The sequence below is a fragment of the Oryza glaberrima genome, chromosome 1 (assembly GCF_000147395.1).
Source record: "Oryza glaberrima chromosome 1, OglaRS2, whole genome shotgun sequence".
NCBI classification, from domain to species: Eukaryota; Viridiplantae; Streptophyta; class Magnoliopsida; order Poales; family Poaceae; genus Oryza; species Oryza glaberrima.
Genome location: NC_068326.1, coordinates 25,300,133 through 25,370,335, shown reverse-complemented (window position 1 = coordinate 25,370,335; position 70,203 = coordinate 25,300,133). Strand labels below are relative to the sequence as shown.

At 44.6% G+C, this 70,203-nt stretch overlaps 8 protein-coding genes and 2 pseudogenes across 9 annotated transcripts in view; 2 read left to right on the top strand and 8 right to left on the bottom strand.

Annotated features, from left to right (window-relative positions):
* Nucleotides 1–4,321, top strand: part of LOC127777198 (two pore calcium channel protein 1) — a 14,850-nt gene extending 10,529 nt beyond the window's left edge. Inside the window, exons 16-24 of the mRNA XM_052303748.1 lie at nt 454–517; nt 924–1,092; nt 1,447–1,511; nt 1,652–1,742; nt 2,196–2,282; nt 2,482–2,553; nt 3,121–3,161; nt 3,240–3,339; nt 3,901–4,321. Of these exons, the coding sequence (XP_052159708.1) occupies nt 454–517; nt 924–1,092; nt 1,447–1,511; nt 1,652–1,742; nt 2,196–2,282; nt 2,482–2,553; nt 3,121–3,161; nt 3,240–3,327 (677 nt within the window). The 3' untranslated portion in view covers nt 3,328–3,339; nt 3,901–4,321. The remainder of the gene's footprint in view (nt 1–453; nt 518–923; nt 1,093–1,446; nt 1,512–1,651; nt 1,743–2,195; nt 2,283–2,481; nt 2,554–3,120; nt 3,162–3,239; nt 3,340–3,900) is intronic.
* A 163-nt stretch (nt 4,322–4,484) lies between these two features.
* LOC127777191 (uncharacterized) lies at nt 4,485–8,149 on the bottom strand (annotated as a pseudogene).
* A 10,527-nt stretch (nt 8,150–18,676) lies between these two features.
* On the bottom strand, nt 18,677–21,858 carry LOC127768155 (uncharacterized). The gene has a single exon (XM_052293692.1). The coding sequence runs from the start codon at nt 21,702–21,704 to the stop codon at nt 18,801–18,803; it is 2,904 nt and encodes a 967-aa protein (XP_052149652.1). The 5' UTR covers nt 21,705–21,858; the 3' UTR covers nt 18,677–18,800.
* A 4,479-nt stretch (nt 21,859–26,337) lies between these two features.
* On the bottom strand, nt 26,338–29,229 carry LOC127768745 (uncharacterized). The gene has a single exon (XM_052294385.1). It carries the CDS (start codon nt 29,172–29,174, stop codon nt 26,472–26,474), a length of 2,703 nt encoding a protein of 900 aa, XP_052150345.1. The 5' UTR covers nt 29,175–29,229; the 3' UTR covers nt 26,338–26,471.
* Nucleotides 29,230–35,678: 6,449 nt separating this feature from the next.
* LOC127765983 (uncharacterized) lies at nt 35,679–38,855 on the bottom strand. The gene has a single exon (XM_052290973.1). The coding sequence runs from the start codon at nt 38,633–38,635 to the stop codon at nt 35,918–35,920; it is 2,718 nt and encodes a 905-aa protein (XP_052146933.1). The 5' UTR covers nt 38,636–38,855; the 3' UTR covers nt 35,679–35,917.
* Nucleotides 38,856–45,363: 6,508 nt separating this feature from the next.
* Nucleotides 45,364–51,961, bottom strand: LOC127784372 (probable ubiquitin-conjugating enzyme E2 23; annotated as a pseudogene).
* A 573-nt stretch (nt 51,962–52,534) lies between these two features.
* On the bottom strand, nt 52,535–55,189 carry LOC127759608 (uncharacterized). 2 transcript variants are annotated; one of them, XM_052284001.1, is made up of 9 exons: nt 54,835–55,189; nt 54,476–54,555; nt 54,091–54,319; nt 53,823–53,977; nt 53,655–53,700; nt 53,467–53,558; nt 53,270–53,366; nt 53,086–53,142; nt 52,535–52,992 (listed from the first exon to the last, which is right to left on the bottom strand). In XM_052284001.1, exons 1-9 carry the CDS (start codon nt 54,973–54,975, stop codon nt 52,864–52,866), a joined length of 1,026 nt encoding a protein of 341 aa, XP_052139961.1. In that variant the 5' UTR covers nt 54,976–55,189; the 3' UTR covers nt 52,535–52,863. The 2 variants fall into 2 exon arrangements, with proteins under 2 accessions (XP_052139961.1, XP_052139962.1); XM_052284002.1 differs by having other exon boundaries at nt 54,476–54,552; nt 54,835–55,188.
* Nucleotides 55,190–61,311: 6,122 nt separating this feature from the next.
* On the top strand, nt 61,312–62,457 carry LOC127760091 (uncharacterized). Its single transcript, XM_052284301.1, has 3 exons — nt 61,312–61,360; nt 61,493–61,546; nt 61,660–62,457. The coding sequence occupies exon 3, from the start codon at nt 61,694–61,696 to the stop codon at nt 62,234–62,236; it is 543 nt and encodes a 180-aa protein (XP_052140261.1). The 5' UTR covers nt 61,312–61,360; nt 61,493–61,546; nt 61,660–61,693; the 3' UTR covers nt 62,237–62,457.
* Nucleotides 62,458–64,112: 1,655 nt separating this feature from the next.
* LOC127771004 (aldehyde oxidase GLOX1-like) lies at nt 64,113–66,446 on the bottom strand. Its single transcript, XM_052296799.1, has 3 exons — nt 65,792–66,446; nt 65,530–65,690; nt 64,113–65,434 (listed from the first exon to the last, which is right to left on the bottom strand). Exons 1-3 carry the CDS (start codon nt 66,335–66,337, stop codon nt 64,267–64,269), a joined length of 1,875 nt encoding a protein of 624 aa, XP_052152759.1. The 5' UTR covers nt 66,338–66,446; the 3' UTR covers nt 64,113–64,266.
* Nucleotides 66,447–70,140: 3,694 nt separating this feature from the next.
* Nucleotides 70,141–70,203, bottom strand: part of LOC127758194 (protein SPEAR3-like) — a 3,096-nt gene continuing 3,033 nt past the window's right edge. Inside the window, exon 6 of the mRNA XM_052283825.1 lies at nt 70,141–70,203. This exon is cut by the window's right edge and continues 236 nt beyond it. The gene's annotated coding sequence lies outside the window, so the exon portion shown is untranslated.

Genomic DNA, 70,203 nt, shown 5'->3' with positions numbered 1-70,203 from the left:
AAAAGAAGAGTTGCAGTTCACAACAAAACTGAATTAGAAAAATATTGTATGGGTGAGAGGTTATATTTTAAGAATACTATATTTAAGAATAGGTGTGTGCATTCACTGTTACTGAAAAAATATGGAGTATAATTGATTTTCCCTTGGTCATGATTGGATAATGATAAACTCTCAACTTCAAAACCATGTTTCCTTTCCAAGAAAATAACACTGGTCATATCAAATGCGTTATGTTCTTCAAATTTAGCTTTTGCCTAACCTGGACAACCAAATATTCTTGTTCCATGCAGTTTCCGCTGAAAATAAGTAAATAACTAGTACTGTATATTCAACTGCCTTAATTCATATCTGAAAAGGAGTATCGTTGGAAGAGAACTTTTTTTTTTTTTTTTTGCATATAGTAATCTTCTTGCCAATTACTTTTGTGGCATCTGACTTCTCATTTCATTGTAGTTATTGGAGAGACTCTAACATTTGCCTTCCCATCGAAGCTTTCTTTTCTTTCAAATGGAGAATGGTAATTTCACTGTTTTGGATGCTTTACTTTCCAAAATTTAGTCAATTAATCATATGTACATCAAGATACAAACATCAATCCTTTTAGTATGCATCATGCTCTTTAATTGCTGAAACTAAATTAATAACCTCTTTCCTAATATGATGGTGATTTAAGAACTATGTACTTAAGTTACCATGTGAATAAAAAATAAACTCTAACCTGAAATATCATGTTGAGCTATATGGGTTGTTGAATCTTAATAATTGCCCTGAACTTTACTTGTTTGAATCATCACTTTAACATTAAGTCACTTAAACAGGTTCTGAGTGGATAACAGTTCTGACAGAATTCTCTGTTAACTATTTATCGTTGTTTACTGCCTTGCTCTAATAATCCTGATTTTCCTCTGAATTTTGCCTGGCAGGATTCGGTACCTTCTTCTTGGAAGGATGTTACGCTTGACAAGAATTCTGTTGCAAGTTCGGCGTTTCAGAGCATTTGTTGCAACATTCTTTACTCTGATGTCTAGCTTGATGCCATATTTGGGGATTGTATTCTGCACCCTTTGCATTTACTGCTCCCTTGGTTTGCAGGTTGGAATAAACTAATGGTTTTCCATATCAAGTTTAATGTCCTAAATAGTTCATCCAAGAGCTTAAAGTTTTTGGGGAAACATAAATATTTGTGCTCATTCTTCAGTGCTTCCCCTCACATGCAGTCTTGACAAAATTGCTGGTCCAGTTTGTTTACTGGTCACAGCAATCTGTTACTTACACTAGTGATTGGAGTTCCTTTTCTTTGTTCTTAGATTGTCCAGTTACTAATTACTATTGTTATTTGTACTTTTCCTTGTCTAAACAGCACGTCATTGCTGTCTATATATCATAAACACTTTTCACACCTCAATTATTGTCATTAGATGACAGTCTCGAGTCTTCTGTTTGCAGATATTTGGGGGCATTGTGTATGCAGGAAATCCAACACTAGAAGAAACCGATCTCTTCAGTAACGAGTACCCTTTTTGTTCTTATTTCACCGTTTTGATTTCTAAAAAGTTTTAGAAGTGTTTTTGTTCCAGTAACTTCTATACTAAAATCTCACCTTCTATTTATTTTTGACAAAATTCTCACTCTTTTACCTTGGCATGTGCAGCTATCTTCTTTTTAACTTCAATGACTATCCAAGTGGTATGGTAACTCTGTTCAATTTGTTAGTGATGGGCAATTGGCAAGCTTGGATGGAGGTAAGAACATGGCAGCCATGCATGTGCTGGATCTTGCTTGTTCTATACACTGAATATTTTATATTTTGAGGGGTGAGAGGGTGGTTTTGTATGCACTGATTTACTTTACTATTTTTCACCTTGATAAGTTGACTCATGTAGAGCCTGCCCATTTTACTGTATCCAAATGAATGCTTAAGATCTGTGAAATTAAGTTTAAAAGTTTACCCTATAGATGTTAAAAAGTATGCAACTAGAAAAAAGATAGTTAAGAGTAATAAATCAGAAGGAAAAGGATAATATTTTCTCTCTTATATTTATATTCTTATAAATTTAGCTCATTGATCTGGATCATCTGCCTACAATAATTTAAGTAAAATCTGCCAAAATGTCTTGAGTGACTTATTTTATTTGCTAACCTTCGTTTCCTTATCTTTGTTCTTTTGAATGAAGCTCCTTTTTTCTTTCTTTCAGAGCTACAGGCAATTGACTGGAAGTTATTGGAGCCTGATTTATTTTGTCAGCTTTTACCTCATTTCAGTATTACTGCTGCTTAATCTGGTAAGATATTAAATAGTTATTTCAGTTTTTGTTCATGCAGTGACATTCATGGCATTTCTAATATTGCATGATACTGTTGTTTTTATTATTTATGTGCATGCAGTTAGAAAGTTGTTGATATTCCTATTATCCTACTTATATTTTTTAGATGATTATTTGTTGATTAAATAAATTGTGTCCTCCCTTTTTTTTCCCTCAGATTGTAGCATTTGTGTTGGAGGCATTTTTTGCTGAGATGGAACTGGAGAAAGATGGCGAAGCTGATATCCAGGTTAGAACAATATTTGTGCCGACAACAAATTCTCTTTACTTGTATTTAGAAAACTGCTGAAAAGCCAGTAATTAACTGGTTACAGGTAGCCTAGTTGTCCTTTGACAACATCGATTCACACTACACTATTATCGCACAATTATTTGAATAAGTACGAATCGAAACCTTGCCAGTGTTGCCTTAGGTGAGTTTGAGCAGCTGAGGGATGGTTGAGGCTAACGTTTGGTTTGTAGTTGCACTTTCTGAGCCAGCTTGCCAGTTGCCATTTGGTTGTGCGCTCATGTCATGTGTCATCTCCAAATTGTGGCTAAGTGTGGGAACCAATCAAACGACTCATGAATCCCACTTCTCTTGAGCTTTTGATTGGAAGTAGTACTATATCTGTTTGGTTTCTGTAGTTTCTAACTTTCTGTTATGTCAAATCAAGAAAGAATTTGGCGTTACTAGCTTCGCCTACACAAACTGTGGATTATAAAGTATAAAATAACTTTAGTTTGTATAAACTTAAGCAGTTACCTGGATTGAAATAGCTAGTAGTTTTTTGAGGGCATCTGTTCATCCATGCAGGATCCTACTTTGGAAGGAAGAAACAGGCGGCGATCTGTGCGGTAATAAAAGAAAACGATTAGTTGTTATGGCATGATAACATATTTCTGCAACATTAATTTACCATTGATGTTGTGCAGTGTGAGGACAAAGGGGACCATGGTTGATATTCTTCTTCACCATATGTTGAGCAATGAACTTGATGGATCTCAAAACCGTGACCAATAGCTTATCTTCATGGTACTACCCTGTTTTTCTCTCCAATGGCAACTCCCGTAAAATTAGATGACCGAATACATGATTTGAAAATGCTACCAGCCATTTCTAATATTTCTGATGCCTATACCATGTCACTGTGTGCTAATGTATTTTTAGTTTTTTACTCTAGCATAGGTAATCGGTATTACTGTATTAGATCAGCCACATCATTTGCATTCTTGCGTTCTATGCCTTCCATTTAAATCAAGGGTGTAGCTATATTTATGGCGCCATATTTTTCATCAAAAAATAGTCGGCATGTATTTACATTGTAAGTCCCTAAATTACATATGTAATTTTAGTGTATTTACAATGTAAGTCTCAAAATTACATATGCAAGTACTAAAATTACATATGTAAATTCGAAAATTACATACTAATTACATATGTAAGTGGGGTGTAAATGAGGTGTAACTACTATGTAAGTGGCTGAAAAAAATCGACTGTAGCATATGGCGTCATATTTCTAGCAACTCCGTAAATCAATTGCTTCTTTTACCATGATTAATATTTTTAACTCGGGTCTTTTTTTTTAAAAAAAAGGCCCTGCAGGAAGAAAGCAAGAACAGAAAAAAAAAAAAGGAAATGATTAGAGCCGGTTCTCGAGCATGGAGTTATGTTTTGTTATGTCAGGTACTCAGGTGCAAAGGAATCTTGGTGAGGTGATGGAAAGGACTCTGCTTGTCATACTTTCGTTGTCAAGGAGAACAGCAGATGTGTTCTCTTTCTGCTCCAAAGGAGACCTTAAAGGAGCTTTTTTTTAAAAGTAAATATTGTAGGAGATTCTCCTACAGTGCATATATATTTATACAAAGGAGCTCTTTTTGTATAGGATTAAAATGTGCTAATGGTTCTGGTGATTTTCTTTTTTGAAAACTTTACAGGTTATTATAGCCATAATACTCCACATTTCCTTATTGTTATACTATATACACGTTATAAGTTTTGATATTTTCTCTCATCCTTCAATAGGTATATACCTCCCCATATTTGAGATATACCTTTTCATAAAAGAAGGTACTAGAATTAATCTTACAGGTTGGAATATGATTGGAAACTTATCTTTATAAATATTTGTGATTTTTCTTACATTTTTTTAGACATAGATATTTGTGCTTATTAAGAGGAAGAATATATATAATCGCAAAAAAAAAAGGGTAGAGTATACATACTTTCACCATAAGAAGTATATACCTCCGGACTAACACTGTAAGCTATATATACCTCTCTATACCTCACAACAATTAGAAAACTCTGCCAGTTCTAATCATAAACTTAGTTTTTCTAATCAGTTAATCCGGTTTAATTTTTTACCTCTTAAAATTATAAGGGGGTATATACTTATCCAAGAATAAGAGAACACCTTGTAAATTTTCTCATGTTTGGTCGTGTTGCACAGGCACCAAGATAAGAGTTCAAACTTTGAATCCTTTATTAAGGTCTTGTTTAGTCCCTAACTTTTTCTTCAAACTTCTAACTTTTTTATCACATCAAAACTTTTCTACACATATAAACTTCTAACTTTTTTCTTCAAATTTCAATTTTAGTCAAACTTTCAATTTTGGTGAGGCTGTATTTAGTTCCACGTCAAAATTACAAGTTTGAAGAAATTGGAACGATGTGGCGGAAAAGTTGGAAGTTTGCATGTGCAGAAAAGTTCGATATGACGGAAAATTTGGAAGGTTCAAGAAAAAAGTTGAAATCTAAACAAGGCCTAAGATGCATTGAAATTGTACAACTTGCGTGAGCCAAAAGGAAGAACAGTACAGTAAAATTCAAACGACTCAGATGGCCAAAATGACTCGAGTCATCTGGTGGGCGACTATTGCCTCTCAAAGATGACACTCAAGCACAAACCCAATGCAGCGAGCAATGAAGCAACTCCAGTCAGAACACTCAGAACAGGAGCAGTTCCTTCAGTCTCTGACAGGCTTCATTCCGATTGAGTGCCTGCGTTCTCGATTTCCTACTGAGATTGAGCTATCTTTGGAAAGTGGAAACCAACTGATAATCACACGGCCTCCTCCTGTTCCTTGAACGAAGCAACAAGTCACCTCCAAGCCGCTGCTGCAAGAACAGCACGAAGGCCAGCAACGCCGCTCCCAACGGCACAACGATGTCCCACGCGACGCCGAAGAAGTCATCGCGCGAACTCGCGTATACGTGGGTCGCCGCGTAGCTCACAGCCCTGAACGCGTCGTACGCGTGGGGCGCCGCGCGGATCACGGTTCCCCCGGCGTAGAACCATGGCGAGATCGCCCTCACCCTCGACCTCGAGCCGGACGCCGCGTTGAAGACCACCTGGGGCAGCAGGAACCCGTCCAGCACGAGCCCGGCGTACGACGCCAGGTCAGCCCACAGCGTGGTGACCTCTGCCGGAGCGAAACGGCGATCGACCAGCCCCGCCTCCCTCGCGGCGCGGACGTTCACCACGTGAACGACGGCGGTGACGGCGGCTCCGAGCAAGTACAGAGGCAGGCACGTCCGCAACACCTTCCTCTCGGCGGCCGGCGCCGGCGCCGGCGAGGTCTCGCCTTCGCTGCTGCATGCCGCCGTTGTCCGGCCGGACCATGCCAACTGAAGGAGGCGCAGCTGCAGCGCGAAGGCGATCAGCGTGGGCACCCTCAGTATCAGCTCGTTGAGCCGGAGCCACCCGTCTCCGTCGAGCCCACCCAATTGCCTCCTCTTGTTCATGACCAGGAGCTCGGAATTCACTACGAGAGGGGTGACGAGCCCCAAGGCTTGGACGGCGAGCATGGTGATCGATGTGGAAGCAGCCGCACTGGGGTTCCTCTTGGTGTGGAGGATCTGCAGGACGGTGAAGACGCAGGTCAACGTCGTGGAGATCACCACCACGACGGTCTCCGTGTCCATCCTCCAGATTGACTTGGACACCTCGTGCGAGTACATGCCAAATAAGGTAATATCCCTCCTTGGGAAGTAGAGACGGTCGGTGCTATTCCTCAGGCTGCTGATCCTTCCCCTGCCATGGCTGAATCCCGTACCATTACCAAACGAACTGAACTGAACAGTTATCAATATCTGGCAGTCCATTGAGCCGTTCAGCTCTCCACAGCCAACCATGCACAGGGAGCCCGTGGTTGGATCGTAAACACCCTCTGCCCTGATATACCGGTCTTTGAGCTGGCCAAAGGAAGACCAATTCTTAGGTGCAACGTAGTACGTCACACCATAGCTGACATTCACCAGTGTACCCTGCTCAAGTTGCGCCGCCGCGTGCCGTGAGAACGAATGTTCGGCAGCCAGCCTGTCACCGTCGACCATCGCCGAGCCGATCGCGACCGGGTAGGCGGTTCCAGACCCTGTTTCTCCCTCCAAGAAGAACGGGAAACGGAAGTCACGGTATGAGTGAGAGTAGTTCCCCGGGAACGAACCCTTGCTATTCTTCTTGCTATCGCTCGGCCCGGTCTTGAGGTAATGCTTCTTGGCCTCCTCAAGCATGGTGAAGCTGTAGTTGTAGTTCACGTCGGAGAGGTTACCCTTCCACTCCTCGAAGCTCGACGCGGTTATCAGAGCGACGTCGGAGCCTACACTTGCGTGGTTGTCGCTGCTGTTCAGCTGGGTCGCGTTCCAGAGCACGCCGGCGGTGACACTCCGGTCCCGTACCCTCCACACGGCCGGGAACCAGAAGCTCATCCCGATCCCGCACTCGCGCACCTCAAGCTCAGTGCTGGCTGACGGCGTCGCCGGCGAGGAGCGCGCCACCAGGCACGCGCGGAGGCAGAGACGGTTGGTGTCACTGTCCCAGTGCCCGTCCGCGACGACCGCCGCCTCCTGGGACGAGAAGAAGTCCCTGAATCCCCACATGTTGGCCGTGTCGTTGGAGAACACCGCGTACGCTCGCACCGCGCCGCCCGCGGTGCAGTGCAGCTGGTTGACGTGCAGGCGTGGCTCGTGCAGCGAGGGGAAGCTCACCGCGTGCGCGCGCCCGTACTCCAGCCGGTACGACGCGGCGAGCCGCGCCTTGAGAGTGTCGCACGAGAAGTTGCCGTCCGGCGTCGTCTGGATGGCCCGCCGCGCGGCAGCAGCGGCCTCCGGCACCGGGAGCGGCAGGCAGGATGTGTTCTCGCTGTACCTGTAGCTGCTCCCCTCGGCGTACGTGAGGAGGGAGAAGGGCTCGAAGTCGGCGCCCTCGAGGATGCCGGTGACGAAGGGGTCGGTGAGGCTGGAAATGCTGGGGATCCGGAGGCGGAGAGCGACGTCCATGTAATGTGTCACTGAACCATCAATGGAAAGGTCACTCCCCTTGCCGACCATACAGAGTTGCGTGGTTGCGGACGAGTAGTATCCGTCGAGGTAGAAGGAGATGGAATGTCCTTCCTTCGCGGATTCACGTGTGAGGTCGCTCTCGAATAACTGCACGCGGCTGCCAACAGGGTGAGGGTGGCTGTGAGGTGGATGACGCTGGGTTCGGTGGTGCGGGACACGGCGTGGGGGAGAAGGGAGAAGGAGCGCCTGGCGAAGCTGTCGGTGAACGAGTGCTGACCCACGACTGAGTAGTAGGAACGAGGGGAGAACAGGGTCTCCGCCCCTTCACCGGAGAAGATGCCAGAGGTAATCCGGAACGATCGGAGGAGCGCAGAGGCGTCGTCCACGCCGGTGTGTTGGTCGGCAGCTGGTGACGGGGACGCGCACCGGGAGGAGTAGGGTCCGGACAGCGCGGTGGAGAGGGTGGTGGTGGTGGCGGATAGGACGAGGAGGAGGATGAAGCAGAGGCGGCAAGCAGAGGTGCTACGATTCTTGGTTAGCCCCGCCATCTGAGAGACACCGAGGGAGGATGAGGCTAGCAAGTTCGATACCTTGCGCCCACGGTGAGACATTTAAATAGTACGGCGTTGTCTGCCGTCGTCGTCGGAAGACGCCCGGAAACACGCTTGCTTCCCGCCGTTGGTCCTTGGATTTGCAAGTAGCTAACGTAAATGCTTACCAACTTCAAAGTAAACGTCAAAGCCCTTTTGAACCATATGGCACTATCCTTCTCTTCAGCAATGCTGATGCAATTAAATGGCGATTCCCGATGCAATGCTCTTTTCGAAAACGTGGGATTTAGCCATTTTTTTAAGAGAATGGAATCTTAACTTTTGAGATACTTCCAGATGGATTAAGTTGATAAGGGTGGGGAGTTTAAGGATGGTGGATGCTCTTTAATTCGGGTGTTACGGTGGGCACGTTCCTGATGGATCGCCGAAACTACCCAATAGCCAAACTTCGACTTGATAATTGATAAGCAGTCCTACTCCAGCAAAGAGGTGATTTGACTATTCTGCCACTTGTCAAGCTAATACTTTGAAAGTGTACCGTCTACACTCTACAGTGTGCATCACTGATGATACGGCCTGGGCAACATGCGTAAGCTCCCGCAATTTGGGCCAGGCCCATTTTGGCCCCATTGTTTCACTTATTTTTAAATAAGCCAAACGACATATTTACAAACGAAAAATAATTTATAAATAAAACTTTTATATATATATGTTCTTAGCGATCTTAAAGTGAAAGCTGAAAAATAAATTTCGATGAGAAAACCTTTAAAATCAACTCTAAATTAAAAATTAAAAATTTAAATTTTTACTGATAAGTATAAGCGTAAAAGAAAAGATATACCCAATTCTCCGATAGAAAGGCTGCCGTCCAACAACCCTGCCGTCAATCACGTCATTTCTGTGGCTCTCTCTAAGTCTCAATTTGGCAAGTGAGCACAAGAGGAAAAGACGTCACCACATTCACAGTGAGTTAAGCCAACATAAAACAAATAAACTTTATTTCATTAGCAAGCATGATAAAGATTAGGCTGTTCTTGGTTCTAACAAAACTAAAACACACACCAGCGTGTACATTAACATGACCAGCTATCTACTACTACTGAAGTACTCTACACAGCCCAAGACACTGAGACCACTCACAAACTCAGAAACAACTTGTTCAGTACGGGGAGTGGATTCTAAACTCTCGAGAAAACGTCAACTCGTTGTTTGCATATTATCCAAACGATTATGAAAAAAATTCAGAAAATTCAATAAGATAGATTAATATATGTTAGAGTTTGTGTCGAATATGTGTACGTAGTCGGTTACAGTTTAGAACTTAGAGTTGTAGTAGGTATAGGAATAGAGTATGAGTCGGACTCTATCCTAGGATCTCTTATAAATAGAGGGGCGTGCCTGTTGTAACCGCATGGCGACATAGCATAGCGAGAGGGAGCAGCTGCCGGCGGCGACCGGCCGTGAGTCGTTGTAACTCTGATACGCTGTAATATGCTGGATCGGGGATGAGCGCCCGTAATCAGTGCCCCGGAGATGTAGGCCTTAGCTGAACTCTGTTATCAAATATCGTGCCTCGGTGTCGTCATCGTTTTGGATCTCCTATGGCATTTTCTTCCACGTTTAGCTACCGATGTCGATTTCGGGGCTGGTTTTATAACAAGTGGTATCAGAGCCTGCGGGAGATCCATGTTAGAGGCGTGATGGAGGTACTTCACATCGCGCCGCTCGCGGTTTATGTCTAGGGAGGGACATGTGCGCAAGGTGGAGCACGACGGCGATCAATGGAATTTGATCGGTGGATCGAACACTTTAGGCGGCGGTCTGAACCGTTCGATGGCTGCTTTCAACAGGGAGATGACTAGACGTGGTGCTCGGGTTGATGGCGGCGGAAGCGATTGGCGATCCAATCGGTGGGTCGGACACTTTCGGGCAGGGTGGCCCGGACTTTCCGGTGAGCTACTCTCAACAGGGAGACGTGGGGCCCCATGCTCACGTTGATTGAAGCTGGAGGCGATCGGTGTTCTCGGTCGGTGGATCGAACACTCTGGGCGGGGTGGCCTGGGCCTTTCAATGAGCTGCGTTCGACAGGGAGATGGCTAGACGTAGCGCTTGGGTCGTTTGGTGGCTGGGAAGACGGCATGCGACTTGTCGGCTTCGGCTCGCGACTAGATTGATGGCGTTCAATCGGAAGTCGGAGCGGGTGGATCCTATAGGCTGTTTTGGAGGTGTTAACGACAAGGTACTGCATGCGGGATTGCTACTTAGTAGCGTACATGCAATGGATGGCAGAACAGAGAAGCGTTTGATCTGGAACCAGGACGTTGCTAGGGGTACGTGAAGCTTGTGTTGGGATACGCGTAGGCTACGATAGCATAAATCAAAATTTTCTATCATGTAAACCAGGAACCATGTAAGTATTAGATCATAGATCGTTACCACTTGACGCGCTGTGCAGCGGAAGAAGACGCTGAGAAGTCGAAGGAACTCTCGCGAAGTAGCACGCGTCGATGTAGAGGAAGTAGTCGATCGCACCGGCTCGACCTTCTCCTCCTCGTGCGTTCTCCTTGCCGTACTCTCACGCTGATCAGCACCGTAAACCAGCGGCGCCTCTACCGGTATCCACACGTACAGGGACGGAACGCCACACGCAGATGTGCAAGCACTCGCGCGCGACTAGGGTTTTGCTCGGGGAGGGAAGTGACGGCTAGGGTTTCTCACGTGATGCAATGCCTCCGCCGGTCACACCTCTCACGAATATATAGGATCCATCACTCGGGCCTCCAAGGCCCGTAGGACTCCTATTCGGATCCCTATCCGAAGTAAGCTCATATTGGATCTCCATCCAATCCCGTTATTCCGACCCATTAAGCGTGTGACCCTGTAGGTTCATATATACTCGGCTGTAACCCGAAAACTCCTTTTCGGTCCATGCATCAACAGCGGCCCCTAGCAGAACGTATTGACCCACCGGGCATACATAAAGATCATATCGGCTAAACCTCTAGTGTATACTTGTATGAACCCCTTTGCCTCACGATATCGATTAAGCTCAAGGCTAGATATGTGCCATCCTCTAATAGCTCAATCATTCACTCGAACCTGTTGATAGATTATATAACTTGTGATTGACTCCTCAATCACCTTTGGCATGGCCATGCACTTCCATAATCTACGACATTGAGGGGCCCAGAGATATCTCTCCATAGGAGGGGGCAAATCCCATCTTGATTATTCATATCCCACTACATGTTTCATAGCATACCCAAAAACTACTTTTATAACTACCCAATTACGGAGTAACGTTTAGCAGTCCCTAAGTAAGCTACTACACATGTTGAGAACCATGATAATCTCAGGTCTAAGGATTCAACACCAACACTCAATGAGATCACTGATGACACAACACATATGGCTCTTGCAGTGTCTCATGTTGGGTCTATCCAACAACATGTTCACCAACATGTGTCCACATTATTAATTTGGTATCTCTATACCATGATCTATGAGACATGATCATCAATTAATACATGTGCTGATCATATAAATATATTTGTTCCACATATGATATTTGATCAGGGATCCTTTAGAAATAGTAACAAACAACATAAAGAGTCTCATGAAAGAATCACATATTCATTAAGCAATAAGGAGTTATCTATTTCAAGAAACAATGTCGGATAAATATGTAAACATAGTATGTGATACAATCATCTCTATGATTGCCTCTAGGGCATATCACTAACAGCTTGGAGGTCAGGATCACGGCGGTGTGCGTGGTTTTGAGGCTGAGCCGGCGGCGGAGACAGAAGCAGTGCTGGTAGTAGCAAACCGTTTTGTTTCATGCAGGACTCGACTCGGAGAGGCCGTGGTAGAAAAGGAGTCGAGCACAGGTTCGGCTTCAATACACACGACAAAGAAGAGATCGAAAAGGATACCGCGTTGGACACGAAGAGATCGAGAAGGATACCGCGTCGGACACGGAAGGGGGACGAGGAGGATTCGATTTGGACTCAAAATCGGATGATTAATCTCCCAAAATTACAGCAAAGGGACTCCACGGGATTGCAACATGCAATCGAGCAAATCACAAGGCAAGGGCGAAATCAATTTCGTGGGCAGCGTGGTTTGTTGGCGACGAACTTGGGCGGCGGTGTATGGCTTCGGCGAGCAGCAGTACATGTCGTGGAGGAGCTCGACGCGGGCCGGCTCCAGGAGGAGGCGGCAGACACCGGCTTAAGGGGCGGCAGGCTCTTGTGTCGGGGAAGGGCAGCCTCTCGTGGGCGTCGGCATCCTCACCGGCGGGAAGCCCATGGTGGCGGCGGCACTAGCCCTTACTGGCAAGGTCCCGTAGGGAGGCGGGCGGCAGCGTCAAGGCGACCGACGCAGTCGGCGGCGGCGTCTTCGGTGGCGGCGTGGAGGACGGTGAGGCGGCGCGGCTCCAGTGCTCGACGGTTGGCAGGAATTAGCGGCGCGGCAAGGGTGCGATAGGCGCTGGGCAGCGGCGCTGTTGGGCTGAGGAAGGTGAGCAGAAAGGAGCGAGGAAGGAAGGGGATCGATCTGATCTCCAGACTTCCTGTTGACTGGTTTTCTTTGACCAAGGATAGAAACCGAGCGGTTCTTTTTTTTTTTTTTCTGAAAAAAGGTGGGTTCGGTGGTCTGGTTGGTTCAAGTACCAGGGTTGTTGACTAGTCATTGACCTTAATGTGCTTGTTCGGTTTGGGTCACTGGTGGCTTAACGTGATTACTGAGTAAGCTGCATGTCATTTGATGGTGCATAGGGACTTGGTTTATAGAACCATGCTATGTACAGAGAAGCTCCTGTAGCAAGATGGGCATGTTAAGTCAAAGCGGTGGCTCGACAGAAAGACAGCACGGTGGTAGTTTGACTTGTCAAGCAGTTGTACAGGTGAAGGTCCCGGGCAACAGCGGGTGAAAACGTTGAGGGCGCCAACAGGCTGTTTGGCAGTACAGGGGTATATCCAGGATCTGCGGGGATTGCATGATGGGGATATATGAAATCTGTGTCACTGAAGGAGGAGAGTAAGCGCTATGGTGGTAATTTCTTCGAGTGATACAAGGCAATAGTGAATTTTCTCAGATTATCAGGAATTCAATATACGAATGCTGGAAAGCGTGTATGTTGGATTTATTAGCTTGATTCATAAGACGACAAGGAAGAAAAGGTTCTCTTCAAGTCTGGTGAGTTTGATTTATCTATTTGGTGATGACGTCGGTTATCTAGCCATGGGTTTGATCAAGTCAAATTTAAGACGGTAGATAGAGGTGAACATGCTCTTCGGGAAGCCTATGACGTGACAGCTAGAAAAGAATCCAATTTCGCTTGGCAAGACGACTGTGGTGATATGAGAGAAGGTGGAGCACTATTACAGGTGGAGTCAAGTGGAAGAAGTTGCAGGGATAGCGGTGTCTCTTGTTTACGGTGAGCCTGGTGAAGGCTTGTCGGGGCGGCTCGGCGTGAGCGGCGAAAAAGGATCAACTCAAGTCCTGGTACACGGAAGTTCGAGCGAGTAACAGATTCAGGTTGGTATGGCATATTCGCCAAGGTGGAGTTTGTTAGAGTTTGTGTCGAATATGTGTACGTAGTTGGTTACAGTTTAGAACTTGGAGTTGTAGTAGGTATAGGAATAGAGTATGAGTCGGACTCTATCTTAGGATCTCTCATAAATAGAGGGGCGTGCCTGTTGTAACTGCATGGCGACATAGCATAGCAAGAGGGAGCGGTTGCCGGCGGCGACCGACCGTGAGTCGTTGTAACTCTGATACGCTGTAATATGCTGGATCGGGGAGGAGCGCCCGTAATCAGTGCCCGGAGATGTAGGCCTCAGCTGAACTCCGTTATCAAATATCGTGCCTCGGTGTCGTCATTGTTTTGGATCTCCTATGGCATTTTCTTCTGCGTTTAGCTACCGATGTCGATTTCGGGGCTGGTTTTATAACAATATATGATAGACCACTTCACAAAACTATAAGATCAAATTTAACTTCTACAAATTATAATGAAAAAAATAAATTAAACTATGACTAGTTAACGTATATTCACAGTTGTCGACGTTTGATGTCGCGATTCCGGTATTTGCATAGTATGGGGATCGTTGGTACTAGGGTTTACGCGAGACTGAGGTAAAAGAGACGGAGACATGGATTTTTATATAGGTTCGGGCCCCTGAATTGTCAGGCAATAACCCTACATCCTGTTGGTCGAAGCCGGTCGTCGCTTTTATTCATCATAATCACACCAGTACAATATTTGGGGTAGCCTATCTAACTGTTGTCGATATGGCGGTCTGTAGTTCTGACTCGTAGTCGACAACAGGGTAGTCTTCCTCCTCGAATCCGTGCCCGGCGAGATCAGAAATAGCGCAATGTCTCTCCTATCAGTATCCGGAGACACCGTAGGGGACTAGTCGTGCATGCCTATCTCTGAAGTCGATATCTGGCGTGTTGTCTTGGCGTATGTTGGCTTGTATTGGCTTGTGGCGTCTATGTTGTCTGTGTCCCCTCTCCTCCTAGGGGGCCTTGTATTTATACCCATAGGTGTCCCCTTGTCCAAGTAGAACTAGGGAAACCAATATGGATACAATCCGAGTAGTCCTTGTCGTTTCCATGTAGAACTCTGGTTGTCTTTCCTTATCCGGAACTCCTCCTATATCCGCAGGTTGTTTCCGTATAGGACATGGTATGTGGTGGGTCCTGCCGAGATTTAGTCAACTACTATTAGGTATGTGGTATCTATAACCCTGACAGTAGCCCCCGACTTCAATGCAAATGAACGGATTCATATTCTCAACCGCGCGCAGACTTTGGAGTAACTGTTATCGAGCTCATGTGACTGTTCTTGGTGAGTTCAGAGATAACGTTATACTTCCTTTATCAGCCTCGTGCGGGCACCTAAAGGGTTTGTCTGAGTAAATCTCCGACGTCAACCAAGAAAGTACAGAGCATATGACTAAGTCTCCCGTCTTGCTGTAATCGAGAATTTGGATTGAAGTCAAGAAATTTTATCTCGACGGGTACACCATCTCTTCATTCCGCATTCATTGTCGAGATCCACCAACCGTTCTCGAGTAATCGAGTAGGCGTAGAGTCTGCGACGGAGCCTTGTTAACATTTGTCGTACTCGCCTTAGTCGATCTTCGCGTAGAACCATAGAGACATGAAGACTTCGACAATGTCGAATAGAATTTTCCTGAAATCAATACTCAGAAAAGAATATTAGATAGAAATAGCCCCCGAGCGAGTGCTCAAAGGGTAACATGTTATAATATGTATGGAAAACCGAAAATGAATCAAACTTACAGACCAATGTTTTGTATATGAGCGTCTACTCTTTTACCGACTTCGATCAGTCAGTTTGTTGAGTTATACACTCTCCCTAGCTCCCAGCCTTGTCGTCGGAGAATCGTTCTCGAAAGATAAGACTCTTGGACCTTTGACCTGCCTCGGTTGAACAAGCACTGATCCTAGCCCTCAGCCGTGAAGTTGGAAAACCCAATTTCCTATTACACGGCTTGGTTAATACGCACGGCGAGAACTCTTACACGACCAGATCTTACATGGTCTTTCGTCTCTGAAGGATCCGACAAAGCCTTATCCGCTCTGGGCGTCCCCAGCCGAAGTTCTCTTAGGTTCCTCAGAGGCTTTGTCAAGACGGCGTAAAGAGACATTAGGATAGGTTTCATCGCTAGGTGTCTTTTGTGGTAAGGGATCTCTAGGTAAAACACTTGGCGATATTGTGTACCTGATATCAACTTTGTTGAAGTAGAGGTAATGGGAGAATCGCTACACCTCTGGTCAAGAACCAGGTAGTAGTCGTAACTCAACCACTAGAAGTAATGTACGAGAGATCGCTACAATTGACTGGTTGAGGACCAGTGAGTAGGTGTCTCTCGATCATTTGAAGTCGCAGTGCGAGGACCGTTGTGTTATTGCTGTAGTCGTACCTCGACCATCTGAGGTTGCGGTGCGGGAGATTGCTACGTACTGGTTCGAGAACCAGCGAGCGAGTAGAATCATCTCTCGAACACCAATGGAGGTTGCGGTGCGGGAGATTGCTACGTACTGGTTCGAGAACCAACGAGCGAGTAGAATCATCTCTCGAACACCAATGGAGGTTGCGGTGTGGGAGATTGCTACGTACTGGTTCGAGAATCAGCGAGCGAGTAGAATCATCTCTCAAACACCAATGAAGGTTGTGGTGCGGGAGATTGCTACGTACTAGTTCGAGAACCAGCGAGCGAGTAGAATCATCTCTCGAACACCAATGGAGGTTGTGGTGCGGGAGATTGCTACGTACTGGTTCGAGAACCAGCGAGCGAGTAGAATCATCTCTCGAACACCAATGGGGGTTGCGGTGTGGGAGATTGCTACGTACTGGTTCGAGAATCAGCGAGCGAGTAGAATCATCTCTCGAATACCAATGGAGGTTGTGGTGCGGGAGATTGCTACGTATTGGTTCGAGAACCAGCGAGCGAGTAGAATCATCTCTCGAACACCAATGGAGGTTGCGGTGCGGGAGATTGCTACGTACTGGTTCGAGAACCAGCAAGCGAGTAGAATCATCTCTCGAACACCAATGGAGGTGCTAGAGTTGGTTTATTACATGTGCGTCTCATGTGGCTAGCATGACTCACACACCCAACTTGTAGCATATCCGGATGTTCGTTCGCAATCATGTCGGGTGATCAAGCCGACGGCGTTTGCGAGGAATTATCCGTTAACAACCTTTTCTCGAGTAGTCCAGCCATGGCCGGTGCTATGAGATAGGTCGTCGGTCTTCGTTGGTAGGTTGGATGCGATGACTCTGCATTCGTCAAGATCATTCTCGATAATGCGGTGTACTTAACCACAACCTACTCAAGTGCTTAATTGTTCCTGAAAAATATTTTCTAGAAGGCAAGACATATAGCAGATAATATCGAATATGTACTAAAAAAACTGCATGGATCTTCTAACATTATCAGGACATAACGAGCAGATGTAAATATCAGGCATTATGTAGACCGTAAATAAGCATGACTTATACGGAAGAAAATAGAGCGAGCCCCCAGCGTTAGATCGTAGTCGATTTAACATCGGGGACACTCGCGCAATAGATATTGTATAAAAAACATGCTCTAGATAAACATAATAAATTATTGGTCTGACAATATCTGAAAATAGGTATGGTAAATTGTGTATAAAATATTGCGTACCTTGGTAGATACATGCAGGATGTACCTACGGAATTAGTAGATCAATTTAAAAAATCAATCTGCAGCGGGGTAAGAGCTCGCAGCCCGCCATAGAATCGACTAGCTGGTCGATGCGGGCAGGGATCTCGGGGGCATGCTTGATGGACATAAGAGTACTGGTAGCTGCTCGTGCATCCGTACTCAATTTGTATCCACGTATGCATGTTTGCTATTGCACAGGGACACAGTTTGGTGATGTATCCTACGTGTACACATGTGAATTGGTCTGGTTAATACCGATTCAAATTGGACACGTGGGAAAACATGTGTAGATCGATCCAAGCTCCTCGCTCTGTTGCCGAGTTGGGTCCGCCACTCCGTTATTCCATCCTCGGGCATAAGCCGGTGAAAACACGCGACCGACAATCTGATGTCTACGCGGCGGAATTTGGATTGTTGATGGCGATAATCTCGATCTAGTCGGAAGAAATACTCCGGTCGGCTTTGATCTCCCCCAGTCGAAGTCGTCGAGTAGCTTGTTGTTGGAGAATCCATCTCTTAAACCATCTCGTCGAAATCTTGAAGCAGCAAAGTCCCCTACCTAGCGCGCCACTGTCTACGTGTGATGTCGCGATTCCAGTATTTGCATAGTATGAGATCGTTGGTACTAGGGTTTATGCGAGACTGAGATAAAAGAGACGGAGACAGGGATTTTTATATAGGTTCGGGCCCCTGAATTGTCAGGTAATAACCCTACATCCTGTTGGCCGAAGCCGGTCGTCGCTTTTATTCATCATAATCACACCAGTACAATATTTGGGGTAGCCTATCTAACTGTTGTCGATATAGCGGTCTGTAGTTCTGACTCGTAATCGACAACAGGGTAGTCTTCCTCCTCGAATCCGTGCCTGGCGAGATCAGAAATAGCGCAATCTCTCTCCTATCAATATCCAGAGACACCGTAGGGGACTAGCCGTGCCTATCTCTGAAGTCGATATCTGGCGTCTTGTCTTGGCGTATGTTGGCTTGTATTAGCTTGTGGCGTCTATGTTGTTTGTGTCCCCTCTCCTCCTAGGGGGTCTTGTATTTATACCCATAGGTTCCCCTTGTCTAAGTAGAAGTAGAGAAACCAATATGGATATAATCCGAGTAGTCCTTGTCGTTTCCATGTAGAACTCTGGTTGTCTTTCCTTATCCGGAACTCCTCCTATATCCGCAGTTTGTTTCCGTATAGGACATGGTATGTGGTGGGTCCTGCCGAGATTTAGTCAACTACTATTAGGTATGTGGTATCCATAACCCTGACAACAGTTAAATTTACTTTTTCGTTGCAACTTGTAGAAGTTAAATTTAAACTTGTGTAGTGATTTATCACACATTAGTCTATCTTTTTATTTTTATTTTTTATAACCATTTAAATGGCATGCAAATAACGGGACAGTATCCTCTCAAGTTTAAAATAATCTCCCATTCAATTTGCTATAACATCCCCGCGTTCATGATCCATCTTCTTGTCGCCCTCCTGATGGGAGCTAACCGTGGTGGGCACCATCTCGTATTCACCAAACCTCCTGCCCCTCACGAAGAAGGCACCTCCAAGCCGCTGCTGCAAGAACAGCAGCAGCGCCAGCGACGCCGCCCCCAACGGCACGGCGACGTCCCACGCGACGCCGAAGAGATCGTCGCGTGGGCTCGCGTACACGTAAGTCGACGACGGCCTCACGCTCGGCACGTAGCCGCGAGCCCTCAGCGCGTCGTACACGTGAGGCGCCGCGCGGAGCACGGTCACCCCGACGTAGAACCACGCCGAGATGGCCCTCGCCCTGGACCGGGACAACGCGTTCAGGATCACCTGCGGCAGGAGGAACCCGTCCAGGACCAGCCCCGCGTACGACGCGAGGTCGTCCCACAGCGTGCCCGAATCGCCCGCGACACGGACGACCAGCGAGTTCTCCGCTGCAGCACGGCCATTGTTGATGACGTGAACTGCCCCGGCGAGGAGGCCGCTGAGCAGGTACAGCGGCAGGCAGATCCACAGCGATCTCCTCTCGGCGGCCGACCATTTCTCGGCTATGGCGCGGGGGGCCGATCGCCGGCTGGACCACACCAGCTGGAGGAGGCAGAGGTGCAGCGCGAAGGCGATCAGCGTGGGCACACGCAGCATCACCTCGTTCAGCTCGAGCCACCCATCGGCGGAAATCGGGATGTAGTGCGTCCTCCTGCTGACGAACAGGGCGTCGACGTTGAGCGCGAGGTGGGTCACGTGGCCCAGGGCCAGGACGGCGAGCATGGCGACCGACGTGGCGGACGGAGCCGACGCGGGGTTCGCCCTGGCGTGGCGGATCTGCAGCGCGGCGAAGACGCACGACAGCGTCGCGGAGACCACCGCCATGATGATCTCCAGGTCCATCCTCCAGATCGACTCGCCGATCTGCTCCCTGTACATCCCGTACAAGGTGATGTCCATCGCTTCGAAGTGGAGACGATCTGCCTTGTCTCTCGTGCTACTGATCTTCCCCCTGCCGTGACCATTCCCCTTGGCATCCAAAGAGGCAAAATGAACTGTTACCAGTATTTGACAGTCAGTGGAGGAGCCATTGATCTCTTGGCAGCCGACCATGAACAGGATTCCTGTCTTTGGATCGTACACTCCTTCGGCTGAAATTTCTCGACGCTCAATTGACAGGGGATGTGAAAATAATGATGAACTGTTCTTACGTGCTTTCGAATTTGCAGATCGGACACGATAGCTTATATCGTAGCTGACATTCAGCAGCTGGGAATGATCCATCCTGACCACTGTTGTCCGGCTCTTGTTCATCTCTCCCATGGCATGTCGGAAGAACATGTATTCTGCTGCCAGCTGATCGCCGTCGACCATCACCGACCCGATGGTCACCGGAGACGCTTGTCCTCCAGCGCCCAGGGTTTCGATGAAGTCGAATCTGAAGTCGCTGTACGAGTACATGCTGCTGTTGTCTGGGAACCGTCCTGTCTTCCTCTTGCTGAACTTGCAGCTGAGATACTGTTTCTTCGCCTTCTCAACCATCGTGTAGTTGTATTTGACGTCGGTGAGGTTGCTACGCCTACGGTTGTACCCGTCGCCGTCGATGCTTGACACCGACATCACGCCGGAGAGCGAAGCACCGGCGTGCTTGTTACCGCCGCTCTCCTCCTGGTTCGCGTTCCAGAGCAGCCCGGCCACGATGCTCCGGTCCCGGATCGTCCACACGGCCGGGAACCAGAAGCTCATCCCGAGGCCGCACTGCTCGCCCACCTTCAGCTCCGTCTCTGCCGCCGACGAGTGCGCCACCCGGCACGCCCTGAGGCAGAGCCGGCTCGTCGTCGAGTCCCAGTACCCGTCGGCGACGACGGCCTCCTCCTTGACCAAGAAGCGGTTATTGATGACCATGTCGCGCCGCCACCGTCTCTCTGAGTCCGTGTAGTTGGAGAAGACGACGTAGGCGCGCACCGAGCCGTTCGCGGTGCAGTGCATCTGGTTGACGAGCATGCGAAGCCCGCCATGGCTCAGCGGGAACTGGAAGGTGCTTGCTGCAGGCGAGGAGGCGTCGCTGCTCGTGTTCTCCAACCTGTAGGAGCTCACGAAAAGCTCCCTGAGGTGGCTGCACGAGAAGTTGGCCTCGAGCGCCTGGAGCGCGCCCCGCGCGGCGTGCGCTGGCATGGGCGGCGGGCAAGACGGTCTCTTCTCACTGTACACGTAGCGGTCGTTCTCGACGTACGCGACGAGGGATATGGTCTCGAAGTCGGCGCCGTCGAGGAGGCCGGTGACGAACGGGTCGGCGAGGCTGGGAGCGTTCGGGACGCGGAGGTGGAGGTTGACGTCCCGGAGGTGTTCGACGGAGCCGCCATCGACGGAGTAGCTGCCAGAGCCGCCGACAACGCAAAGTTCGCCGGAAGCGGAGCTGTAGTATCCATGGAGGACGAAAGATGCGACCAGCTGACTCACCAAGTAGCGATGGCGCCGTCGGCGGGCGCCGCCGCCGCTGCCATGGTCGCTGGATGGCCCGTAAAGGGCGAGCGTGGCAGCGACCTCGAGGATGGCCGGATCGGTGGTGCGAGCAACCTTATACGGTGACAAGGCGAACGAGCGTGGGATATAGGCCGAGTCGTCGTCGGGAGCGAAGAGACGGTCGCCGCCGGAGAAGTAGCCCGTCGTGATCTGAAAGGAGCGGAGGAGTTCGCGCGCGTCGTTTCCTTCCGGTACCTCATTGGGTACAGGGGAGGGGTTGGAGCAACGGAAGGTGGACGCCGCGGCGGCGGTGGCGGGGAAGACGATAACGGAGAGGAGCACGAGCTGGAGGAGGAGGAAGGAGACGTGGCAGCAAGGGCGAGGGGACTTCTTGGCCGGTGCCATTGTTGTGTGATGCGCCGGAGATGAGGACTAGGAGGACGACGGAGGCATGAAGATGAAGGGCGACGGCGAAGAAGCAGAGTGCACCGTGCACCACAGAAGCTATGGTGCGAGTGCGACAGGACCAGATATTCTCAGACGATGGTTCACTGCCGTGAGTTTTACTACTAACCTCTGATTTAATGCATTATGTCGTTGACAGTTTAGTTATATTTAATCATTTATAGGTAGCGCTATTCCGAGCGCTAGAGCGCGGGATATTGTTCCAAGCACCGCACATCGCGCCTAGAGTCCGCAAAAACTAGTATTCGGTTGCCCACGTTCGATCTGTGTAGATTAGATCTATTTGAATTTGGGGTAAATCAATTACAGATCCGTAAAATCGGTGGTCGGTTGAAAATAATCGTTGTAATTGGTTTATCTCTGTTTCCAATCGATGTAGTTACAATATGGTGTGCAACAAACTGAGACCAAATCTTGTAGTAATCGAATTACTGTCGATGTAAATGAAAATTGATGGTGCATATGCCTGTAGTAATTGGATTAACGACAACCATGCTTGGTGAAATCTTGTAGTAATCGAGTTACTATCGGCATAAATGAAAATTGATGGTGCATGTGCTTGTAGTAGTTGGATTATGAACAAAATTGGTTGATCAAATGTTGTAGTATTCGTATTACTGTCAATGCAAATGAAAATTGATGGTGCATTAACTTATAGTAATTGCATTATTGCTAGCCTTGGTTGATGATTTCTTATGGTGAATGCATCAAGCAAGAAAAAAAGGAAAATAAATAAGGAGGGAGTTACTGGGCCTAATTAGTTTACCTCAAATAATACGTGAATAAATTTTTTACTTATACATTGAATCACTCCATCCTAAATCACAGGACAAAAAATAAATATTTTACATGCACATCATAGTGAAAGCGCAAGAATAAAAATTTTACACATAAACACAACAATACACGCTATCGCCAGTTCCTTGTGATGGCTGAATGGAGTTTTTGTTCTGCTAGAGAGAGCAAGAAGACAAAGCAGCGGAGATGTAGGCTGGAGCCGAGGCAGCATCAAGTCTGCCCGCTGCGACCTCAGTAGGAGCCGGATCCAGCGACGGAGCCAAAGATGGAGGTCGTCGTTGCTGTTGTCACCATCTCACTGTCATAAACTAGGCAACGACAGATGTGATGAAACAAATCACAATTTCTTGCCGATGTTACCAAATCGATTGACTATGATAAACAGGATCTCCGCCATGCAAGGGAGAATAGAGAAGCACGCCAAGATGAGTGCTCAACTCAATCGAAGTCAGACGGCATAGAATCAAGAAGGAGAAAGAATTTAATTAATCATAGATTGTATACAATTTTTGTAAGAAACCAAGAATCTCATTAGGAATTGCTGAGAGAACTCACCGTCCCCATGATGTCCACCTTGTTCTCCATGGGCCAGACGTCTCTTCAGCATCGATCTGAAGCAGATGCTGCGGCAGCGAGACCTGAAGCAGTGCCTTCGCCTCAAGCGCCGCCGGCCACCGCTCGCCGGCCACCGCCATCAACCACCACGGTGTCGTCCTCCTCCTCCATGGTGCGTTGCCGATCTGTGGGCTGGGATGGTGGATCGATTCAGATCCGGAAAAAAAAGGGAAAAAATGAAGTGGGGGCGAGAGTGGTTGGTTGGGTACAGGAAAAATAGAATATATACCAGAAGTAGAGAAGTTGTTTTTATCGAAGTAAATCGTTTACTCCGATAATGGTGGGAGCACGATGCTGGACGCAGGGTGGGATTGAAAGGGAAGTTGTTTTTATTATCGAAGTAAATCGTTTACTCCGATAACGGTAGGAGTGGGATGATGGGACGTGGGGTGGGATCGTAACCAGAGAAGTTGTTTTTATCTAAGTAAATCGTTTACTCCGATAACGGTGGAAGCGAGATGATGGAACGTGGGGTGAGGTGGGCTTGGCTATACACGTTTGGTGCTTGGAGCTCCCAATAGTAATTCTAATCATTTATCCTATTAAAAAAATAAAAATATTATTTATTTTGTTGTAATTTATTTTTTCAGAGAAGAAACTATAATCATTATTTATACTTCAACATATTCGTATTAAATTTCTGAATAAGAATAATATTCAAATGTTATTAAAAAAACTACGTCATACATTAAAAACTATTATTTTTTTGAAGGGAACTATGCATCGGGCGGCCGATTCATGTGTGAAAAATCGAACGCTCAAATATGGCTCCATGCAGTTGCAGCGTGCTCCTATACATTTTGGAGGGACGTCTGCTACTGCTTTCTACTCCCTCCGTCACATTTTACGTGTAACCATAAGTTTTCTGTGTCCAACTTTGATCGTCCGTCTTATTTAAAATTTTTTATAATTAGTATTTTTATTGTTATGAGATGATAAAATATGAATAGTACTTGATACGTAATATGTTTTTAAATTTTTCAAAGAAATTTCAAATAAGATGGACGGTCAAAGTTGTGTATGAAAAAATCATGGTTGCATTTAAAATAGGACGAATGGAGTATATTTGATGTGGAATGCCCTCTCTCCTCTCCATGACTACTTTATATAAATATACTTCTTTTTACCAAACATTAAATATTTTTTTTGCTAAATTATCTATCCGTTCTTTAATCCAATTATACGGTTGTATTTCTTACAATTAAATCTTTACACAAGATCTTACATGCTTATATTTCTCTGAAAAAAATTAAGTTGTTTCATCACCTATAAAAAATTGTTTCATTACTTGGTCATTATATGTTTCAGATCATATATAACATGTTTCAGATAGATGCGATATTAAGAAAATATTGATTGTAATACTAATGACCACTACACGAAACATTAAGTACTAATGAGTTAAACATAAAAAACTCACATGAAACATACTATATATTTACATATACTTAATTATCTTAAAACATATTCTATACCATGCATATATTATAACCGTTGAAACATAATAAAATATTTACTGAAACATCCAAAAGAATACAACATGTGCAAATATCCCAGTGAAACATCAAGAAATACTTACCGAAACATGTAAAGAACATAGTGTGCAATATAAAATTAAATCTATTGCAATAAAAATAAAATAAATATTAGAATATAATTGTACAAGATCTTGTTGTAAAGATTTAATTGTAATAAATAATATGGCTAAATTAGATTTTAAATTAGATGAATAGTTTACAAGAAAATATATTTTAAAGTTTGATGAGATACCTAATACTACTGGACAGGAAGGAGAGGAGAGGGGGGGGGGGGGGGGGGGGGGAGCATATGCAATAGCAGTAGAATGTAGAGAAAGCCTAATAAGCGACGGAGGCAGTGTGTGTAGGGAGTATGCACGCGAACACGGAGGGCACCCGGTATTTTCTAAGCTGTATCGGTCGTCCAATCCAAGAGTATTTCACTTATTTTCAGTGCGCACTAAATTTTACTGCTTTTCAGCCACCCACTTTGGTCCGGGGAGGTTTTCCATTAGACCCTTATCCACGCTGTTTGACTTGCTTGTCTGGAGTTGAAGACTTGGTGAATGGGACACAGTGGATGATGGATTTTGGTGGAAGAAAATGCATGATTTAAAATCTCTTAATTCTTTTATGTGATTTTTCGTATAGTTTTAGACTAGTGCTTATTTTCTAAAAGTAAACATTTGTTTGAAAGTAATTTTATGTGCAACTAGATTAAAGTTTATTAGCATGTTTATGAAATATTTTTTACATTTTTGGTTATCGAACCATTTTATGGCTATGATGGTTAAGTTACGGATGATATGTCGTAGGAAAATAACAAAGAAATTAAAAAAAATTAGAGGTAGAATCTACTCTTGGTAGTTTAAAAGTCAGGTGGAAAATAATGTCGTAGAAAAATAACAAAGCAATTAAAAATAGTCTATAGGTAGAACTTATTCTCAGTAGTTTAAAAGTTAAAGGTGTAAAATAAAATATGATGTAAATATCCCAAAAAATTCGACTTTAAATTTAAATTCTGGCTACAGCCTACAGCTATACACGAACAAGCAAACAAGGACTAACACCTTCTACGTCACTATACGAAATTGAACTGAATATTCATGACGCAAGGCAAGTCAACAGCAGTCTTGGGGATATTGAGAGGAAGGCTGCATGGATTTATCTATCTGGTCCAACTATCTATCCAAACGCATGCGTACTCTTCAAAGTAAACGTCAACCATTTCCATTTCAGTTTTTGTGAAGCTGCTAGCTAAGCTAGCCCACTAGTTAAAGCTAAATCTACTAAATTGTCAAGTGTAAAATGATCCACTTGCCAAAGAAGACCCGCGTGCGACATGGTGAAGCAGATAGACAGCGACATGCGGTGCCAATGCCGGTTTGGACTGAGCAGGTCCTCCTTGACCATTTTGGTTTTGGGGTGAGAAAAACTGAAAAATGTGTACACCAGCTGAGAGAGGCATCTCCGGGAGACGCACACAAAGACCACATCCGACGTGTTATTAGTCCGTCCCTTGCTATGTTAATAAGTTGTATTCCCGTCTTTTTTGGACAGAAAATTATATTCTTGGTCTTGCATGGCCCTTCAAAATTCCATAACAAGAAAGGGAAAAATTATTCAAGCTCACCTGACTTGAACTTATCCACTAGTCATTATATTTATATTTTCAATATTAATTTCACAGACGCAAACATTAACAATTAACAATTCAAAACTATTGATTACAATACCAGTCTATCTATAATATGGAACTACATAATGTCTAAATAAATTATATAGTAGAGACCATTTCATAGGAGCCCAACCTGCTCCCTTGCAATGAAATCAAGGATGCACCTCCAAGCCTTTGTTGCAAGAATAACACCATCGCTAGCAAAGCTGCTCCTAACGGAATAATGATGTCCCATGCAGCACTGAACAGATCATCATGAGAGTTTGCATATATATAAGATGACCTCAAGCTCGGTATATAGTTTTGAGCCCTGAATAAATCATAGACATGGGGCATGGCACGGATCAAGGTGACTCCAATGTAAAACCATGGTGAAATTGCTTGAACTCTAGAGCCAGACAATCTATTCAAGATAATCTGAGGGAGTAGGAAGCCATCTAGTATCAATCCTGCATATGACACGAGGTCCTCCCATATGGTAGCCGGCTCTTGGCTGATGCGAACAACTACTGGGCTCTCCCTTCTAGTGTGAACATTTATAATATGGATGATCCCAGCTAGGATTCCTCCAAGAAAGTAAAGTGATAAGCATATTTGCAATGCTTTCCTCTTGGCAATAGAAAATGTCTCAGCTTTGCTCTGGTGGTCTGGTTTTCGGCCATACCAAACCAGCTGAAGAAGCCGCAGATGTAACACAAAGGCGATCAAAGTAGGAACCCTTAGCATCACTTCGTTCAACTCAACCCGGTTGTTCCTAAAGAATGGAACATATTGCTTTCTTCTGCTCAAGAACAAAGCCTCAAAGTTGAGCACTAGAGGGGTTAAGTACCCCAAGGCTAGAGTGATAAGCATGGTGATTGATGTGGCCGGGGGCACCTCAGGGTTCTTCTTGGTGTGGAGAATCTGCAAAATGGTGAAGACACAAGACAATGTTGTTGATAGCACTAGCATGATGCTTTCCATGTCCATCCTCGATATTGCCTCAAAGAGCTGCTCTGTGTACATCCCGTATAAAGTGATATCGATCTTCTCAAAGAAAAGACGGTCATTCTTTTCTCTCAAGCTACTGATTGCTCCCACTCCATGCCCCTGCGTCTTTGCATCAAGAGAAGAAAATTGCACAGTTATCAAAACTAGACAATCTGTCGAACTATTTATCTCTCGGCAACCGATCATGCACAAGGTACCCCTCTTACGATCATATATACCCTCTGCTGAGATTCGCCGTTCATGAAGACTAATGGAGTATGATCCATTCTTAGGTCGAATCCAATTTTCCAGCGGGGCATAATAACGTATATCATAGCTGACATTCAACAGCTCATGCTTCATGCCAACCACCATAGGGTCGGATAAAGAATCATTAGCCGCTAGCCTATCCTCATAAACCATCATTGACCCAATAGTCATAGGATAGGCATCTCCAGATCCAACATGGTTCGCAATGAAACGGAACTCTAAGTCATGGTAAGAGTAGGTACCGTTGCCAGGAAATGACCCCTTGATCTTTTTCTTCTTGTTGCTCAAACCCGAACTGATGTAGTGCTTCTTTGCCTCATCAACCACAGTGTAAGTGTACTTCACATGAGAGATATTTTCCCAGTGCTCTTGGATACCCGACACTGATATTATACCGGGGATTGCTCGAGAGTTGTTAACAATCCCTTGGCTTGAGTTCCAAAGCATTCCAGCAATGACACTCCTATCACGGATTGTCCACACATCCACAAACCTGAAGCTCATCTTGATCTTACAGTCCTGCACCACAAAATCTGTATGGGACAACCCAGACACCGAGCGCACAATTGGACAAGCATTAAAGCAGAGTTGACCTGTTGTTGGGTCCCAATACCCATCAGCAACAAGTGCCTCCTCTACAACCATGAAACGACCCTTGTATGGTAACATTTTTGTGTCGTTGTAGAACTCCACATAAGCGCGCACTGCTCCATTCGCAGTGCAGTGCACGTGGTTGATGTACATTCTAGTGGCGTGCGACCACATATTGTAGCCTCTTGGTGCCAAGGGGTCATCAACCATGTATTCCAGCTTATACAACCTTCTAAGATGTGTCTTGAGCTGGTCACAATTGAAGTTTTCTTTGACTGCCTGAGCCTGTTCAAGCATACTATTCTCCAACATGAATGGTGGGCAGAGGGCATTCTCACTATACACATAGTTGTCGCTTTCGTCGTAAGCAACAAGCGAGATGGTCTCAAAGTTGGTGCCCTCGAGGTGACCGGTAACTAAGGGGTTGGTGAGTTTGGAAGGTCGAGGAACCCGTAGGCGAAGGACAGAATCCTCATGTAGTTTTATAGAGCCATCTGCAGCATAGTTAGTGCCGAAGCCAACCATGCAAAGATCATTGGAGGTGAAAGAATAATAACCATCAAGGATAAACGAGATGGTTTGGGTGATAGAGTAACGATGGTGGCGATGGCCGATGTAAGTGCTGCTACGAGGGCCAGAGAGTACAAGGGTCGCAGTTAGGTGGATGATAGTTGGGTCCTTGGTGCGGAAAACACCATGGGGAACAAAGGAGAACGAGCGGGGATTGACGTAGTCATCATCAGCAGAGAATAAGCTATTGCCTCCGCTAGAGAAGTAGCCGATGGATATCTGGAAGGAGCGGAGGAGTGCAAGGGTGTCGACATAGTCAGTATGGTAGTCGGATGCAGGGGACGGGGAGGAGCAACGAGAAGAGTAGGAGGTGGAAATAGCCACAGATAGAGTGGTGGTGGAAAGGATGAAGATGAAGCAAAGGGGATAAGCATAAGAGATGGTATTCTTGGATGGTGCCATTTGTGTTTGCTGGGAAGAAAGGTGTGGTCTTGTGGTATTTATCACCGCCCTTGGCACGGATGATCATGATAGGATCAACTTGCAAGATCTAGGCTGAACAGGTCCGATCAGTCTTACAGTCCACCACACAGGATGCTAGTTTGTCACTTATAGCTACTAGTATAACGCGTGTCATTTTCACCATGATAGCCACCCATTCTGCATGAAGTTTCCTACTCAATCTTTTTTACTGGAGTAGTATCGATTACTTGACCTAGTTGTCGCACTAACGGGCTACGGGCCAAAATAAAAACAAAAACTACTACAAAATACAAATGGATTGTCATGATATATTTTGACGGTGTGAAGTCATCATCATTCTGTTGAAATGACAAAAGCCGTAAAATTCGCCAAGACGTACTAAGACCTGGTTTAGTTACCCAAATTTTTTTTTCCAAACATCACATTGAATCTTTGTACATATGCATGGAGCATTAAATATAGATTAAAAGAAAAACTAATTGCACAGTTAGGGAGAAAATCGCAAGATGAATCTTTTGAGCCTAATTAGTCTATGATTAGCCATAAGTGCTACAGTAATCCACATGTGCTAATAACGAATTAATTAGGCACAAAAGATTCGTCTCGCAATTTCCAGGCGAGTTATGAAAATAGTTTTTTCATTCATGTCCGAAAATCCCTTTCGACATCCGATCAAACATCCGATGTGACACCTAAAAATTTTCTTTTCGTGAACTAAACAGGCCCTAATCTCGCAGAGCAGATAATAAGTCCGAGGTAAAATTGCTTAACTACTCGTTTGCAGACAATTCATAAGCACTACATGACCTGATGCATGGCTAACAGTGTCCGGTGAATATTAAAGACGGAATAATCAGCCCGCGATAGAAATTCCATCCGGAAATGTAAAGAATTAGTGCAAGTGCCCATATATATATATGGACGAGCTTTGCTTAGCTTTCGAAGTAAACCGCCAGTGTATCCCGCTTGACCTGCTACCTTGATGTGAGGTCATCTGCGTGTCTAATCCCCGCATTATTGGACAACGACGGGACGAGGGTGGACCGTAGAAAAACTGAGGCAAGCGCGTCGCGGTCGCGCCATGAGCGAAACTCATCGCCAAGGTTTGGAGACGCGACGTACTCCGGTGCCTGCGTTCCGATCAAAATAGTGTTCCCTGCCTGCGTGCGGAGCGCCTCCATGCACGTTTATCACCCACAAGGCCAAATGAACCAAAAGCTATAAAACACGACCTGAAACGTACGTGACCAACCGCTTCGCCTCACGCGCGGGCGCGCGGCGAGCAATCACGTTGGTCGGTATCTTTGAAATTGAATTTAAAAATATGCTGTCCGTTTATTTATATTTCTTAGAAACTAGTATGGTGGCCCGCACAGATTGTACGGCTAATATCATTAAATTTTTTTTCTCATATAATAGCATATATGTTTTCTCATTATATTATTCAAATATATTAAAATGACATAATAATTTTAAATTTTGCAATAACTTTACGAAACTACAAATGTGTAATATTCATATTGTATTTTATATACGTGTTAGTTATTAATTATTTTTAATATCAAATTTTAGTTATTTGTAAATTATATATATTCCTATATGAACTCTAGATTCGTCTTTTAATATTTTTTTAATTTCGAATTTTCTGTGAATTGTATTTCTATATAGACTCTAGGCTCTTCTTCCAATATTATTTATTTTTATCTTTGAATTTTTATTATTTTTAATTGTATTTCTATGTGGACACTAAACTCATCTTTCAATATTCTTTAATTTTTAATTTCGAATTTCAGTTACTTCTAAATTGTATTCCTATATTGACTTTAAACTCTTCTTCCCATATTTTTCTTAATTTCTAATTTTAGTTATTTTTAAATTGTATTTTTATACGGACTCAAAACTCTACTTTTAATTTTATTATGTTTATTCCGAATTTTAGTTAGTTTTAAATTCCTATATAGACTCTATACTCTACTTCTAATATTCCTTATTTTTTAATTCCGAATTTCTTTTTTTTTCTTAATTATATTTCTATATGGACTCTATAATCTACTTCTAATATTCCCTATTTTTAATTCCGAATTTCTATTATTTCCTAATGTATTTCTATATGGACTCTATACTCTACTTCTAATATTCCTTATTTTTAATTCCGAATTTCAGTTATTTCCTAATTGTATTTCTATATGGACTCTAGTCTCCTCTTCTAATATTCCTTATTTTTTTAATTCGGAATTTAAACTATTTCTAAATTATATTTGTATATGGACTGTAGTCTCCTCTTCTAATATTCCTTATTTTTCAATTCCGAATTTCAGCTATTTCTAAATTGTATTTCTATATGAACTCTGCCTTTTCTTTTTCTCCGATTAATGTGAGAATTTCTAGGCCATGAGAGCGAACGTGGAGGCTCCTTTTTCTATTCCTTTAATAATATAACTAGCTGGGTGGCCCGCGCAATTGCGCGGCTAGCACCTAAATAAAATCATATATTTTTAGTATGATTTTACTTAAAATTTATTAAATAGCTATCTCATTGTCTTAAGAGTTTGAAAGACCAAACCTTATCATCCCCGTGTTTCTACTTATGTAGTTTTTTAAAAGTCACACTAGTTGCTACACCTTATGTCATCTCCTTCTTTATTTGCTTGCTCGATCTACCACTATTTCTATTCATTGTCCTTAGAACCTTTAAAAATTGGATCTTATAGTTTTTAGAGTTTTTTTTTGTCACGTTGGGTTTCGTTTTTATAATTTCTAGGCATCCCGTCAAACGTTTCCATTATACTCCTCTATAGTCCGTCCATTATCTTTTCTCTTTATTGTCATTGAGATTTTAAAAATCGAACATAATTATCGTTTAGGTTTATTTTTACTTTCTAGAAGTCCCGCCAAACCGTCAGCGGCTTTGCCATTGTACTTCTCTACGCCTCGCCCGCTGCCTCCCTTCTTTATTGTTATTGAGATTTTAAAATCGAACATGATTATCATTGTTTTCTTTTACTTTTTAGAAGTTCTGAACCTTTAAAAATTGAACCTTGTAGTTTTTAGAGTTTATTGTCTTGTTGGGTTTTATTTTTTATAATTTTTAGAAGTCTTGTTAAACGATGCCACTATGCTCCTCTACGGTCTGTACACCGCCTACTTTTTATTGTCATTGTGGTTCTAAAAATCGAACATAACTATCGTTGGAATTCATTTTTTTATTTCCTAGAAGTCTCGTCAACCGTCGGCGGTTATGCAACTATACTCCTATACACCCCGCCCACTGCTTTTCCTTTTTATTGTCATTGAGATTTTTAAAATCGAATATAATTATCATTGGGGTTTTTTTTTTTTACTTTTTAGAAGTCCCGGCAATCGCCTTGTTCATTTGCTTCACGGTCTTCCTATCGTCTCTCCTTTTAATCGTTATTAGGATTCTATTTGGTGTTTTATTAACAATTTTTATATGTCGTATCAACCGCCACCACTCTACTCCTTTATAGGCATGTTACTTCATTTATCTCGTCATGTGTTTTAGATGGTCTTTTCTTTTAATAGTCTTTATTTTTATCACAAATTTTAGTTATTTATAAATTGTATTCCTAATTGAAATCTTATTTTTCTTTTTCTAATTTCAGAATTTTTTTAAATTTTAGTTAATACCGTATTGTGTTCTTTTAATATTTTTATTTTTGATTTTCAATTTCAGTTGTTTCAAAATTGTATTCCTATTTGAACTCTCTTTTAATTTTTTTTCTAATATTGGATATTAATTTATTTTTTATTCTGAATTTTAATTAATCTCGTTTTGGGTTCTTATATGGATTTTTTTTCAATATTTGCTTATTTTTATTTCCGAATTTCAGCTAATTTTAAATTGTATTCCTACTTGAACTCTTCTTTTATTTTCTTTTGCTAATTTCGGATTTAATTTTATTTCTATTTTTTTAATTAATCTTGTATTAGGTTCTTATATGGACTCTTCTTTTAATATTCCTTATTTTTATTTCTGAATTTCAGCTAATTTTAAATTGTATTTCTACTTGGACTCTCTTTTCCTTTTCTAATTTTGAATTTTATTTTATTTTTATTCTTAATTTTGATTAATCTTTTATTGGGTTCTTATATGGAAACTTCTCTAAATTTTCCTTATTTTTAATTCCGAATTTCAGCTATTTTTATATTATATTTTTACTTTGACTCTCTTTTCCTTTTCTAATTTTGGATTTTATTTTATTTTTATTCCGAATTTTGAATAATCTCGTATTGGGTTTTTATATAGAAACTTTCCTCAATTTTCCTTATTTTTAATTCCGAATTTTAGCTATTTTTAAATTGTACCCGAGACTCTCCTTTTCTTTTTTTTTCTCCGATTAATGTGGAAATTTCTAGCTGAATTTTAATTAATCTCGTATTGGGTTCTTATATGGATTTTTTTAATATTTGCTTATTTTTATTTCCGAATTTCAGCTAATTTTAAATTGTATTCCTACTTGAACTCTTCTTTTATTTTCTTTTGCTAATTTTGGATTTATTTTTATTTCTATTTTTATTTTGAATTTTAATTAATCTCGTATTAGGTTCTTATGTGGACTCTTCTTTTAATATTCCTTATTTTTATTTCCGAATTTCAGCTAATTTTAAATTGTATTTCTACTTGGACTCTCCTTTCCTTTTCTAATTTTGGATTTTATTTTATTTTTATTCTTAATTTTGATTAATCTTTTATTGGGTTCTTATATGGAAACTTCTCTCAATTTTCCTTATTTTTAATTCCGAATTTCAGCTATTTTTAAATTATATTTCTACTTGGACTCTCTTTTCCTTTTCTAATTTTGGATTTTATTTTATTTTTATTCCGAATTTTGAATAATCTCGTATTGGGTTGTTATATAGAAACTTTCCTCAATTTTCCTTATTTTTAATTCCGAATTTTAGCTATTTTTAAATTGTACTTTTACTTGGACTCTCCTTTTCTTTTTTTTCTTTTTCTCCGATTAATGTGGAAATTTCTAGCCTCCACAGCGAACGTGGTGCCTCCTTTCAAAGCTGTTTTAATAATATAATAGATAGATAGATAGATATTTAGGATGTAATTTTTTTTAGCAAAAATATACCCTTCGATATCGCTAAACTATTGCGCGAGAATAATATAAGCGTCATGACGCGGACCATCTCACGTGGCAACGGCACGAGACCGAGAGCTCTCACACAACAACCACACGGAGACCGAACACTGCAGGTCAATTCAAATTGATTAATTATCTGATTAATGATTAATTAATTGCTAATAATTAGATAATTAAATTATTACTCCGTATTAATTAATCGCTGTTTTTTTAAAGGAATCAGCACGAGAGTGTGCTATTTCATTAAAAATAGTACAATCCCTAGGGGTAAAGAAAAGAGAGGAAAATTGTACAAAACTAAAAAGGCCTACACAGTTCGAAAGAAAATCCCGTAGCCTCCTTCCTCCCGTCATGGTCCAAGCCTCTTTTTTTTTTTTTTGTCATAAGACTAGAGGCCGTAGTTTCATTGTGTTCGAAAACTCGTTGATTTCTTTCCTTTTAGATCTCCCATACTATTAAAAGAATTAGAGTCTGTAGCATTTCTTGGGCACCTTCTTTGTCTTGGCTAGCATTTCCCACCAATTAATTTGGACGCGCTGGCATGGAGCTCATTTGCACAGGTCCAGCTGTTGGTAAGCCACCTAGGCGGCATTCAGGCTCCAAATCCTTCTGGAATATCTACAATGGACAAGAAGGTGGCTTGCTAACTCGCTTGCCATGCGACAGAGGGACACGCCCCGCCGTTTTGCCATCCTCTGGCTGCTAGTCAGTCTGAAGTCCACACCTGTTTTGGATCACAAGCCACATGTAGAATTTATATTTTGGTAGGGCTCAAGCTCTCCAAAATAAGGCGTTGAAGTTGGTACTGGTGGTTCCCAGGCATTGTGCTTTGTATACCGACGAAGCCGAGTATTCTCCATGATTTGAAAGCTTCCAGGTGATTTGGCCGGGCTCGCTTTGATTGAGAAGAATGTCCTAGGTTGCTTCCCAGAGGGAGACGAGCTAGCTAATCAGGTCCACAGTGGGGAGGGGTTTTGCCGTTAAGGTCTAGTCTAGGTCATCGATCCAAGAGTCGTTCCCAATGCCTTCCCTTAGTGTTTTTCCTCTTTTTTTGATATCGCATTGGCTAGTCGCATGGCTTTTGTCCCTCCAACCAGGCAGAGTCCTAGAATTGAATCATGTTCTTAATCGTTGTTTTAGCCACTGTCGCTATTGTTGTTTTGGTGATGTCGCTATGTTGGCCGCGTTGTCGTTGTTTGTCCGCGTGAGACGGCCTCGCACGGTTCAACCATATCGACAGTATATTTTTGTTAGAAAAATTACATATAAGATATTTCTCTGAAAAAAATGAATGATCAGTGTATTTTTAAATTTTTGCCGTACCCATTCCAGGACTTCAGCGCGCGGAAATAATCATTTCGTGAAAATTTCCTCCCAAAACCGCCGAAAATCATTCAATAGTGTACTAGCAAAACCACGGTTTTTCGATATCATTCTAGCAAAGATCATTTTTTTAATGTCCCACACTAAATTTGACGCATTTTTAAACATGAGTTGCAATGCCGTGTAAATATAGGACGTCCGGCGCCCGGGCCCTAATTGCGCCCCCTGTATTGTTTATTCAAACCGCACTAATGTCTACGAATGCCACGGATTGCCGGTCAACAGTTAAAGTGTTGACGTCGAGACTATCTCGTATGATCCCCCCGGCTTCCTTCTCTTCACACAACACAGGAAATCACCTCCGAGCCGCTGCTGAAAGAAGAGCAGCACGGCCAGCGCCGCCGCCCCGCACGGTATCACGACGTCCCACGCGACGCTGAAGAGCCCGTCACGAGGCCCCGCGTAGACGTCGATGTAGGACGGGATCCACCTCTGCACGTACCCCCGAGCCCTGAGCCCGTCGTACGCGTGAGGCGCCGCGCGGATCGCGGTGCCGCCCACGTAGAACCACGGCGAGATGGCGTTCACCCTGGAGGCCGAGAACGCGTTGGACACGATCTGGGGCAGCAGGAACCCGTCCAGTATCAGGCCGGCGTAGGAGAGGAGGTCGTCCGACAGCGGCGGCGGCACGTGGATGGCGGACTTCATCTGGCTCAACGGCTGATGATCGTGCCCGTCACCGATGTGGGGGATCCAGATCAGGATGGCTCCGGCGATGTATAGGGGCAGGCATATCCAGAGCGTGCTCCGCTCGGCTGCCCACCGGTCGTCCCCGCCGCCGCTCGCTCCGGCCGTTGATCTCGCGGACAACGCGAGAAGCAGGAGGCGCAGCTGCAGCACGAACGCCACCATGGTGCTGAGCCTCAGCACGAACTCGTTCAGCTCGAGCCACCGGCGGCCGCCCCTCTCCAGCTCGATGAAGTGCCTGTTTCTGCTGCCGCCGTCGTCCACGAACATGGCCTCGTAGTTGACCACGAGAGGGATCATGTAACCCAGGGCCAGGACGGCGAGCATGGTGATCGACGTGGCCGGGAGCGCGTCGGGGTTCTTCCTGGCGTGGCGCAGCTGCAGGACGAGGAAGACGCAGGACAGCGTCATGGAGGTCACCAGCATGATGCGCTCCGTGTCCACCCTCGAGATCGCCTGGGCCGCCTCTATGGCGGGCTGCGCACCATACGCAGCAAAACTAAGCGTCTCGAAGAAGAGGGTGTCACTCTTCTTCCTCAGGCTGCTGATTGACCCAGTGCCGTCCTCGCCGCCCAGCGCAGGGAGTTGCACGGTCACTAGGATCTGACAGTCCGACGAACTGTTGATCACTCGGCAACCTACCATGCATAGGGTACCTGACTTGGTATCATAAACGCCTTCCGCCGAGACGCGCCACCGATCAGGCACACGCGACACATTCCACGCCCTGGATGAATTCACGCGACGATAGAGGTGGATATCGAATTCGTAGCTGACACTCAGGAGCCTCTGCTTGATCATCTCTGCCACAGCGTGGCGAGAGAACGCGTCGTCGGCCGTCAGCGTGCCACCGTCAACCATGGCGGAACCGAGCGTGACCGGCGAGGCGTACCCGTATCCGCCGTGTGTCGTCATGTACAAACTGAACGCGAAGTCCCGGTAGGAGTAGTTCCCCGGAAACCTGCCGTTCCTCTCCTTGCTCAGCTCTGGGTTGGAGTGGTAGTAGTTCTTGGCGTCCTCCACTCTGGTGTAATGGTACTTGATGTCGGAGAGATCGCCCCTGAAGCCAGTTCTTGACACCGATATCGCACCGGACATTTTGTTCGTGTCGCCGTCGTCGTCGCTCCTCGTGTTCCGGATCATCCCGGCTACGAAGCTCCGTTGCTGGATCGACCACACGGCCGGGAACCAGAAGTGGATCCGGATGCCGCAGTCGCTCTCGCGCACCGTCGAGCGCACGGTGCGGCACGCCCTGAGGCAGAGCCGTCCCTGGGACGGTTTCCAGAACCCGTCGGCGACGAGCGCCTCGTCCCCGTCGGCCTGGAAGCCACGCCTCCACGGCGCTTCGTGGATGCCTAGAAGAATGGCGTCCGATGAGGCGTCGTCGAAGTCGAACACCATGTACGCGCGCACGGCGCCGTTCTCGCCGCAGTAAATCTCGCTGATGTGCATGCTGCGATGGCGTTGGCGCAGAGGGAAGCCGCTCGGCGCGCGTCCCTCCGCGTACTCCATGGTGTAGGAGCCTCGGAGCAGCGCCCCGAGACGGTCGCACGTGAAGTTTCCGTCGAACACCTTGCTCTCGGACCGCACGGCGCCGGGCGGCGTCGGGCAGGAGGCGGCCTCACCGTACTTGTAGTCACCCTCGGCGTACGCAACGAGGGTGACGGCGCCGAAGTCCGGGCCCTCGAGGCGGCCGGTGACGAAGGGCCGCGTGAGGGTGGCGGGGCGCGGCAGCCGGAGGCGGAGGGCGACGTCCGGGATGATGACGACACCCAAGCCGTCGTCTCTTGCGCGGGAGCCTGACCCGACCATGCAGAGCGCCGCCGAGGCAGAGTCGTTGGAGTAGTAACCTTCGAGGTCGAACGACACGGAGTGGGCGCTAACGTTGGTGCGCCACGAGCGCCCGCCGAAGAAGCGGTAGCCGGAGAGGGTGACCGTGGCGACGAGGTGGGTGATGGCGGGGTCGGTGGTGCGGGCCGCGCGGCGAGTGAAGAAGGAGAAGGAACGTGGGAGGCGGTGGTCGTCGGAGGCGAAGAGGAGCTTGTCGCCGCCGGAGAAGTAACCGTCGGAAGGCAAGGGGAGATTGAGCCGGTCCGCGATGGACTGGTGTTCTCCGGCGGTGACGACGAGGTCGGCGGCCTCGGCGGGGAAGCTGCAGAGCGAGGAGTACGACGTGGCCATGGCTGCAGGAAGGAGGAGCAGGAGGAGGAGGGAGAGGCAGGCGTAAGCGTCGTCGGGGCACCACGGCCGCGCCATTTTCGAACAGCTAGCCGGGAATGGATGCGTGATGCGTCCTCGATCGATGTCTTAGCTGCTTGGAGGAAGTTGAGTATCGGTTGGTTTTAGTAAGAGGAGGTCGTCGTCTACGCATGCATCTGGAATCATATTGCAGAAAGAGTATGTGAGTTTCAGATAGAGACTGGCACGTTGGCGACAGGATGAACTAGCAGGGAAAAAAAACAGAGAAGATAGTAGAGGGAAGGGACTGGGAGACCAGGAGGGTGTGTGCATGCAGTAGCTTATGCTAGTCTTGTTTACTTGTCAAAGTAAACGTCAACTGTCCTCCATGCACTCCATTAACTCTTGTGGAAATTTGTCAATTCCATCGCACGGATAATGCTCCATTTGCAAAAGGGCGATCCATGACGCGAGGTGGCAAACTGGCAATATCCCGTGGTCAGTACGGTTTGGAAGTAAGCACTCATGGTGGCACTATTACTACGCTGCGCCAAACCTCCATTATTATAGTGAGAATGCTCCAATGTATTCTACCTACAGTATTCTACTGCAAGTAGAATTAATCTCGACCCTTTATTTTAAAGGGTAGATTAGTAATCTCTTAATACAGCTCAGGGGTAATTTTGGCATGGGATTATTTTTTTTTCTCATCTTTTCGCCTTAGGTCCGACAAAACGCATATCGCCTGCGCCCCCGACGCAGGCACCGCTTCAGTCATCGCAGGCGGCGGCGCGGCGAAAATCGCCGTCGGCTCCGGATCCGGATCGCCGGCGGACCTCCTCCTCCGGCCCCCACCTCCGCCGCCGCTCCGCCCGCCCATCTACTCCACCGGCGGCTTGCCGACCCAAACCCCCCCCCCCCCCCCCCAAAAGCCCCCGACGCAGGCACCGCATCAGTCATCGCAGGTGGCGGTGCGGTGAAAATCAGCATCAGGTCCGACGCAAAAGCTCCCGACTCGCAGGCACCGCATCTGATTGTTCTTGTATTCTCTGATTTAGCCTTAACCTTGTGCTATTGTGCTGTGTATATGCATGGTTAAATTCTTCTCGATAAGCCTGAAGTATGTAGTGTTCCTTTTGGATATTATGGTTGATGTATAAACGGCATATGCTTATATTTGGTGCTTGTACCGTAGGTGAGGTCTATCATAATATGCAGCTATTGCTTTAACTGAGAGCGCACATGCTAGTAAACTAGTACTATTTCAGATGCAAATACTAGTGCTATAAGAAAATTTTTTGCTAGTTTTTCAGTTGTTACTTAATTATAAACACATGTACTTTAAATCCTGACCACTTTATGAATCAGCATATTTGGTACAAACCATTTTCATTATCGGCTACTTATCAATGTCCATTGGCAACAAAATGCAGTAGGACAATATGACACCTCAATGCTGAAAAGTCTACCTGAGATTCATAAGCTTAAGGAAATGAAGATTCTGTCGCACTACATGGTTGTCTGGAAGCCTTTCTAAAAAAAGAGGAACAGTTGGGCCCAGAAGACATGTGGTGAGTGCCCCTTAGGAACAGCTGTTATGCTCTTAGCTTCACTGCTTATTGAATAGCCTTCTTTGCAATCTTCATTTCTTTTGTTAACCAAAATAGGTTGATGTGCATATGTATGATGTGGAAATATTACCTCAATACGTGGCTTGCTTTGGATTCTGAATTGGAAGTTACTGTTGTATTGTTGTTGCATAACTGATAACCACTTTTTTCTCTGCTTTGCATTCAGGTACTGCCCATGCTGCAAAAAGCATCAGCAAGCGATGAAGAAATTAGATCTGTGGAGGCTACCGGAAGTTCTGGTCATTCATCTCAAAAGGTTCTCGTACACCCAATTCACAAGAAATAAGCTTGAGACTATCTTTTTCAATGTCTTGATAACGAGCAAGGCTGGTTGGTTTCTGCAGCATGAAGAAGGGAAGGGATGGTACAAGTTTGATGATGAGTGCGTGAGACCTATAACTGAAGACAGTATAAAGACACCTGCTGCTTATGTGCTGTTCTACACACGAGAATGATCAAGATACAGCTGCAATACATCAAGTATTTTTTCGGGATGTTTTGCCAAGTCTAGATCTTCCTACATATTCAACAAATGGGGCACTTGAATCTCTCAAGTCACTAACCTATACAACAGCATGTACAGATTCAATTGCCGACAGGACAACAAAAGACCTAGCTAATGAACTATTCTTTTCCAGATTCTTTTTGTACATGGCTTGGGGGTCCTACAATGTAATAGCCTGCTAGTGATTAGCCTTGGTTCTACAAAATTCTTTTTGTCAACGAATTGTTGCGAATAATTTTAAAACGATGTAACCTCTCCTTTTAAATTAACTCGTGTGATCGATCTGTTCCTGTCGCGAGTGCGACGCCATAGCTACTCCTGTGTTGCTCTATCCATGAATGGCTATTTGCCAATTCCTGAGAGTCAGATGACACTGACATGATGATCATTGAAGGTCTGAAATCCCCATTCTGTAGCTTTGCTTTATGGACCAGGAAAATATATCCATGATGATTTCTGATTCCGTCCTATCTCCAGAACTCTGCTGTTTGACAAATAACAGAAGATTATTGCTGCCCTCAGTTCTGTTTAGCCTGATTGCCTTGGACAAATATTCTGACATATCTCAAGAACTTCTTTTCTGCCTTGACATATCACAGAACCAGACCAGGTTGGATGGGCATCAGAGCTTTAAGTGCAACAGTATGTTGATTGCAATTGTCATAAATAAGAACAACAAAAAAAAAAGTCTAACTACTCATTAAAAACATCCCATACCAGAGTTTGATTAAAATCATCTAAATATCTAACTACTCATCTGTCATCTTATATCATTGACAAGAGTGAACTATCAGACTGCCACTATCGCTTCCTTCTAAACCCATCAATTCGTTCCTGTGTAAAACCTTTGTCCAGCCGATCCCCATTCCAGTGCTCCATCCACTTGAGCATAAATAAGCCAGAAGACGGATGGCGACAGAGGGAGCGGAGAAGGCGGCGAGGGCGGGGGAGACGGACGGCGAAGGAGGGGCGCGGAGAAGGCGACGCGGCCGGGGGAGACGGACGGTGATGGAGGAGGCGACGGAGGCGGCGAGGGCGGGGGAGGCGGACGGCGACGAAGGGGGGCAGAGAAGGCGACACGGGCAGGGAAGACGGATGGTGACGGAGGAGGCGGAGAAGGCGGTGAGGCCGGGGGAGGCGACAGCGCTGGAGAGGAAGGAGATGCCGATGGCGCTGGAGGCGACAAGGGAGATGGACGGCGACGGAGTCGGGGATGGAGGGAGGGGAACTGGCGACGGAGAGGGATGATGGGGAATGACATCGTCGATTAGGATAGGATAGAGAGAGGGTGAAGAGTTCGATAAAAGACAAATTACGATAATATCCATACTCGAATTTTGACCTCTGGACAAATATACCCCTCCATATTTCTACTCCTATAAAATCTGGTGGGAGTAGAACTAGATCTCAACCCTACGATTAAATACGATCAACGGTTCGGATTAATTTCTACTACAAGTAGAAAGCACCGGAGTGGGATACTTATACGAAATTAGGTCCGTTTGGCACAGCTTTAGCTTCAACTTCATCTCTTTTAGAACTGAAACCCAACCAAACAGTTTTAGCTCTATCCAAAAGAGAAATGAAGATGGCAAGAGTGCTCTCGTAAAATAAACTAGAGATTTATAGTTAAATTTAGAAGTTAGAACCCTACCAAACGGACCACTCCATATGTTCACATATCTAATAATACTACAATGTTTTTAGTCCAATACTAGCTTACTATAATTTAGTACTAATGGGGTATATACATTAAAATGTTGATTGTTAAGTGGATCAACGAAATAAAATAAAAAATTAAGTAGATCAAGTAAAGCAAAAGGTAAATTAAATAGAGATTTTAAAGACTGCATGAAATAAAAATAGACTAAAAGCAATAAATTCTTTTAAAAAAAGAAAATTCTAAGACAAGAGGTAGGGATGTGTCCTCCATTGATATCTACTTGAGGACGTTGAGTATCGGTTATTTTTAGTAAGAGCATCATCAAACTTTTATCACCAAAATTTTAGTTATAGGAATCCTACACAAAATTAGGTTGTGCCAGACTCCACAGTTCTTCTGAAACTAAATACTCCATCTGTCTTAAAATATAGTAACCCAATCATAAATTTAACATATCATGGTACTATGAATTTGAACATGAGTACTGCAATGTATCTAATCCAGTACTAGCTTACTATATTTTAGTGTTGTGAGAGTATATACTTAAAATAGTGGACAACAATGTAGGTCAAAAGAAAAAAAGTTAACAAAAAAGCAGATCGAGTAAAGCAAAAGGCAGACTAAATTGGGACTTTAAGTACCGCAAAAAATAAAAAATAGACGGAAAGCACATGAAATTCTGAAGAAGAAGAAGAAGAAATGAAAATATTAAAAACAACAAACACCTCTCGCCTCTAACCTCCATCCCATTCATGCTGCCAATCAGGTGTACTAGTGTTGCCTCCATTTAAGGGATGAAGGCAACAACGATAGGTCTTGGGATGATGACTGTGTTTCGTCAGTCATCCAACACTCCATACTTCTGACTAACTATTATCATGCAACATGTCGGAACTTCGCGAACAATACCCACAACATGGTAAGGGCTCCCTCCTTCATGGGGGAACCTAAGCTTGAATTAGGGATGGCAATGAGGCCCCGACACCTGTTCCCCAACAGGGAATTCCTCCATTAGGGTCTACTAACGGGGTGAAGTCATCCCCCACGAGGGTAAAAACAGCCAAAAACATCCCCCATCGAGTGGGCCGGGGATGGGGCCGTTCTACATGTCCCTAGCCTTGAATCCCCATGGGGGCCGAGCAAATAGATGTATTCTTCTTAGCATATCACATATAAGCAAGAAATAGCCCACTTAGAGGACCAATTCGCAGCTTGGTATATAAGCATCCTGAAAACCCTAGGGCAAGTGGTCAACCTCTCTAGTCCCCCTCCCCTCTTAGTCTCTCACGGTCGCTCTCTCTCTCTCTCTCTCTCTCTCTCTCTCTCTCTCTCTCTCAGATCTACGGTCGTCGGGGCACCACCAGCCAACGTCGCTGCCGCTCACAGCGGGTACGCCCGCCGCCGCCACCTAGACGTCACCGATTGTCGTTAGTGCGCCCACCGCCGCAGGCTCGAGGCCTCGACCTCCCTCGACCCCACGCGCTCCTGTCCTCCTCGACGCACCGCCCCATCCACGCCCAGTTCGCCATTGTCGGCATCTCCAGCGGGCCCAGCTCCACGCCGACCTCGCATCCCCCAAGTACAACCTCAAGCCCCCAACCGGCCTCACTTCAGCTCCACTGTTGACACCTTCCGGCGAAAGCCTCCTCCTGCAATCATGCTATTTGTTTGAGTGTTTGATGATCCACTCTTGTAAGTTTGGCTTAAGTTCTTGTTGTCATGAACCATTATTGTTCTTGTTTGTTGAGTGTTGTTTTCATCTTTCATCCACTTGTGTTTGATGCTACCATACTACTCTTAGTTTCTAAGATTTCAATGTCGAGTGTGGGGACCCGGTGTGTGGTCCGTACCCGCATGGGGACGGGGATGGGGACGGGGACGGGGAGAAATCATCCCCCGTCTACGGGGATGGGGATGGAGACAGGAGCTTTTTTTCAGTTTGGGGGCGGGGACAGGATGGCAATACCCGCGGGTACAACCCCGTTGCCATCCCTAGCTTAAATACATGATGGCATAGAGGAGAGGAAGAGAGATGATGGAAAAAATGAGAGTCCATGGGCTCTAACCCCCTTGGAGTGCCCCTTTTATTCATATATACACGGAAATTGCATTGTTTCCCTTGGACTTTACCTAGGGGTACCCATAGGCTCAAGGTATTTTAGTCATTTGCTCATGTGCATGTAGGGAACCATATAAGGCATGTTTCATCTAACTAATCTACAACTTAGGAGTAAATAATCCATCAATAGAACCATAGTTGGTGAAATACTCAAGGAGGGGAGGGAGCAGACAATGTGGCATGGTGATAGGACAAGGCACAGTCAGCCATTCAGGAGGGTGTTGATGTTGGGCCTTCAAACTCTAGACTGAGGTGGACAATAATGATTTGTGGATTGGGGGTGAATATCACTAGTTTATAGGTTAGATATGATCTAATGCATGTCATTTGAAGAGTGAATCATTGATGGCTTTGCAAGGTGAAATGGCACATCTAAGCCATCTAGCTTTCTACAAATTGTGTAGGGATGCATGAGTCCTATGCCACAACAATCAACGAGGCCTACCGCTCAAGTGAAGCCAATGTTGTCTGCAATTGCTAAATGAGTTTTCTAGCCAACGCAAGCAACACTGTTAACCTGAACTATAGAGTGAAAGAGAATTGTTAGGAATAAGTCTTTCATGTTGCACTTATTAAATAATAGAACTACCAACTCATGATAGGCATAAGTTAACAAGATCAAGCTAGCCTACTTGCATTACCCAACAATCTGGGTAACATCACTAATTCTTACATGGATGGTGAAATAAAAGCCACATGTGCAACATATGTCTTGAAAATAGCAAAACAAATATATGTTCATGCAATCTACCAATAGAAATATGGACTATAGGTCCATATCTATTGCAGGCCTTATGACCTTCACTTTGAGTTTTGAGGATAGAATCAATAATTCTACATCCATGCCAAGAAAACCAAAATTGACAATATCATCAGTTATTTTTATTCTTAGAGCTTCAATGTGGTGTCTATCATGAATTCATGACAATCAACACCTATACCAATGAATTCCATCATAAGTTCCTCAAATAATTTCTTCAATGAACCCTTAAACTTTGTTGAGCAGCCTTTGTTGCCTTTGTCAATAGCCTTCACCCCTCCTATAATGCTTCCAACCTGGGCACCATCCATATAGGCATTGCATCCTATGAGGATACTATGCCCATATTTGTGAAAATGACCAATAATGAAGTCGTCAAAATGTTGCGGAAGTTGCAATCGGATTATGTTTGCAAGTACCAAGTTTATATAAATAATTGCTCATTGCAAAAGAAAATAAATCACAATAGGTTTGCCACCCACTTTTGTCATCACAAAAGATGATAGTAAAAATATGGTTATGTCAAAAAAAATAAAATAAATGATAAATATACCCACGGATATTAGAAAATACTACATAAAAGAAAATTATAGATTTTTCATACCTTTGGTGGATTGCGAAGAGAATACAACATTGTTTTGCAGGACAACAGAAAAGTCTCATGATTATAAGCTATAGACTTCTTCTTTGCCCGAGGTGTATTAGCATAACTTTCGAAACCAGGTTCATAAAAATAAGGTTTTGCATTTAATACCAAGGCTTGAATGGAGACTAGGACTTGTAGCGTTGAATTGGATGGGTTCCACTTCTCACATCCATCACCAGGCCATGTGTTTAACAAACTGAGACAGACTTTCCCACAGGCATAGAGATTTGGATTAAGCCGCAGACCTCCAGAGTGATAGATCACTAGCTGAAAGAATGGTCAAATATATGTCTCACACATCTTGAAATTAATGCTTAGAACAAAAGAGGGAATATCAAGACAATATGTATGCATATGACATAACAAACCCTTACCGGAGGGTTTCTAGGATATTGGGGAGGGAAATAAACATCAAAAAAGAATAGCCCGTCATGGTAAGGAGTGCCTGATGGTCCAATAATGACTGCTCTAAGCAGCTCCAACCTATCCTCATAAACTCTTACATATATATTATCTGTATAATTTGGAAGGAGTTTCAATTAGGACATGAAACCATAGCATCTAGTGTGCATGCACAAACGAAGAAACTAAAGAACAATAATATGAAAAAAAGAAGATAATTTATCAGTTGTGTATCCATAGAAAACTAAAGCATAAAAGAGACATTCGCTACCAACCTGGCAAATCTTTCTCTAGGACTTTCCATTCATGTTGAATCCGCTTCACCCAGTCCTTCCCAGGCTGCAAATAAATGAGAATACATATTAAAATTAAGGATATGAATGTACATGTAAAGCATACCAGAAAGCACAAATATCTACCTCATTAACTACTTGAACCTTCCTTTCTCTTGGGTTCGAATAGAAGTGATCAGAGTGATCACCTACAATATCAAATTGCTTAAATTCCACGTATTTTTCATCAATTTTAGGGTCCACATGCTTCATCTATTTATGCTGGTGTGGCTTCTCAGCAGAAGTTTGTCCCTCTACAACAATACCTCCCTCACCAAGTGCAACCAAGTAATAATATGTATTTATGTTTAAGTTGATATCGCTTCCCTCCAGCTCGAGGTAATCGGCAAGTGACATAGCTTTAGGGAAAGCTCCTACTCCATCCGATGGATCAACATTTTTCAATGCAATAGAACTTGGGCCAGCAACATCCTTAGTGGAACCACTCTAAAATTACCAGATGCAAAAACAAATATTAATCGTTTGTATGGTGTAATAAACAATGGGTGGCTCCAAAATTGAAGTGCTCAACATAATTCACCCATGTGATTCATTGGTGAAATAAAAAATGTCTTAACTATTTTAATTATATGTTTTTTTCCATCAATGATCTTACATCCATCGGAATCATCAACACCAAGTTCAATTAGCAAATGGGAAACAACCTTTTGATTCAATATGTAGCATTAAAATTGTGCACAACATAAAAACACACAGAAAAAAGTGTAACACACATAATGTATATTCAAGCATAACTAACCCTACATAACATTTTATAAGGCTAGATAGGACACAACAATAAAGTTACAAAACATTGCACTAACTAAACATAAAATGTTTAGTTAAAATACAATAACATTTATTTTCTAAGAAATACAATAACTTTTAGGGTAAGTGTATAATAAGGTAAAGCCATAAAAAGAGGAATCACATTACATGTACTATTTAAATTCTAATTAAAATTGTACCCAAAAAAATATGTTTGGAAGAACTATTTCCATAGATGTTGGGAGAAAATCACTAAGAACACTCAAGAGAACAAGGAAAATGTAAAAGGTAAATAGCATCACACTTCCAAAATTACACATCCAAATATTAAATTGTGTGAAGGCCATTTATATATGTTTATGTCGGGATTTGTGGTTGGTTAAAAGTCAAGTCACTCCCTGTAAAATGTTATAGCATTGGGCTACATTTTTTGTTTCTATTTACTAGATATGCAAATGTTTATCAAAGGTTTTGTTGCATGTTTACATTCTAATGTAAAATCAAACCAAACACAACCACCAAAAAAGGGGAATGCTAGGGGACGGGATACCGTCCCCCAACGGGATAGCTCCTCCTCCACAACGCGATTCTTATCCATACACGCACCAAGCCTGCTCACCCGCCGCCGTCGCCGTCCCCCGCCGCTCCGCGCCCATCCGCCGCCACTGCTGCGCCCATCCCCCACTGCCGCCGTTGTTGTCCCCCCCCCCCCCCCCCCCCCCCGCCGCCGCACCCGTCCCCCGCTACCGCCGCTGTCGCCGCGCTCGTCCCCTGCCGCCGCCGTCCTCGTCTACAAGGGACGGCTGTAGGGGGCCGACCGCGCGTGTTGGGGTGCTCCTCCCCCAACGGGATGCCCAGCTATATCTAAGTAGGAATCACCTGATACCTTGTAGGTATCATCTGATACCTCGTAAGTATCACGCGATACATGGTAGAAATCGTCTTATACCTGACAAGTATCACATGATACCTCGCGAGTATCACGCGATACGTGGTAGAAATCGTCTAATACATGACAGGTATCGCATGATACCTCGTGAGTATCACGTGATACGTGGTTGAAATTGTCTGGTACCCGACAGGTTTCACATGATACCTCGCGAGTATCACGCGATACGTGATAGAAATCGCATGATACCTGATAAGTATCACATGATATTTTCAAGTATCACCTAAAACGTGTATAGAATCGTCTAATACCTGATAGGTATTACACCTGATACCTACTCGGGATCATCCTGTTGTGTAGAATCGTTTGATACTTGATAGGTATCACACCTGATACCTACTCGGGATCATCCCGTTCGAAAACGGGATTCCGTTATATAGCAGCCCCCAAAAAAAATGTTGATCACCACAAAAGCTAATAGTACGGTTATAAGGGGAAAAAACTAGCTCCAAGCTATAATTAGAACTCCCATGCATACATGATTTAGATATGCGAACATGAATATTTGATTGGAAGACAAACATAATAATTGCAACCCATAGTGACTTCTCAACAAACCACATGCATGTCTAAGGTTTTCTTTGTTGAGTGAGACATCCCTAAGCCTTACAACATGGACAAAGTACTTTCTAATACACTTGATAGTATGGTACTATGATCTAAATCTAACCATTTATTTCCACTTGTACTTATGACATTTTTTAAACAAAGGATATTTGTGACATTGTTTGGGGCTTTCGGTAGGATAGTTTTCAACATGCATCTATTTTAACGTGACATATGACATGTTAATTCACCCCCAATCTCCACACATTTCAATTACAATTTTACCATGTTGGAAATCCTCTTACCCATACTACCATGTGTAATATAATATATTGTGATTAATTCGATCAAAAGTAACATATGATCCTAAGGTGCGCTGGAAAAAAAATTCTAAAACAAAAGGGGATCTTCAGCATCACCTGGCTCCATTTTCCTTTTTGGCGAGCAGAACTCCATCCAGCAGTCGCCGATGCCGGCAACACCTCGACAGCATCAAGATCCCCCAATGATAAGCTTCCTTTGGTGGGGGAATTCCTGCATCCAAAACCAAATCCGAAACAAATAACGCATTAGAATTTGCCCCAAACGCAAATGCACCAAAAGACCGAAAGACAACAAAAAAACAACACGATATGCGGCCCGAGGAAGCCGGCGTACTCACTTGGAAGAACCCTCCGCCGTGGAAGGGGGTACAGGCGAGGGGATGGCATGGTTTCGTGGCGTCTGGGTGTAATTCTATGGGCAAAGGGGGGATATTTCACAACAAAATGGAGAACGCGAAGGGGAAAATAGGTCAGACGAGCCTTAAATTCTTACGTTACTTCTTTTCAAAAACAACCCAAGCCTTTTGGTATAGGGAGATGAACTCATGGCTGACATAAGAATGGCTTATGGGGACCGGGCTGATGCATGCCATGTGTGGTACGCGTGGCAGTGGGAGTTGTGCAGGTTAGGTTCAGCGACACGTGGTTCACATGTTTTGTTTCGTATTTTACCCTTTTGCTTTTGTGATTTTTTATAGTGCCATGCTTTGACTTAGAAAGTTCAATATTAGCAATTTAGTTTCAATACTTAGCACTAATTAACATCCACCCTGTTTGGCATATTGTTTCAATGGACCAAGTCTAAATACCCCCTAACTTTAATTGATTGTCTGTATGTTAGTCTGGCCCCTCCAACTCTTGTTTGATCCAAATTTCGCTCTGAGCGGTTTTGTTAAGTCGTTTTCCCTGCGTGGCAAGCTGACTCAATGTTTTTTCATGTCATATTACCCTATAGACCACTAGGCAAATAAGAAAACAAAAGACGAGCATATATGACTTTAAAAAAGAATGACCAATGAGTTTAGATAAAGCAACATCCTAGCAATCTTTGCTCCTGACATATTTTTCTTATTTTGATTTAGGTACAAGCAGCTTGCCAGTGTGGTAAAATCATTGAGTCAACATGGCAAAACCATTAAGTCAACACACCATGTAAGCAAAACCAACCAACAAAACCTTTCAAGGGGTTCATTAGCACCATGTGACTCGATATATAGTTTAATAATTCAGCATGTTAGGCAGACTTTCAAGTAAAGTTTGTGGGGCTATTTGAACTTTTTCATGTTTTATATTGTTATATGCACAATTCTCATGAAAGTTCACATGATAAACTAGAATAGTGGTGGGCATAATTGACTGAAATTGAAAATGGAACAATGAGAAGAAGAACAATTGAAATTGTTGGTCTAACCGAATGCCCACCCCTAACTGGAACAATAGAAGATATTTTTTACATATTTATTTTTCCATTCTTGTGAAAGATTCTTCATTTTTCTCATCCCTTATATATTGCCTAAATGTATATACCCAAAAACGAACATATAATATTTCTTTTAGCAAAGTTTAAACTGCAGGCTTGCAACCATCCTGCCAGAAGATTAGTTTAAATTGCTATACACCCTCGAGAATGGGCCGGGAAATTAGGTCAAAACCTTGGGCTTTGCCCATGGCCCATGGGATGGGCAAGGATTAGGGCCTTGCAAAAGGTATAAAACACGGAAGTCCACCTTGACTCTCTTAAAAGTGACCCAAATATAATCCGTAACCCTCAACCGTAAAACCGGATAGGACGACTCCCCGAACTATTAAAACCAGTGCAATTTGACTCCCTCTGCGGTTTTGGAGGGCGGTTTTGCTGATGTAGCGCTAACGTGGCAATGTTGACCTAGTCTTCGTCCCACGTGGCATTAGAATTAAAAAAAATCTATAGAACCCATCGGTGATTCACACAGAAAAATATTATGGGGCCCACATATCATCCTCTCTATCTTCTTCTTCCTCCTCGCTCTATCTCCCTTCTCTCTCTTTCTCTCCCCCTTTTCTCTTCACCTTCTCTCTCGTGGAGCAATCGACAGGCAGGGGCAACGACAGCGGGCGGGAGCCAGAGCGGCGGCGGCAGGCGGGAGGGCTGGCGGGCGGGCTGGCGGGTGGGCGCTAGAGTGTGCGGCGTGGAGGCTGCCCCATGCGGCGGTGGAGTAGCGCGATCGAGGCGGGAGGAGGTGCGAGCACCCGGTCACGCATGACGACGAGCATCCGGACGACGGCGACGACGACGACGTAGCCGACATATGGAACGCGCTGCACTTGCCGCCGCCGCCGCCGCACTTGGGGTTCTCACAGGAGAGCGACTCGGGGTCCGAGTCCTGGTCCACCGAAAACCTCGCTCGCAGGTTGGCCATGATGAACACGACCGTGCCGGCGATGATGAGGGAGAAGACGATCCCATATGCTATGGCAATTCTCCCGCGTCATCACCGTGTACACGAAGTTGAACGGCGGGTAGGTCGCGGGAATCCCACCGGAGAAGTTATTCGCCAGGAGCATCGGATACTTGAGGCTCTTCATGTCGGCCACCTCGAGAGGGAGCTCGCCGTAGAACTGGTTGAAGCTGAGGTTGAGCCTGGCGAACAGCGGCAACCGGAGCACGCCGAAGGAGACGATTCTGCCGGTGTAGTTGTTGTGATGCAACACGAGGTATCTCAATGTCACGAACTTGCCAAGAATCTCCTGCATGTTGCCGCCGAACGCGTTGGTGCTCATGTCCAAGAACTGCAGCGACGTGCAGTTCGTTAGCTCCGGCGGAATTTGGCGATCGAATCGGTTCTTACCAAGTATCAGCCGCCGCTGCCGCCGCCGCTCCAGCCCGTGCACCCTGCGGCCGGCCGAAGGGGAGAGAAGAGAAAGAGAGAAAGAGAAGGGAGGAAGAGGGGAGGAAGAAGAAAGAGAGAGGATGACATGTGGGGCCCATATGTCAGTGGGCCCCACAGTTTTTTAATGTGTGTGAATGACAAACGGGTCCCACGTATACGTTTTTAATTCAAATACCACCTAAGCGCCATGTAATTCCACAGACTAGTCAACACCACCACGTCAGCGAAACCACCCTCCAAAACTACGAAGGGAGTCAAAATGCACCGGTTTCGATAGTTCGGGGGTCGAGATATCCGGTTTTGCGGTTTAGGGTCATGGATTAGATCCAGGTCACTTTTAAAGGAGTCGAAGTGGACTTATTCCTATAAAACACACACAATCTTAAGCAAAACATTGTAAGTTACTCCTATAACTCAAGCTTTGCAACTGACAAATGATTAGTAACACGATTGCTTTGCCTTTTCTTAACTATCTCGCTCCCTTCAGACGAGATTGTTGCTGATAAGTGTTAAGCACACATTCTCCTTTCTTTTTACAGGAAGAAATTCACGTGTTTTCTTTTTCTTTAGAAAAAAAACTCTGAGCTGTAAATGGTGGTACAATTGCTGAATAGCAAATACCCCCTTGTCTGCAAATCTACATGTTACGTGCTCTTTCCTATGAAATATTAACAGAAACCAAAAAGGGGTGAAACTTTTTCCCCCTGTATTTCACTGTACAGCACAACAATGTCATGCCGACCACTTCCGAATCAACTGGTCGATGCGATCTTCTGCGTCTTGGTTTCAAAATTAAACTTGGTTGTTCTTGTTCAACTGTAACCTCGAAGCTGTGGCAGCAGTGGAAACCTTTGGACTAGGATTCTGAACTAGCACTAGCAATGGCTGTGAAGGACAACTTGAGTTGGTATGAGAAGTTCTCTGCAATGACACAATGTGTTAGACTCACTGAGTTTGGTACTAGTACAGTAGAGCAGCAAGAATCAGTGGTTTTGGTAGTGCAGTTGTGCATACCACTCCGACATGCCAGTGGTCTGATACGAGGCCTTTGAAATCGGCTGCATCCATTTCCTGTGTGTCGTCACATTGACAGCATGGGAAATTTTCATACTTGTGCAGATTAGAAAATATTAAAGAAATACTACTAAGTAGCAAAGATTATAGATTGTGTAAGTTTAGAGCATGTTACTGAACGTACCACACTGTAAATAGGAGGCATAGCAATCTCCCAAGTAGATTTCATAAGGGGTACAACTGGAAGATGGAGTGATGCTTCAGGTATCCTGAAATTCCACCTAAAAATGGGAACAAGAACTGAATCACATCCGCTTTGATCTCATTTGGCTGTTTTGCATTACTTTCTTCAATCTATATTAAGAAATGATTTTGACTCACCCAATATACATGAATATGCAAAACTGTACCCATTCACGCACCAATACGCGAAACCAGTAGTTATCTGGTGTATCATCAGCCCTCATGTACACCTGAAGGCACAGATGGCACTATCAGAATTCAGGAGCGCTGCCAAACCAAACAAATCATACCAGAACACAATGCCATACGTATGCATTAAGTCATACCATGATGAATGCCACCACCGCAACCTGCATTGTACCTTGAAATCTCCTGAAAAGGGGAAAAGAGATGGATAAGCACATGACAATTTCTTGGAGTTTTGGTACTAAAATGTTTTCAAGAATATGATGATCAGGAAGATAGGAAATACAGAGTGGAGTAAAATTTCTTACTTGAACATTGTGTACTTTGTGTTCAGTGCGCCGTGCAGTGAATGGATGTCTTCTTCCTCTATGAAATTCAGCTGTTCTCTTAGAACCATGAGGTTTTGGGATGTGCGGCGAAATATGATGTAAAATGACATGAAGTAGTTGATCAGAAGAAACACCTGCACCAAACATGGGAAATCTCATAATATGCCGTACTCATGACTAATTCTAGAAGCCTGATAAGCCCGTTCAAAAAATATTTTTTTAAAAAATAAGTCCAGTGAGGTCTTACTGTGAAGTAAGGAACTGCAGCTTTGTAACCGATCAGGCTGAGGTAGAGAAGGCATCCCAAACCAGCAGTTATTCGCCTCTCCCTGATCGAGAGGCGCTCGCACATGATGCAGTAACCATGTGATATGAGCATGAACGAAACGAAGGAAGCCGTCTGGAAGAGAATCCCTGTCACATACACGCCAAATGACATCCACAGCGAGCATGTCTGAAGGTGCACACACGAGTACCTGCACATCCACCTATAATTTCAGTACTTTGTCTATCCCATAAAAATTTAGTACTAGAAAAGATTTGTCTGAACAGCTTCAGGGACTTGTTTGAAGTCCGATCACTAGTATTCAGAGATCAAAGATGTCAAGTTAACTTAAGTTCAGATTGCTCACCAGAACAGAAATGATAGCGCCATTTGAAGGGCTTTGATCAAGGGCACCAAAGCCAGGATCCACTGAAGATTATTTACCTGCTGCAGGGAAACAAAATTGCTCAAGAACTATCATAATCAAACGCTTGAAACATGACTCTGAAACTGATAACTGCCGGCAGTTTAGAAGAAGTTGCTCTAAGGTCCCAATGCAATGATCAGTCAGTCAGATGAAGCCATAATCAATCTTCTAAAACACCATAATAAAAAACTGCAACAAAACACACTACCCTGCATAGAACTGAAGAACAAGGGCACCATGCCACCAAACATACCACCCGAATTCAGGGCCAAACAGAACGGCAAATGCAGGGACAATACCTGGAAATGCCGACTCCTCCAGGAGCTGAAGGCCCAGGAGAAGCCGGAGGCCGCCCATATCGCCAAGAACCCGAGGTACAGCGACGGGAGAGGCTGGTAGGCGGTGCTCAATGCCGGGAGAGGAGACGGAACGTCCTGCATCCTCCTCCTCTTCTTCTTCTTCCTCTTCTTGCACAGGTAAACCAAACCCCTCCCAAATTCCGGAGGAAATAGTTACAACCTACAGGTCCTTGGCTACCGGTTGGAAGGGATCACAAAGTTCTCAACTCCTTGGATTTATGGACGGATTGACGAGAGATGCATGCGTCCATGCAGGAACAGAAGCTCATGGAGCAGTAGCCATGGATATATAAACAGACTTGACTTTGATTTGTTTTTCCTTTCTCTTTTGTGCATGTCTTGGCCAGACGGTTCTAGTATTGGGTTTGGCATTTTTGGAGGGGAAGTTCGTGCATGTGGCCGCTTTTTTCTCACCAGAAGCGTTATGGTGAGTGTAGCAGTAGTTAGGGTCGTTGCTTGTTGGAGGGAAAATACGGGAGGCAAACGTGTCTCTTGATGAATTTAAAAGGAGACAAAGAAACTTTTTAAATTTATGGCGATTCTCTTCTCGTGTTCCTTTTGACTTGTAGATGTATGTAGGTTTAAGCATTTAATTAAGGCAGCATCAAACTAGTATAAAGTAGTGTCTCGATCGACCACAAAGAAAATAATCCAGGAAAATGTTTAGTCCACATCTAAAAAAACGCCTTTTATTATCCAGAAAAGTGTTTACCAATTACCACATATCTGAAAAAAGAAAGTGTTTACCACATATCTAAAAAAAAAGTGTCTATCTACCACAAATCTAAAAAAAGTATTTACTACATATCTATAAAAATGTGTTTACCACATAGAAATGCGTCCAAATGCATTGTATTTGCTTGTAGGTAGAAGACTAGAACAAAATACCATGATACACCAAAAAAAATACACAAGAGAAAACCAGATAGATGGGCATATCTGCGCACGCAGTAAGCGAAGAAGAAAGATCGTGTTTACAGGTTCGTAGCGATGGAAATGTTAAAAAAATCCCCAAAGCGCGCACATCAGTTGCCTTCAGCATACTACTTAAATGTAAAAAGAAATGCAATGACATCAAGAAAACATGTCTTAACCGCACAACATGCAAGTTTCACATAGATTAATTAATTAACTAATTAATTAGCTAGAGTCAACACATTGTTATCTCGTGACCTCTTCTTTAGGATCCTTAAGCGAGATAAGGCGAATGATTATGGAGATTAACCACACGCACGCATCATCAGCTCAGCTAAGCAGTGCCCGCGTTTAATCGGGTGGAAGTGTGGCGGATGGGTTGGGCTAATTCACCACTACATCAGTGGCAGTTGGCACAGTGGTTGCTCACTAATTCCACGTCTCCAAGATGGCCCTCTTTGACCGCATCAGCTGCGCCTACGGAGAGAGAGAGAGAGAGAGGAGGCACTCGCGCATTAGGTAAACCAAACCTCACCGAGTCGGATTGCCTCCGTTGCCTCCGAACTGAAACCGAAACACCACATCTGCTCCACGATGGAGTCTTGAAACAGCCTCCGTATCAGAATTCAGAACGCCGCCTAGCTCTTGTTTGGGCTTCTAGCTAGGCCGTGGCCCATCACAATGCAGGTGTCGACCTGTACAAAATGTACGAGCCACACTCACACTGTCACACATGGCCCTCTACAAATTACTCACACGCTCACTGTTGTTGGTTATTGTTGGTGTGCGTTGTAATTAAAAGGGGGCCGTGGTGTCGTACCGCTTGGTAGTACTCCTCGACGTCGTGCGGGAGGGGCGGAGGCCACCGCTCCTCGCCGCCGACGAGGAGCATCATCATGCGATCCCTGGACATGTGGTCCTCCGCCGCCGTCTTCTCGACTTGGTGAACGCCCGCCTCGTGCAGCGGGAGCGGGAAGAGAGGTTTGATCCGTCGACACCCAGTGTGTCATGGTGGTGGTGCTCCGGTGTGCCGCCGCCTGCACCGGCCATGGCTGCCTGGCTGGGTCGTCCTAATATGCCGGGGACGCTCGGCTGAGCTGGGCGTGGATTGTGTATCTTTAGGCATGGCGTCGGCGTGTGCCTTGACCCCGGCGTGGTCGTGGTCATCGTCGTCGTCCAGGATGTTGGACAGTCAACGTCCATCATGTCCGCGTCGTGACATGCCTTGACGTGGGACTACTGATGCCTCATGCCTCGACCACCGGGACTACGTACTGGCTGCTGCTGCTGAGGTAACTCGGTTGATATAGTTGTTGTGCCGTCAGATCTCTCGGCCATGGAGTTCTCGGTTGAGGCGGCTGTAGAAGCTTCAGCTCTCTCGGTGATGGGTTTGGTCTCTGAAAACTTCCTTGACCCATCGACTTGTGTACCTCCACGAGCGTCGGACGACTCATCGTTCGAATCACCAGACGCCTCCTTTGATCCAGAAGACCCGACTTGCGTGCTGTCAAGCTCCACCTCCGCTGATCGAATCTCTGTATTTGCCGTGCGTAGTATCGTTCTCCGTGTGCTACCTGATAGGCTAGGGCGACGCTGTCCTGCAGGCGGCGTTGAAGGTCCGACGAGCTCACCGGCGGCGTTCCTCTTGGGTCCCGCGAGATCCAGCGGCATCCTGCCACCGGCCGGCGTGCACGGCGCGAAGTAAATTTTGCTTTTAGATTGCTTTGTTGTCTTAACTAGATTCAATATATTAATGCTTTGAATAATATCAATCAGCTAGTTTAAATCTATTAAGCTTACAATTAATCTTGAACTATCTTGGTTTAGTCCAATCTTTTTTGTTACAATTTGCTAAATAAGATATGTTCAAGTCGATGAGTTATCTGCTTATTAATCCCTCCGTCCAATAATATAAGAAATTTTGGAAGGATGTGACACTTCTTAGGATATCCAAATTCGTAGTCTTATAAAGTATCACATACCTCCAAAATCCCTTATATTATGGGACAAAGGGAGTATAATTTAATCTGCTATATCGGTTAACTTACAATATTTAGCATAATCGACTGGCCTGCTATTTTTATTATCTTCAGTTTTATATTGTCTTGGTTATGTCTGATATATTTTTCAAGTTATATACAAGGCCCCCTTCGCAAGGGAAATAGAGTCTTGAGTTCTACCATTATCGAGAAGTGAAACAACGATTTCCATATCATTTAATGAAAGGGATTTGTTTGTTGACTCGCTATCCGAATAAAGAAACGGTTTTGCTAAAAAACTGTTGACAGTTCTTTGTTTGGAAAACTTTCGATTTTCTAGCCATTAGATGCGCTCTAGGATTCGTGCAACATATACACCCAGAATAAAAAAAAATCGCATGGGCAAGGCAGTCATCGAACATGATGCACACGTTAAGCTAAGCCATGCACCTTCTTATTAGCAATAACTCTTTTTTATTATATATCACTTACATCTTAATTATAGAGTAGTTACATAACACTTACACTCTAGTTACATAGCACTTACACACTAGTTATAGAGTAGTTACACGATAGTTATAGGGTAGTTACATTGTATAAAATTATGATTTGCAATTTTTTAGGAGCGCATATTACTTTTGAATTTGAAAGTCTTTTTCCCTTCTACATGTAGGCCAATTTCTTGTTGTTCAATCAGCTTGGACACTAAAATTCATGGTTTGTACTAGTGTGGATTGTTCCCCTATAACCATTGATGACAAATTCTGTAGTCAAAAAAATTTGAAAGTTTTGGACCTCAAAAGCTGTCGACAACTCCCTAGCTAGTCCCATAAAGAAATTGTATAATATGTGGCTCTTGGAAGTCAATTCTTTAGGAGAGCCGAACCAAAAATTAGGAAATAAAGGGTTTAAGTCTTCCGCCTTCTTCTTCAAGGACAATTAGGATCTAATCCAGCCAACTCCATACTAAGCTTAAAAGTCTATGGAGTGGCTAAATGATTGAAAATCCTTCCCTTCTCGACACTCGTCGCCTCTGTCCCTTCGATCGAGAATATTATTATGCGTAGTAGCAATCAATGCGTGCTTTTACTATTCACACCGAAGCTATTTCTTCTAGAAAAGCTTGATCCGTCTTTGACTCGCTTTCGCTCAAGCAGCCTCTTCCTTCTAGTTCCTCTCTAGGCTCCAGTTGTAATTAACCTCCCTTGAACTGTAAGAACTTTATGAGAATTAGTTGTTATCTATGATGTCTTTTTACGCACATGCTGTAACAAGACCTACATTTACATGAAGTATACACACTGATTGAAGAGCTCGCACACACTACTAGTTTATTTATTTATATAGAGCAATAATAAGTTTCAATAAATGCTTGGCATATCGCATTATATACAAAAAGATATATAATTGTTCATATTTTAGTTTATTACCTTCAATCTTATATTGTTTTGGGTTAGTCCGATCTATCAAGATTGTGATGACACTCTCGTGGCCCGATCTTCTGGTGAGAGGATAACGCTTTGATCAAGTGCGGCATTTGCGACATGGCTACTAACCAGAACTAAGTCCAGAACACCGTGCAATCGCTACACCACAAACGATGTCATACCAACCATGACACGTGGTTGATTATCCCGCAATGCAAACGAGATAACACTGCAAAAACAAGATAAGATGCAATCTAAATATTGTGAATAGGTAATTAAGCACAAAGAAATAGTTGCGATTAAAAAGGTAAATCTAATCGACCAAGAAAATCAACAAACTAACTATTGGAGGCTCTGAATCTACAATCGTCGACTAATCAAGCGAGTACTGGAGACAAGGTGAATAGCATTTGACAAAATTCAATTAAACGAACCCCCATTATTCAAAATAACTGGCACGTGACCGGCTGCACAGCCGGCCCTGAACGGGGCCACCAGCCACGGGCGTGACAATACAGTCGACGGTCGGCTCCCCCTTTGTGGCAGGCGCCCGGCACAAAGGGTCGGTCCAGCGCGATCCGGTGCAGTGGCCGTGACGGCAGCAAGGCTATGGAGGCTTGTGTGCGTGCGTACAAGTTAACCGCCGAAGCGCGGCTGGGCTCCGATCCCTTGCCGGCACGAGGCCACGCGCGCGGTCGCGAGATCGAGATCGGGCTCCGCTGCCGGGCACGCGCGCACTACGTAGATAGCCCGCGCGCGGTCGTGCGCACGCGCGCCCCCGAATTCCGGATCACGGCCACGATCGATGTAGGCATCTGTAGCCTCCTGGCCGCGCTTTGCTCAACAAATCGGACTGCGCTGTTGGCCGGCACGGCATGCCGGCCTGGCCCCATCTGCATAGCACTCTCCACCAAAGGCACCAATCCGCCATCATTACACAGACAGATAACTAAAAATGCTGATATATTGAAACTCCAAGAATGGACGGTGGCAAGCATAGAAGTTGGACAAGAGAGTGTCACTGTGACAGAGCCCAAGAGTGCCAAACCTCTCACTAAAACAGGCAAGAATTAAATCATTAAAAATTAATACCCAGTCATAACTTGAAGAGCGATTCACAATCTTTCACGCGATCGGTTGATAGGTTTGTTGCCTCTTCAGAGAAAAAGAGGCAACAACCTATGAAATAATCAACTGCATCCAAGATGAGCTAGGTCATTGGAGCATGGCTAACGTGAAGCACATTACAAGATTGTTGCCATGAGAAGTTGAAAGGTCTGACTTGCAAGCTTGTTTGCAGCCAGAATTATACAGTTTTTTTTCTTTCAGCCTTCAGCTATGTAACATAACCCCTTCTATCAATATAACGCCGACCAATCTGTTTGGTTGTTCGAAAAAAGAAAACGATCAGCCACGTGCCATCATTCTCACGTCGTCCTCTGAACTGATCTACAGCTAGTATTGATATCCAAATCAAATTTACACTCCAGTTATAGTTATATTGTAACAACATTGTAGTAACCGTATTTACATGATAATTGAAGAATAATACTAGCATCCTTAAAATAATACGAGGAGGTAACATATTTTAGTGTAAAATTTGGTACTCTAAATACTAGTTACCCTATTTTGAAACCTACATATACTTTCTAATCTCAAGTACCGTAAAATTTCTTTTCCACCAAATGCATTTTTCCAAAAGAAAATGTCGAATATGTTAGAACCTAATACTAATTTTATTGTTCATTTGGCATGAATTACAAGATGCATGTACCTATATCTTGCCTAGTAAGCAAAATATCAAACATAACGCCGAGCACGCTTTGGAGCAGATTCATGTCATACACGGTCATGATGATCACGGATGGAGTAACTTCCAAAGGAGTGTTCATCAAGGCCTGTCTGTGGGACCTCCTGTTTTCGTGCCAGTTTGAGTCCCAATCAAGCGGAAAGCCCCTTGACGAGGAGCATGTTTGCCGGAAGCTACACGCAGTAGTATCCTGCCCACTTTGCTGCCCCTTTCGCAAAGGCACCCCCTCTACATTAGTAATTTATTGGCACACTACTTGTCACCTTAACCTCAGTGTTGTTTCACCTGCCACGCCAGCCGAACTCCCTCTCACGCTTTTTCCAGTGCCATCACAGGTAACATAATTGTTTACGTACTGGCTGCCAATTAAGTTAAGTCATCACTTTGCACGGGACAGACATGTATATATATAGCCATTTGGCCTCTTAAATCTTAATCTCTCCTTACACTCTGACGCACAAACTCAGGGGATTCATCAGATTATTGTAGTTATAGGTGGAGTACGACGCTGATACAGAGAGGTAATCAGCTCTTCTAGTCATGAAATTATTTCTGCATGAGGACGTTATAGCCCTCTTCTTTCAGCAACAATCTTATACTGACTTATCATTATCGATCCCTTTTAATTTTCTAGTAGTTTAAGGTGACGGATTAGCTGCCGTGAAGGAATGGAGAGTGCCGTGCAGTTGCCGCAGTACATCTTCTTCGACCTCTCCGGCTCGCACCTCAGATGCTTCTGCCCACCAGCTCCGGTCATGGAGCACACCGGCGTACCGTACGACAGTCAGGTCGTCGGCTTGCAGGCGCTTCACCGGACACGGTTATCGCGGGCCGGCGGCAGCAGCACCATCGTCTCAGCTCGCCCGGCTAACCAGGTTGACAAGGCGATGGGGCTCTGTGATCGTGCTGCTCAAATCGGCGACGACGATGACGACCCCGACACCGTGTCGGACGCAGGCACGTCGGGCGTTGGGGTGGTGGATGAGGAGGAGACGGCCGGCGACGACGAGGAGGACGAGGTGGCGAGCTTGGATGAGCTCTTCTGCGACGAAAGATTCGTGAGGAAGATCGATGCACTGGCGCAGCTGGTGGGCATGGATGGCGCCGCCTGCCAGCCCGCCGCTGTGCTGGGTGAAGTCGTCCGTTTGATCCAGGAAACGGAGAGGAAGAATGGGCGTTGCGTTTGTGCTTCTGGGGCCGTTCGATCTTGATCGGACCGTTATGGGTTTTTTCTTGCTTATTATTTTTTTCTTGGCCTTTTTAGGGCTGTCACTAATGTTTATTTGGGTTGGTTTGGTTTGAGGCCTATATTGGCCTTACCAATATTTGGTAATTTCAATAGTGTTTATTGTCTATTTTGTTTGGAGCCAAATTTTGGCATGCCTAAGAAAATAGGCCATTTCAACAGTTAATTAGGCTATTTTGGCTTCAATCCAAACACAATTTTTCCTTTGCCAAAATTAGCCATACCAAAAGTTGCCAAAATTTGACATTGATAAAAATTGGTAAGGCTAATTTAGGCTACAAACCAAACCAGACCTTTTTGCCGATAAGGCTGCCAGCCTGCCACTAATGTTGTTGGTTCAGGTTACTTTTTACAGTTTAAACGAATGTTTGTTGGAATAAGAAGTGTACCAAATGAACAAATTAATGCAACTTGAACCATACTCTCTCCATATAAGCTATATAACGCCATTGATTTTTTAAATAATATTTAACCATTTATTTATTTAAAATTTAGTAAAAATATATAAAATTATAAGTTAATATTGTAGTTTTTTTCATGATAAAACAAGTCACAATGAAATAAATAATATTTATATATTTTTTAATAAAACAAATGGTTAAATGTTATGTGAAAAACCAATGATGACATCGTATATTTTGGGACAAAGAAAGTACATATATAGCAAGTTTCATCTTTCTTTTTCTTTAGAACTACTTAGCAAGTTTCATCTTCTCTAACTTTTTTTTGGAACTACTCAGCAAGTTTCACCTATGAGTGATGTGGAGGGAAATGTGAATGTAGTTCATGTCACTCTCCAGGAGATGGATTTTCATCTCTCGAGGGAATGTTCTCTTTTCTTACATGTTATCTAAATAATCATTAAAATTCTTTTTTTAAAAAACAACATAGATTAACATGAAATATATTACTATATAAATATGCAAGATGAAATTCAACTTCTATAAATTACAACAAAAGAAACAAATTAAACTAAAAATAGTTAACGTACATTCACGGCTATATTTGTTTTTTAATAAAACTTGTAGAAGTTGAATTTAAACTTGTATGTTTCTGAAAGTTTGTAGAGTGATATTTTTCATATTAATATATCTCATTATTTTTTAAAAAAAATGGTACTACCTCTATTTCATGTTATAAGACTTTCTAGCATTGCCCACATTTATATAGATGTTAATGAATTTAGGCACACATATATGTCTAGATTCATTAACATATATATGAATGTGGGCAGTGCTAAAAAGTCTTATATATGAAACGGAGGAAGTAACTATTTAGGTGGTAGGCAAGAAAAAAAAGGACATCACCTTGAGGAATAAAAACACTCTCCCGGCTCTCCACTAGCCTGTAAAATAGTGCGTAAAATTGTACAAGATTAAAACACTAGTTGTATTACATTGGCTTTATCCATATCCGTACTTTCTCTAAACACAACACTATCCTGCCCAGATTTTCCCTTTTCTTGGGGGGCAAATACACATCATGAGATTGAAAAATCGTAGCGAAAACATTCTCCTACTTTGCGGGCATAAGGCTGCTTCGTGGTGCCACTATCCCAAGTATGCACTGTCAACACCGTGTCAAACGGCAAACGCGGTGGAGTGGTGGACGCAAAAGCACCACGCGCAACGCGCCACTACACACTGTCATCGTCGTGTCAAGCGGGAGAGGTGGATATCTTCTTATTTACATATCACTTAAATAGTAATAAAAAATTTAAAAAAAATTAAGATAATGTATTAACCTATAAAATATCACTCTACAAACATTTACAACTTAAAATTTAACTTTAACATATAAAAAAACAAATATGATATATAGAAGTTTAATTTTAAGTTACATGTTTGTGAAGTGATACACCACATATTAATATATATTTTTTATTTTTTTAACAATTTAAATGACACGTAAATAATGAGGGAACATCCTCATGAGTTAAAAGTTTCCCGTTGACATGCAAAGCACCACGCGCGCGGGGTTCACGTATGCTCTTTTTTACTTGTGCGTCTTCACCCACGCAGCCTTGCTCGGCACCCCCTTCGCCACCACGTACACCATGTAGTAACCCGGCGGCGCGAGCTCCGGCTTGGGCGGCGCGTCGACGGTGACCGTGTGCCGCTGCCCCTGCGCGGCGAACGCCGTGACGGGCAGTATCAGCAGCCGCTGGTTCATGGAGTACCCATGCGTCGTGAACGGCGGCGCGTACATGGTCACCTTGACGTCGCCCTGCCCCACGCCCTGCGCGGGCGTCGTGAACCGGAACGTGAACCTGGCGCCGTACCGCATGCCGTCGCCGGGGACGGACGCCGCGTCGATCGCCGGCCGGTTGGGGGACAGCTGCGGGCCGAGGTACGGCGGGGTGAACCGCTCGACGCGCACCTCGGTCGGGAAGTCCACGCCGCTGAAGTTGTAGGCCGAGTTGGTGTTGCTGCCGGCCACGAGCACGGTGGCGTCGGGGAGAAGCGCGCTGGTGGAGTGGTACATCCGTGGGATGTTTGACGGGTTCAGAACGCGGAACCGCTTGCCCCGCCGCAGATACGGCGAGTACAGCACAGGGCTCAGCAACGCCTGCCGGCCGAACCCCCAGCCGGAGCAGCCCTTGGCGGCGCCGTTCAGCATGAGCAGGTCGCCGGTGGGCAGGATCAGCACGTCGCCCATGACGCGGCCCGAGGGCATCTGGTCGAGCGCCCACCGCGCCCCGGGTTTCGACGGGTTGATGCGCGCGCAGTCCCGGAGCGCGGGAGGGAACGTGCCGGTCTCGCCGAGCTTGAAGGCATTCTTGGTGGCGCCGCCGCAGATGATGACCTCCGCGCTAAGGCCGGCCCCTTTGCGGAGGTCCAGGGGCAGAAGCGTCGACATGGCGGAGGCAGGGTAGTTCCGGGCGCCGCCGGGGAGGATCGGAAGCTCGCGTACGACCTGCCCGGTCCTGTAGTTGAACACGATGGAGCGGTCGTTGGCGAAGATGAAGAGGGTCCCGTCCGGGAGGAGGTTGACGAAGGGGTACAGGTTGTTCTCCACGTCGTCGGTGGTGTCCCGGAGCAGACGCAAAGGCGTGGCCCTGGCGTTTGCCCGGCCGGCCGCCGGGACGAACTCGTAGCTGAACGCGCGTCGGCCGCCGATCACGATGAAACTGCCGTCCGGGAGCACCAGCTGCGTCCCGTACCTGCTCGATCTCGCGCGTAAAGCTAAAATGTCAATCCGTGTCGAGATTTGTAGTGTCAAAAATTACCGTTTCGATCTTGCTAATGTATGTACTACCATCTTCCATCGGCAAGGCTCTTGGGAAACTCCTTCCAGTCGCAGGTGCCGCATGCGCTCAGGTACCTGACAGACTTGTCCCCTTCGAAGAAGCCGCCGGTCTGCACCATGTTGCCGTCGGCGTCGAACGCCCCCGACGAGCACCACGTGTCCGTCACGATCTGCAGCGTGCGTACGTGCCCGCGTCGTTGCGTCGTGACTCGTGAGCGGCAGCTGCAGCCAGCAGAGAACAATTGAGCATTTGAGCGGAGGAGTGCTTAACCTTGAGAGAGCGGAGCGCGCCGGTGTTGTAGTCGAACTCCACGGCGTGCGCCCAGCAGTCCATGGCGCCGGGCTGCTTGCTCCGGGGGTCAGGGCGGCATCTGCCCGGGGGCAGCCGCATCAGCGAACGTCCCGTCGTGCACGTGTCGAACATTATGGCCTTGCCGTGCCGCATGACCACCAGGTGCATGGCGGACACGCCGGAGTTCTCGCTCACCAGGTTCCACCCGCCAGCGAAGCCCGCGGAGGTGTCCACGGGGAGCTTCAGGCTGTCCAGAGCCACCTTGCTGGGCGCGGACCGAGGCAGCGCCTTCGAGAGCCCGCTACCGCCCGGGCCCGCGGCGCCGAGCTCCTGCTGCTCGCGGCGGAGGCCGCCTCCACGCGGCAGCGGCACCGCCTGCCCCTGCCTCCCCTGGAACGCGTTACGGTAGTAGTCGCTCTCGGAGCGCGTGCCGAAGATGTCGAGGACATCGTGGGAGCCGTCCGCCTCGCCGGCGGCGAGCAGCGCCGCGTAGACGACGGCGGCGCGGAGGAGGAGAGGCCACATCGTGGTGGGACGGACGATGTGCGTCGCGGAGGATGGCGTGGTGCGCGCCGCCCGTCACCTTCTCTAGTTCCATGGTGACCATCCCGGTCGCAAGCTTCTAATTCTCTAGCGGCTGTGCTTGTTTGCGCGCGCGGGGAGAGCACTGGAGAAACGTGACGACCTATTTCAAATATAGACGTTGTGATGATTTGTGACTCGTGAACGGCGTTGTGTTTCACGGCTTCGCGCCAACTACAGGACTACTACTGTATGTACAGAGGAGAAACCAATAGAGCCTGCGACTTTCACGGACCGGACCAAGGTTCTTAGACTTTATACTCTGATGAGAGGAGCCCATGTTGTAGCAAATATTATTGGGCTTTGAACCAAGATATGCGAGTTGCCACGGGCCGTGACACCGGGCCACAACGAGCACAAGCCCAAACCGGTCCGCCTCGGCATAACAGACACGCTCTCCCGGGTCCCGAACATATCGATCCCCATCTAGATCGCTCACGATCCCTCGCCAGCCGCCAGCCGCCAGCCGCCGGCCGCCGGCCGCTAGCCGGTGCTCATGTTCCATCGCGATCGAGAAAGGCGCGGATGATTGTCGCGTGCCATCGTCCGTGGCGCGGTGCGGTGCGGTGCGGGCAGTGGTAACGGGTACGTACTCTCTCGATCTGCATGATAGACAAATAGGTGGATGGCTAGCTTAGCTTGGCTTGAATTTCGTGTAAAATCTAGTGTTTTTCGATCTACAGGCTAAAGGTCGGTGTTTCGAAAACCAAGTTAGATGATGTACGTGTTATTTCGATCTATATGTCACAAAATATAATAGTTAATTGCACTTGTGTGAACCACGCCACCACATGATGGGCCTATTGCACCTGAATATATTAAGTGATCTTCTGCATGTTCAGTCGTTTGGTCACGAAGAACGAATGGTCGTAAATTGACCAGGTTTCTGAAGACGCTATCGACAAACCTGTTTCTCTAGACTAGTGGCCACGCCGGCGCGCTCTGTTTTGTGCTCTGTTAATTTAGCAAGACATCGTTGACGTACAGCCTGCAAACCGGTTGAATGATTGCCCCACCATGCTTAAACTTAAGCACATCTTCTGAATAGTTTACAAATACTTTTATACACTTGGAAGTGTGAATGATAATACTACTGGCTATTTCTGTACCATTATATTACAAACGGTATCAAGCACGGTTCAAAGGTAACTCTCCACTATATATATAACTGGCGAATAGCTACTCGATCTCAAAACCTATGGGGTCAAGCCTTTGAAATCGGTGCTTTATATATGTATTTCAATGAAGATAGAATTGTATTCCAAAATATGTGAGAATATCCCACAATAAATGTGAGGTTTATAAACCTTCAGTGTCAGAATGGACTTTAGATTAATTTCTCGGGAAAAAATAGGACTACAGATAAGAAACTTGTAAGCTGCATATGGAAAAAAAATAATATGGAAATGCAGCTTTTACTGAAAGAAAACAAAGTATAACACTTGCATGTACAATCTATTTACATAATGACATATATTATATTTTATATCATTTGGTTGATCCATTTGGCTACTACATATATATGCATATGGACATTCGAAAATGACCGGGTCTGCACATACTTTTGATAATATTATATACGCATTGATCAACTAGCGCTTCCAATGGCTTGAACAACTCCAACTTGGTTGCATTCCTCCAACTACACCTAGTACGACGTACAGTGATTTGGTATACGTTGTACTACGGGAATAATGCAGGCACTGTGCAACTTACAGGGGCCGATGAGAGCAGTGATCAATCTAGCGCTAACTCCCAAAGTAAAGCCTTTTTGGCAGGTGGGAGATTTGCAGTTCAATATATCCAACTTGATGTGGCCATATAACATAACGTGCATGCCTGCATGCAGCCTCTGCCTCTTGTATGCCTAGTGGGTAGTACAAACACGTATTAAATACTTCATCCGTTTCGTATTATAAGTTGTTTGATTTTTTTTAAGTGTGATTAAATTTATAGAAAAATACACTTAAACATATTATCAAAATATGTTTAATGTTAGATTTAATAAAACTAATTTGCTGTTGTAGATGTTTTTTTATAAATTTGGTTAAATCTAAAGAATTTTAATTTAAGGAAAGTCAAACAATTTATAATATGAAATGAGAGAGTATCATGTCTATCTCTCTAATTCGTCTCTATACGTACGTATGTGGAGAGATAAGAGTTTAGAGGTAGAGAGAGCTAAAGGGACGCTTTTGGCAGGAGGGTAAGCCATATATATATAATACTAGTAGTATATACCAGTTGGTAATAAGCATTGCAACTTGCAAGTTGCAAGAAGGCACAGCCTAATTCTTTTATCACTCAAAGATCGTCAGATTGCATATAATACGTGGAGCGCGACATATGCATGCGATGATGAACTGAAAAGGTCTGATTTGAATAGTACAATTTGGGATTTGTGTAGCTTTGCATCCGATCGAAGCCGATCCGGTCCTGAGGGGACAGCAAAGCCCCCTCATCATATGAAGTGTGTAGGAGTAGGATCTTTCCATGAAGATTCCTACACGCTTTGGATGGAGATTGAGAGGATCATCCGGTGTGATTATGTCGTATACTTAATTACATATTTTATTTGTTAATTATGACATCTATTATTGGCTTGCTTCAACCCAAATCAACTAACACACAAATAAGGCGTGCATTATGTGCTTGTGTGAAATTGTGATGTTGAAGATAACTTGTAGAATATCCCCCTCAACCAAAACGGTGTGATATTTTTGGCTCATTAAAGACATTATAAGATGCCACATTGATCACTAAATTTCATTCGTACAAATTTAATCATGCCATTTTCAAATATGATCACTTTATGTTGTACATGCAATGATTTTCAACGCATATTGAAGACCACCATCACCGCCAGCTAGTGTGGTTTTATGTTCTCTTTTCACATGGAGAAATTTGAGAAAAAAAAATGTTGCAACACATGAAAACAAAAGAATATGAGTGTGGTATGTATTTGGGGGTATATATAATGATTAATTTGACCTTTCGATTGGTACTTTTGAAGAACAGAATCTTTTGATGATATTACACAATTGTGTGAAACAATAAGTATGTATACCGTAATGTATATATAATGAGAGAGCATAGGAATGGGAACTTGGTACCTGTAATACTAGTCCATATGTATATGCATTTATCAACTCATTGCACTGAAACTTTCAATTTAAGTCAGCAAAGATAACCTATGCATAATTTTAAGTTCAATAATATTTGTAGGTAACACTAGATTTTAAGAGTTATATCGCTAGCTTTCTGCATGCTGCACCTACATATCTAAAGAGTAGGACTGATGAAATGTATATATATTGTACTATTTTAACATGAACCATGATCAACATTGTATCCCTCTAGCTAGTAATATCTGCATTTTGGACATCGACATAATAGTTTTCCAACAACTGCAACTTTGACTACTAATTTCTATATGTTGTAAGCAATTGTAAAATCCATTAAAATTTATTATTACAGTAGAACTTTTTTAGTACAAATTCACGTGTATAATTTTTATTTATCTGATATGATTATTCGAAAATATATTGATTAGTCAAAGTTTTGAAAGTTTGCCAAAAACCTGTCCATAATGATAGGTATTTGTACACATGCATCATCATATGGAGTAGTAAAATCATTGACACACCGCTTTTTTTTTCCGAATTTAATTTGGTGCAGACATATGCAAAACTAGGACTAAAATTCATCACACTACTTGATGAGAAAAATTATGACCCAGAGGGAGATTGTTTTATTTTATTGGAACATAGGAAACGATGAGGATTATGGGTACATCAGTATTTTGCTCA

Bases quoted from the DNA above. Each gene is read 5' to 3' on its own strand.
- LOC127768155 (XM_052293692.1), bottom strand. From the start codon at position 21,704: ATGGCACCGGCCAAGAAGTCCCCTCGCCCTTGCTGCCACGTCTCCTTC.
- LOC127768745 (XM_052294385.1), bottom strand. From the start codon at position 29,174: ATGGCACCATCCAAGAATACCATCTCTTATGCTTATCCCCTTTGCTTC.
- LOC127765983 (XM_052290973.1), bottom strand. From the start codon at position 38,635: ATGGCGCGGCCGTGGTGCCCCGACGACGCTTACGCCTGCCTCTCCCTC.
- LOC127759608 (XM_052284001.1), bottom strand. From the start codon at position 54,975: ATGCAGGACGTTCCGTCTCCTCTCCCGGCATTGAGCACCGCCTACCAG. The intron at 54,556-54,834 runs GTATTGTCCCTG...GTTTCCCTGCAG, and splicing joins GGAGGAGTCGGCATTTCCAG to CAGGTAAATAATCTTCAGTG. The intron at 52,993-53,085 runs GTATGCACAACT...GTGTCATTGCAG, and splicing joins ACCACTGGCATGTCGGAGTG to AGAACTTCTCATACCAACTC.
- LOC127760091 (XM_052284301.1), top strand. From the start codon at position 61,694: ATGGAGAGTGCCGTGCAGTTGCCGCAGTACATCTTCTTCGACCTCTCC.
- LOC127771004 (XM_052296799.1), bottom strand. From the start codon at position 66,337: ATGTGGCCTCTCCTCCTCCGCGCCGCCGTCGTCTACGCGGCGCTGCTC. The intron at 65,691-65,791 runs GTTAAGCACTCC...CGCACGCTGCAG, and splicing joins GCGCGCTCCGCTCTCTCAAG to ATCGTGACGGACACGTGGTG. The intron at 65,435-65,529 runs GTAGTACATACA...GAGATCGAGCAG, and splicing joins AGCCTTGCCGATGGAAGATG to GTACGGGACGCAGCTGGTGC.